We start from the raw sequence: 72,089 nt of genomic DNA, 5'->3' as shown, positions 1-72,089 counted from the left end.
CGCAAACCTCTGCGACAAGAGGCAAACACGCTACCCCTCGGCCACGTCACTGTCCCGTCAACTCGGAACGTTGGAGGACCTCGGCATGAATCACAGGCGGCCGATACCTGGATTGGAACACAGGATATCTCATCCTCCGTGCCACCTCTGACCTCTTGACCTCTCAGCCACCTGGCCAGTCATCACAAAAGAGTGTCAGCGTGAACTCAAATCCGCGCCGCTCGCACGAAAATGAAAAGAAATTCTCTCGGGGTGGGCGGGGGGGAAGCTGATGCGCTCACCCGCCATTGTCAGTTACGCGCCCGCCAGGGATAAATTATGAAGGCAGAAAAAAACATTACAAAAATACTCCTCATGTATTAATCATCACAAGAGGCCATGGGGATCGGTGGCTAGAAGGGGAGGTTGGTGGGGGGTTGTGGTGGGGGTGTAGGAGAAATAATTATTATAATAAGTGAAAAATCTGATAATTGGGTGAAGTGGCTATGGTGTGCATATCGGAGGGCTCTCTGATGATGTTGACTGCGAAAGCGAAACAAGGTGCGACATCCTTCAAATCCCAAGGTCGGCGAGGTTTTTGTTGCGTTTTCTTTGTGCTCGTCTTTTTTTGTGTTTATTAAAAGCAGTGTGAAAAAGCAAATGTAGAACCGTTAATATTTTCCAGCCTCTCTCGTTTGCTCATTTTTCTGCTGCTGCTGCTGCATCCGAGGCGTCGAGCTTCCTCTCCGGCCCAGCCATCCATGCTGCCCACACTATTCTCTCATCAAACTCCACTCCCCTCCACACTGCCCCCAGTCACATGTCTCTCAATGGGAAGTTGCTTATTCTCTTCTGCTGCCCCCATCATCTGGAACACCCTTCCCCCCTCTGCCCCTGCTCAGGCTGTGTTCCCTTCACCCCCCCTCCCCCGCTTTGCCTATGACTCTCTATAAAACAAATGCCTTCAGTGCTCACATGTCAGCACCCTGGACATGTGGCTGCATTCAGACACTGCGTAAATCCAAACCGTAATTGTAATTGTGTTTCACGGGGCTCCTGCGACTGCCAAGTTACCCCCAATCAGCCTCAACTACCCACCCACTCGCTCCACCACCACAACCCCTCCACCACCCCCATTCTAAGTGTGGGATGCGACCTTGTGTGGGAGGAGCCCGCTGCCTGCACGTCTCTAGGCACTCCGTACCGGTGATTATGTGCAATTAGAATGCGGAACTGAGTGAGCGGCTTAACACCGACTGCCATCGGGATTGTGTCACTAGCCAACGTGCTGGCATCTATCATCTTTTTTTCCACTGGCAAATGTGAGCCGAGCCAGCGCAGGGCCCTCTGGTGGTTGTTGATGACCCACTTGACCTGTCAAACCGTGACCAAACTGCAACTTGCTGGACTCCCAAGACACCTGAATCTAGCTAGGTGCCAAGCAGGGCCAGGGCACGGTTGCTCACAGTTCGTTGCATGCGACGTCAGCGAGGGACATCACGAGGACACGTCGTCACCGCGTAACCGACATGCGTCTAGACTCGTTCATTGTGAATTAAGTTAAAGGTACGGCTCGGCTTCTGCAGTGGGAAAAACAACCTTGACAGGCACAGTCTCCCGGCATCGCCCAGTTGTGCAGTGGAAAAAGGGGTACTTGGTGCTTATAGAGCCACCCCAACAGCACAAAGCAAACAACTTAGCCTTCAACTTCATGATACAAAAAAACAACACAAAGCAACTGCCATTGGCTAAACACCCAAAAGATGAAAATTTACCTGCAAATCACTTGATTGGGATTACACTTAGCAACACCGCCAACGACTGTAAAAACTGGGCAGGACCCTTGTGAAAATAAGTCTTAAGACTCGGGGGGGGGGGGGTTCCCTAAGTAAAACAGCGTATTAAATAAAAAACACAAGCACTGGAGTGGAACGGTGGTGCAGTGGTCTCTACACTGTACCACAAAACCCAGTGACCCAGGTTCCATTCCCGGTAACAGCTAACACCTCAGAGGCGAGCGATACCTAAACTGATCCTGGGCCCCACAGCCATTTTCACCAACCCGCACTGACCAGCATGGTGAAGTATGGTCGAACAACTGCCCATGACCAACATGGCGTGGAAGAAGCATAGGTGGAGACAGCCCGATTCCCATTTGAGGGCAAAGACAGCTTCCCCGTTTGCAGTTGCCAGCCACCCTTTTGTGTTTTGAAAAAACAATTCCGACAAGAGCGTTTTCACCAATTTGTAAGGCAAATATCCCGTGTAACTGCAGCAGCTCGCAATCGTAAGGTTGCGAGTTCAAATCCTCAGCCCACTGGTGTCCTGCCAGGTGTTGATAAAACACATATCACATGGCGGTTACATCAACAGTGGTTGTCTGACGCAAATAACACTTGCTGCCCATCACAACAATATGCAATTTCCAGGGCTGTACACAGGTGATGAACACCACCTTTTCATTTCGGCAGGGAAATCACTTTTGGTTTTGAATTAAAAGAATAATCAACTTTAGGCGATAACATGCGGGGTCATACTTCATTCCAGAATCTCATTAAAATGTTACTTTTAAGGAATAAAATGAATAAATAATGATGTAACCCTGTATTGTTGATGCGTATTATTTCAAAGACTATTAATTACCGCTAAAGGGCATTTCATGAAATTCGGGTCACCTGTGCGATGGATCACAGCGTGCGTGCGAATACGGCAACAGGGAATGACGACGACATTGAGGTTGGGCAATATTTAAAATCCGCGGAAAAAACGAAACTTCAGTTCAACTACGAGCTGCCCGAAAAATACATCGGCTGTAGGTTTCCCACGGATGCGCTGTATATAGCTCTACCCACCCGACACGTTTTTCTTGCTCGTACCGCGGCACAAAAGTTATTTCCTTGAATGCGGTTGGCGTAAATTCCAACGAGACGTGGCGGTGGCTGTGCTGCACATGGCCGACTGTAATCCAGCACTGTGGAGGGTTGGTGGATTACCGCAGATGGCAAATGATTCAGACTCGCTTCCCGTGCGCATCGAGGTGCAACAGCCTGGCTTGCCAGCGGAATGCAGTACAGGAAAGTGTGAACTGACATGCATGGGATAGAGTGTTGCCCCCTTGCATGCGTGGGCTTTCTCTGGGTGCTCTGGTTTCCACCCGCATGAAAAAACACTCACTAATTGGTTGAAACCATCTTAATATTTAGAGAACAGTTGGCACCGGCTCAACACCTGGCAGCTCATGTCTTCAATTCCTCAGCGATTAAAAAATGTAATATGTACGAACTATGCTATAACATTTTTTATATATATTACTGGTAGGAACCTCCTGGTTCCACCAGCCCATAGGGGATTATTGTGTCCGTCTGTCCTGCATCCAAAAATGGGAGGGGTGGGGCTGGGTGGGGAGGGGAGGAAGGGGCTGGGTGGGGAGGGGCTGGTCACCCCGTGGTGCCCTTATAAAACTCAACGTTTAACCTACTCACGCCGGCTTGTGCCCGCCCTCACAGTCGGGCATATTTGCGGAATATACCACGCCGCTGTTGACCCTGGCCATTGACCGAGCAACCCAACGTTACTATCAGCTCCCTCCGCAGGAATGTGTTTTTTATCTAGTTGTAATAATTTGCTCTTAAACTTGCCGGTGAGCTGATACGGTAATAAATGGGGTGTTAAAAATGTCTGTACACCACCTGACAATTTAACTTGTGTCTGGCTGGTGGAGGGTTCAACGACATGTTGGGTCGGATCACTACGTGGCTTAGCCAACAAATCAATTGTGAATCGACAAATTGGCTACGCAAACCTGCATGTTACGTTGCACCGCGGCGTGTTGTTCGGCATGATGTCAGACGTTTCGCTCCACGTCCTGGAAGCTTCTTCGAGAAATGAAACCAGTTCATATCCTGAAGAAGCACCCAGCACGCAGATCTTAACCGTTGAGGCACAATCTGAAAAACCCATCGGAGAGCTGTACAGCGCACCTGTGAAAACCTACGCAGCAGTTGTTACTCAATTCCTGGAAAACCCACATGCTCATTTACGATTCAAACAAAACATCTGTGCATTTGCACCAAAGTGCTTTGAAAACCATCTCAGTAAACTATCAGCTTTAACTGTAGCCTTCACTTTCATTGCCTTAACAGATGCTTCATCATTACACTGGCTCGTGACTTATACATAATTTATATACATGTATACAACAAATCGGGAGCTGTTCACTACTATTGATGTCCTATTTGTATCTTGGACTCATACCTTGCCCAGTTAAGAACGGCAAACCCAGTGGACGCGTGATGGATCGGGCACGTCACTATTGCGCATGCCAAGACAAAACGTATTTAGGCTACAATGCACCATGGGAAATATCCACGATGCATGTATAGGGCGCTTGCTTTAATCCCTCAGCAATTTACAATGCCTTAGATTGCATCTCATCCCAACCATTCCAAAAGCCTGTTGCAGTCGAGCCCAGAGGAACCTTCCCCGAGTGGCAGCTGTCCCTATGCGGCCCAAGATGTATGCAGCACCGGGGCCTGCACTGGGCTTCCGTCAAACGTAATTTGAACAATTTAGCGAATTTAAACCGTAAAATGGCACACGCACGGCCTATTTTCGAATCACGTTACGGGATCATTAATGTCCACTGCGAAGCAGACGGCGCTTATCTTTCGGATTAAAACACTCGCAGTAATAACTAAGGTGCCTACGGGGACGCAAACCGCGAACCTCTACAACGGGGGACCCTCTCTACATTACAGCGGTCCCCTTTCCCCAAGGATGATCATGACATGCACTTAACAGTTCTCTTCACCCTCCTTCCCTCAACAAATTCTACTCTCTGTGGAAGATAATTTTTTCATGGACAGGGGGGGGGGGGTCATCATTGGATCTTTCCCCCTTTTCAAAGAAGCTCTCCAGCGACGTTTGTTTTTTACTCATTGTGGCTACTAGGGGTTAGCAGCTTGTGGGCTCACCAAAACTGTGACTGAGACAAGTGCGCAGTGCGGGAAAGAGGCGCGGACGGACGTGGTAAATAATAAAACAATGGGGGCGGGCCACTCGCGGACTCACCGCTCACCTCCTGCTGTGCGGCCCGGTTCCTAACAGGCCACGGACTGGTGCCGGTTTGCGGCCCCCCTGCTCTACAACGACACGGAGCAGAAACACGCTACCCGGGTTTTTCAAACGGACCGCAAGAGCGGGTTTCTTATTGGTCGCGGGTAACGTTTACAATTCACACATTCCATACGATGCGGCGGTGTACGCCACTTACTTATGTAAATATTTGATTCCAGCGCGATGTTCATAAGCATGCTGCCTCGGCCTTCTTGTACCCGTTCTTGACTGTATAAATGTACGTGACATTGCATAAACGTACACTGTGTAAGCTGTATATGTAAAACTGTATGTGTACATGTCCGTCACGAGCATGCTATGTACTTGTCACCCTACCACCCTGGACACCCTTACAAACAAGAGATTCCATCTCGATAGAACATCCGATAAAATATTTTAATTAAAAAACGTTTATCATTTTCTGGAAGGAGGCAGTGGGGACAAAGCGTAGAGGAACGAGTCAAACCTGGGCTCCGACACAAGTGAAAGCATTTCAAGGACGATGCCAACTCCGTTGATTTTAAGATTCCGTAGCCAGACACATGCCCTGGTCTATACATCAATGCAGTAAGCAGAAACGTGCAGACAGGGCCGTCAGTTGTGCCATGCTAAATAAACGAATATTTTTTACTCCGTAGGTTTTTGCGGTTGTGCCGCGCAACTCCCCGTTGTATTTTTCGGGTCGTACCCCGTGTTGTTCGGCCCGATGGCCGACGTTTCGCTCTACGTGCTCGGAGCTTCAGGGAACTGAGCTAAAGAAGTTCCCGGCACGTGGAGTCATTTTTTCCTACACACCAAACAGATATTCGACAGCCAAAAAATATTTTTTGTAAATCAGCCTATAAGACTCACGAAGCCATATTTTACAGCAACATCCATTTAGGCAGGGAAATTATTGACTGGTTTCAACCTCCTGGGTCTTATTGGGCCTTGTGAATAACTGCTGCAGGTTTGATAGACATCATACGTAAGAACACTGTACAAAACACTATGAGGCCAGCTGAGCTTAAAAGTAGCAAAATTGTATACAACTCAGCGTACGATGTAGTAGAGGTTCATGCGTAAAGAATGATGTATAAGCATAGTAACGTACGGCCCTTTGTAAATCCACTGCTATATGATGGCCCCTCCATTCTGTGTTGGTCATCGGGGTTGTTTTGCCATACTTGAACACCCTCTTTAGTGGAGGTTGGTGCAGATGTTAATCAGGACCGGTTCTTATATCACTCGCCACTGATGAGAGCCGTGGCCGGGAATTGAATTAAGGTCGCCAGGTTAATAGCGCGGTGGGCTAACCACTCTGCCAGTGCTCCACCCCAAACAATAAATAATTAACAAGAGGATCCCTGTCTCCATGTAAAATGTATTTTTCTATCAACCCACGGACCTTTGGGACTACTCTCTCCAGCAAAACTATAAATGGGATCCTTAACATCAAGGTGGCCCAGTGGCTCATAGATTCTGAGCCGGCACTGCTGAGAGCCCGAGTTCATACCTGGGTTTCAACCAGAGGTCGCAACCGGGTACCCGATACCCGTACCCTACCCGATACCCAGCTACCCGGCCAGGTACGGGTACGGGTACCCGTTTGCGACCCTGATGCGGCCGGGTACGGGTACGGGTAGGCCGTGAGTCACTGGTGAGTAACCGTTTGTCACTCATTTCGGGTAGGGTACGGGTAGGGAACGGGTACCCGTACCCGGCCGGGTACGGGTACGGGTACCCATTTGCGACCCTGGTGCGGCCGGGTACGGGTAAGGAATCAAAACCCGTTTGCGACCTCTGGTTTCAACCGCTCGTGGTTAAACCAGGTTCTCAAGTGTAGCGAGTTAATAATTAAAGCACCATCATACATGGTACGTGAATAACCAAGTAGGGTGTTGTACAAGAAGAAGCCAAATTAACAAATAGAGAAGATAGCTGAGAGAAGCCTAACAAACGGCAAGTAAATGTCTCCGAATAACGAACAACGCTGCTCTCAGCCTCGTTACCTACGGCTGCCCAAAATAACCGTTACAATAAATTAAGTTTTCACTTATTTTGGCCAATTCGAGCTCCGATATAACAAAAAATAGCCGATTAATCAACACTCGACGGACACACTGTCCGCGGCATACATAGTGTGAATTAAAAAAAAAGTCTACGAAAGTGACCTGAGGACTAGTGCTGCGGCATCCTCTTCAGCAGGGGAGCGTTCTCCGCTGCTCGAGCTCCGAACGGAAAATTCCTCACCCATTTGACGTGTTGTCGAGCGCGGGATAAGTAATTAAAAGAGAAAAAAAAGCATAAAAATAAATCATCCTGCCACTTGCAGAGACCTTGAAAGAGCCCCAGGACTTCCAAGACAGACGTGCGTAATTCCTGTATCCGCCACACACCTATTAGTCGCGCAAAGGGGGTGTTAATTAAATACGGATATCAGCTAAGGCCTCAGAAGACCACTGTGAATTATAAATAATTTAAACACCTCCCCACCGCCACAAACTAAATAAGTGATTAGGATTCCTGTCCGGCCCCAATGAGTCTTTCACAGCTAGCAGTGCACCTCTTCGCGTGATGGAATGAACCGCACAGCGTGGGAAGCCTTCATCAAGCATGCAAATGGACTGACGAAAGTGCTGCCAATTTAAGTTAAAAGCGTGTCTTTGAAAAATACTCGAAAGCAAACCGGGTGCCAATTTGACGGTGGTAAAGGCGCAGCCCTGCAATTTCTAGGGTCACGTCACTGCTGCCCAAAGGGCCTAGACAAAGTTTTACACAGCTCCCCTCTGGATAATCTTTGGCCTACTCTTCCACGTTGGCCAAATGTCTGGGAGTAGGTGGGAGTGCCCACACTTTAGCCCACCACGCGCGACCCACCAATCGACTGTGGTGCAACAGGCGCGCCGGGAGATGGAACCAGTGAAACTTCCGATTTGCCGATCGACTAAGTAGCTGCCAATTTAATGAAATGAACAAAAAAATAGAAGCAGTCCTTTGTCACCCGTTTGGCCACAGTCACAAACCATACCTGCGTGCGAAGTGGGGGGTTGGTGGGGATAAAAGGGGGATTTGCCTTGCCCCCCACACACCCCCCACTACGGGAACACATCGCCCGCCCCCCCCACCGAAATTGCAGCCTCCACGGCAAATTGTCTCCAACGCTTCTTGCCAAGTGTAGTGTCGGGGGGAATTCTCATTATGTTGACGAGTCACCTGCCAGCGCTAGCATTTGCGGCTATTGACCGGCAAAAGTCTCCTCCACGGGCGCCGTCTCTCTCCGCTGTGGAACAGATGGCCGCTGCTCCCCCCGCTGCCGCCGCCAGTATGGTGGGCCGTCTAACGAGCCGCAAGCAACCGACGCTACCCCGGGGAGAGCCGTCCCCCCCTGCTCTCATTCACAGGCGGGACATCAACGACTTAATCTAGCCAAGTCTTTCTTTTCTTTCGTATTTACATATGTACGAACTTCTTTTGCACCGTGTGTAGCCAACCGTGCTGATCAGAGGTGCGGGATGTAGATGCAGAGCGACAACTACAATTTCACATTGAGGTGGTCAACTCGGATAACCGAGTCAGGAGCAGTGGAGTATCGCTGTGATGTTTTTCTTCATATTTGTGGATCGGGCCATTGCACACTGGACAGTTTTTAGTTTCCCAGTTGTGCATTTGCCATGGTTTGTGTGGAAGCGGTTTAGGGTGGACCATCGACCTAAATAACGGCTGCTCAAAAGCCAGAGTGGAATTCCTGCCTCAAATGAGCATCGACACAGTGCTCAGATTCCACATTCTTATAGCAGGGGGGGGGGGGGCGAGTTTATCCATAAGACAATCGGTGTTGACTTGCTCACAAAGTGGTAGTTGTTTTATCGACTCCCCCCCCCCCCACCCAAGGATGATGGGCTGAATTAATTGCCCCAAACTGAATGTGGACTCGCAACCTTCCAATTGCGAGCCGCTCGCTCAACCGCTGAGCCAGTGCTCGTTACGAGTACGCGCCACGTCGGCGAGATAGTGATAATCGAAAATCTTGACGACCCACAGAATATCTCCGCTGGTCCACAGAGAGTAGAATTTGTTGAGGGAAGGCGGATGAAGAGAAATGTTAAGTGCATGTCATGGTCATCCGTGAGGAAAGGATGAAAGTGGATAGTCACGAGAGTCAATGAAGGCAAGGTCAAACAAAACATGCGGATCTAGTTTTTCAAAAACACCCCATCAACGATCCTTCTCATCGCGGGATAACGGGTGCTCTCGTCGAAGATCCTTTAGATTCATGGAGCGGTTCATTGATGAAAGATGCGATGCAAGTGCGATTTCTCACTATTATTCACACCTCAGTTCGTGGTTCTGCGCTCGTGGGCTAAATTATACGTTACTATGGACAGGAACCATGGACGACGCACAGATAACTTCCTACATCATCCGTCCCAACTCGTGACGAAGAATTGGAATGCTGCAACCAACCATTCCAGGGGAGAGGGAGGCCACGCCGCCCCCCCTGACCGCCTCACTCATCCCCCACCCACCCCTAGCCCCAGATCCCTTCCCCAGCGCCATCCGTTTGATAATGCATACGTCGCATATTCGACTCGTTACTGGGCACAGAGGTACAGGCGGGGGATGTGAAAAGATCGGTACGTGTGAACATCTATATAGAAACCAAAAAAATCCAGTGACAACGCACACAAACAGGTTACTGGACAAACTTGAAGCTTTAAACAGCACGCGGAAAACGCTCGTCCGCACTCGGGAAGTGAGCAAATAAAACGAGAGCGAGATTAACAAGGCATCGCTGCGCGTGAAAAAGTCAGATTTGTGATCATCTTGTAGTGGTGGGGTCACCGCGCGCAAACACCGCACTGGAGTACGGGCGGTTCATCGGTCAGGATGGATACGCGACGTTCTACCGTGCTACGTAACACGTAACAACAACAAAAACCCTCCCAGCCCCCTGCACGTGTTTTTTTTTATATTACTTACACATTGGGGAAAACTCATTTAACACGGAGAGAAATCAGTTGAGAAAAGGTCACAAATGCACAAAACAACTGAAGGGGGAATTGCGTGGAGAGGGGGAAAAAAAAATGGAAAAACAATCAAGTGGATAAATAATAGCTGTTTACGAAAATGTCACGGCAGTCGTGCCCGTGCCATAACTCAACGTTCGCTGCTGCGGTTTCTAAACGAGCATCATTTCCTACCGGAAGGCTCCGGGAATGGGGGGGAACGTGGGTCGGGGCCATTATTGACACGGATCCACGGAGGGAGGGAGTGAGGGCGGCAGGAAGTGCGTTATGTCGATGCATCATTACACAAGCCGATGTCAACAACAACGCACTCTCTCGATAATGCCGGTCTGCTCTCTGCAGAGCTGGAAGGATGTGTCGATTCAGATGTAATGTCAGTGTAGGCGCAGCCCTGCAACTGCTTCGTCACGCCACTGCTGGTTCCTGACCCCGCGAGGGCAGAGCGTGGAGGTCGCCGAGTGTCTACGGCGCGCGTAGCAGTTGCAGGAGATACCGGTGGGGAAACAACGGCGGTGCCCCAATGACACAAAAAGACTAGGTGTGTCAGAAGAATAAGATGACCATCTTTTTGTCATCTCACTTGGATTTTATAAATGGAAATGAGAGGTCATCAAAAATAATTTGTGCCCAAGGCCCCCGAGTGGGCAAGTGCCACCGCAAGCGACGACAACAATACGAGTCTGATATCACGTTAGCGGTCTCCGGTGGCTATTTGACGCGTACGAACTTGGCACGACCAAGCGAGTTGGCGAGGATTTTTATTTCCCCCCAATTCATTCCCTACTCTCGTTTTATTTTTTTGTATTTTATCGTCGCCGCGGATGTAGTCCACACACAACCCGTCTGGATCTCACTAGCCTTCCTTTTATTTACACATCATAAAATAATAATTAAAAAATTATCTTTTACCCGTTGATTTAAAAAATATCTTGTTCGCACTTCAAGCCTACTTCAGCGACAGCTTTGAGAGTGGCGACAGCCGCGTGAATTTCACTCTTCTATTTTTTCCCAATCTTCCTTTTCACCAACCCTGACTTCCTGCTTGTATTGTTTCCCAGATCACAGCTGGAGGGTACTCACGGTTAAACCCGGTCGTTTGGATGCCGTGTGCCCTGGACCCTCCGCTTTTCTGAATTTGTTGTCGTCGAATTTACCTTCTTTTTTTTAACGATGCCACACAGCACCTCATCCGAGCGAGGATGGCGAGGGGTCACGACCTCTCGGGGGGGGGGGGGGGGGGGCGAGTGAGTGAGTGCAACCTCTGTACCTGGACAAGACATTCAGCGTCAAACCCCATCTCGCGCGCTACGGCCATCATCGCGGTCCGCTCCGCGGCCGTGAACAGGGACACGGGGAAGGTCATCTCCCTGCATCCCTCATTGTCCCTCAGCTCCCTGGCAGGATTTGAGATTGTGAGGATAGAGGGGGTGGGGGAAGATGGGGGGAGGGGGGGTGAAGGAGAAATTTGCTTGAATGGATGATCATCATGCACAGCAGGTTGTTATAGGCTGCAAGAATACGTGACAGCCAGCAAGAGGGCTTACCACACCCCATAGCCCCACTTCTACATTCATCAGCATCACCAACCGACGCTGACCAGAATGATTAAGAGGATGCCACTCAATACGCAAAATGTAAAAGTGACGTTTCAGTCTTCTTGGATTGCACCCTCCTCTCAATTTGTTACCTTTCTTGTAAAACGAAACGTCGTGAGAATTATTTTATTATGTTTTATGTTTATTATTTTATTATTTCCCTTCTACGTGACTTTACCGAAAGAACCAAGAAGATGAATTCCTGCAGTCACGAAAGCTTTAAATCGAAAAATTTATTGTAAAAGTCAACTGTTGATAATGTAATTCTACTCTGTTCATACTTACAGGCTGGCTAAGGACCTCCTTCTCTTCTCTGCATCGACACCTATACTGTAACCAAGTTCATCGACTGCAATGTATTACAACTCCGCAGAGAAAGCATCGGGCGCGAATTGCGAGAATTGTGAAGAAGTCTTCCTGTTCGGTCTTAAATAGAGTAATGGTGATGTCATCACTGTGAGCCTATCAGGTGCGAAAACCAAAGGGGGTGTTAATGTAGTCATATAAATCACAATGGATTATGTTAACCTGATAATATGTATTAGCTATTATCGCTTGGGTTAGCCACAGTTAATCAACATACAGTGGAATGTTTTTTGTGTTGTTTAGTTTGTTGTCCTTCCCCGCATCTCCGATGAACAAGGTTGGCTACGTACGGTGCAAAAGAAGTTCAACATACATACATTATGATAGACTCAGTGATGACGTCACCTTTACTCTATTTAAGACCGAAACAGGAAGACTTCTTCACAAGCCTGATGACGCTGGTTGTAATTAATCACCAGCGAAACGTCATAACTCAAATTGTAAATGTTGTGGGTTTACTCTCAAACACACTGGTGCGGGTGTGCTGAAGTAGTCACTAATTGTCACTTGTCGTTCACGTGACAAACCTCACTAATCGGCCGTGTCAGATGGTGGCGGGTTTAACGACACAATTATATTTACGCGATCTAACCAAAAAAAAAACAACATGGAAAATATTGCTCACCAAAGCCTACTGCATGTTAAACCGAATGCAATGTAACTCTATGGGCAATGTAAGTGTATGGAAAATGTAACACTATGGACAATGTAACTCTATGGAAAATGTAAGTGTATGGAAAATGTAACACTATGGACAATGTAAGTCTATGGACAATGTAAGTGTATGGAAAATGTAACACTATGGACAATGTAAGTCTATGGACAATGTAAGTGTATGGAAAATGTAACACTATGGACAATGTAAGTCTATGGACAATGTAAGTGTATGGACAATGTAAGTGTATGGGCAATCCATATGCTTGTTGGCACGGTGGAGAACGTGTCAGGCGGCGGAGTCGTCACAGGGCCCCTCGACGCCAAATCTTTTTGCGCTGCACCCTATTTACAACTTACCAGCAAGCTCGCATACGTCATTGGCACACACAATCCTCCAATGCCCTCCGTGCCCAGTGTAGCGTTAATGCACCGTGGCTAGAATTAAAGATGGAACTTCACAGGATCGGTACGGGGGGGGGGTGGCAATGGAGGTGGGGGGGGCTCGTACAAGACTTACTTGAGCGTGGAAACGAACGTTTCCTTGCCCTGTTCGCCCAAGACGTCGCTGGCACGCGCCGCTTCATTGTCAAAAATTGACGTCGCGGCGGGAAGAGAAAAGGGAAGCGATATTGACGAAATCGTCCTCAATAGAAATTCGATAGACATTCACAATAGCACGCGATTAACCTTCGCGACGCACGAGGTGCGCGTGGCGTCAACGAATATAATTTCATATAATGGCAAAAATTGCTTTCGAGGGCGTGGGCAAGTGTTGTGGCATACAATTACTGCTGCATCCTGCATCCTCGCTGTTGCCGTCGCCGGTGCGTTTAAACATCCTCCGGCACATCTGCCGTTCCCACCTGTTGAACTCTTGCCATTTCCTACGGAGACAGATCAAACAATGCACCTCTCCCCCTCTCTCTCCTTGCACAACACCGGCCTACTCGTGCAGAATTAGAAACGGGCCACAAACACGGACGCATGACTCGGCCGACGTTTCGTAACGTAGGAAGAAGCCAGGTGCACAGTCTTGCGTCCGGCCCCTTCGTGGCGTTGCCCGGTCGGCTGCCCCGGTCGAGGTACGGCCATCCCCCTTTTAAGCGCCGGTGTCAATCGCCGACCCTTTGGTCAACCAAATAATAAACGCGGTGGTCGTATCCCAACGACTGCCGTGGTGGCACTGTGGTTCTGTCCAAACTTCAACACCACCACCATCGCCCACAACCGATCGCATCGCCCCCACCTCCCCTGGTGGTTGGGATTATATTAAACAACATTCCTGCGGAGGGAGCTGGTAGGAACGTTGGGTTGCTCGGTCAATGGCCAGGGTCAACGGCGGCGTCGTGTATTCCACAAATATGCCCGACTGTGTGAGGGCGGGCACAAGCCGGCGTGAGTAGGTTAAACATTGAGTTTTATAAGGGCACCACGGGGTGACCAGCCCCTCCCCACCCAACCCCACCCCTCCCACCCAGCTCCACCCTCCCCATCCAGCCCCTCCCCTCCCCACCCAGCCCCTCCCCACCCCACCCAGCCCCTCCCCACCCTCCCCTCTCCACCCAGCCCCACCCTCTCCCATTTTTGGATGCACGACGGACGGTCAGACACAATAATCCCCTGTGGGCTGGTGGAACCAGGTGGTTCCTACCAGTATTACTTCTCAACACATGCTCACGAATACCAGACTTCCAGACAGTGCCAAGGGAAAGCGAGCTGGCGCACTGCACCTATAATCGACACGCTGCTTGGACCCCGTCACAAAGTCCGACGACGTATTCTAGGTCACGGCTCAGCTCAGGCTTTGGCTCCTGCCCAAGCGAGCTAGCTCTAAGTCCCAGCCATGCTCAGGATTACCCACGAGCCGCGCCCAAGGCAAGCTACGTCTGAGACTCTCACTCGAGCGTCGTTGCAAAGCAGCCGAGCGGGCTCAAGCCTGAGCTGAGCCGTGTTAAAGAGGCTAAGGCAGAGCCGAGGCGCGACAAAGAAAACGGCACTTAACGAGTTCCTCAGCGGTCAACACGGATCCGCCCGCGCTTTTGCTTCCCCCCCCAGACGAGACTCAGTAACGCGATCGCGGTCCGATAGTGCTCAATAGCATGCCGACGTATTTAAAGTCACGACTCACTCGACCTCGGATTACGCCGCCGTTATATTAGGGGCGCTATCAGATAACGGGCACGGCGAGCGCAGTCGTATTTTCTCGCGTGTCCTTATTGACAAATGCTTTGCCTTCCAGCGGACTTAGAAGATTACGGCAATGTTCCGCTGCAGTATTGATGTGATAACAATATCAGCCACCTTTCACTCTGATGTAGGGCCCTACGACAATTGCTTCCGCACGCCACTGCAGATGCAACAAGGACCTCCACTGGAGGAAATTCTGGACAGCTTCCTCATAAGAGGGGTTACTCGACTGTGGTGTACTTGTTCGTACTGCGCTGGGTAGATAGTGGGGGGGGGGTACTTAATAAGCTTGCCCATTGTTTTAACCGCCACGCCGGGAGATCAAACCGAACCAGCAACCTCTGCACCGCGAGTCCAACGCCCTCTTGCAGTGGAGGCCCTTCTGACAGAAAGTGCCGAGGAAGCAAATGAAGCGCTGCACCTTCACCTTTAATATCCAAGTCTCCCTTATCCGTTACAAAAAGCGAGACACGCTGTTGTCTCAACTGGCTCTGAAGCCTTGGTAAATAAGAGCACAATCATTCAGCCCCCAACCTTCTCCCTCGGGCAGTCGCATTGCCTCCGCGTGCCAAATATTGACAAATTACTGCACTGCTCAGTTGGCTTGATAATGTCAAGGGCTTCTCTTACAGATCCAACAATACGATAGGGACATAGACAGGTTCCTTAGGAGTCGACCGGCGAGTATATTTGACCTGCGATCGCATTGACTAAGAGGCAGTGGAGCGAGGCGGCCAGGGCCCACGATGCCGACTCATCGGGGGCTTTGATCTCACAAACAGGCACGGCGAGGCCTCGCGCGAATAACGAATCGTTCCGCCACCCACTGCGCCGAGGGGAGAATACTAAAATTCGCAATCTTCCTGCGCGAGAGCGACCGCGGTCACGTCGTTAAGGCCATTTGTAAAATCGGCGGGCGGGCGTCATTTTATGTACGGATGCGAAACAAATGGCACCTTGGTGGGTTCTCTCCTCGTCAACCGCTTCCTCACGCCACTTCTGGCGGAGGTAACGCCGCACGAGAGGGAGCGCAAGAGAGACCCCTCCCCCAACCTGCAGGGTTATCTTGGCCTACTCTTCCACATTGGCCAAACGACTTGGACCTTGTGAAGAGGTGGGCGTAACCACCCTTTACCCCACCGCCACACGCGACCTGCCGACTGACTAACCGTGGTGTGCACGTGTAAACTCCACCGGTGTGGTGGGATTTAAGAAACTTGATAATTGTTTCAACTGCCGCAAAATCTGTTCCAAGTCTAAGCACATACAAATATTTTTAGTCCATCACGACTATCATTATCCAGCATTGTTTGATACGAGAAAAAAAATTAGCTCATGAAGTGAAAAAAATATTTTTCTTAAATGTAGAGAAACTGAGGTCTATTTATTTAATTACCCAAAATTCTCCACAACAGATCTGTATCATACTCTTTGGTTCTTTTGGTAAAGTCATGTAGGTAAAAAAAAATATAATAAATATTTTTTATATATTTTATAATATCTGATAGGGTATATTGATCTGTATCATTATACCCAATCAGATATTTGCGAAGTACGAATCGATGATATTCAATCTTCGCTGACCAAATCAGCCAGAATGCACCAGACCACAAAAGCTAAGCCTAAACGGTCGCTTGAATTGGGGGGTGGGTGACCACGTGTTACGAGTGTTACAGGCTGCTACAGGGGCTGTGCGGCAAAATCTACGGGGTTTGTTTTTCAATCTGCTAGACCAATGGCTGGAACCGATATCTAATCTGTGAGACGAGGGGGAAACCGTGCAAACCACAGTTTACCAAAGATAAATTAAACTCGCATATCATGTCAGTCCACGAGCACACAGCGCACTACCGTGGCTTCATCACGAGTGCCACAGCAACAAAAGCTAATGAACCTCAAATCTTTTGGCTTCTCATAACATTTCATTTCACAGGTGTTCATTGAAATTCACGTAATCATTCATCCCCTCCCCCCTATCTATAGCCCTCGAATACGTTTGATGAATTGTAAAGATTCAGAGCTGCGATTTTCTTTGAGAATACAATAATTTTTGTCTTCGTTTACTCACCAGCTCGTCATTTGCGCTTTATATTTTCACAATTCTGGAAACTGCCTGACGACCGCTGGTTGTAACTAGCATTGAAACGTCCGCACCAAATCGTTTGTTTTGTAGATCGCTGAAGCCGTCATAAACTGGCACGTTTGTTCACGTGACAACTTTATTAACTGTCCGTGCCGGCTGGAGGAGGGTGAACGACACACATTTTTACTTTCGCGATCATACTCCACAAAAAAACTATTATTAATCATCACTCTGTCCTGTTTGCACAGTTTAAATAACGCTAATTTTAAATGCGCACAATATTTCACAAATATAAATGACCGTGACTCTTGAGGCGCGGAATGAACCGTGAACCGTTTTTCATTACTCCAATTAGCATACAATTTGCATTAATCATTCATATCAATAATTGTATGAATCACGAGAGGACACATGCAGGTTAATGACATCATCCAAACTATCAAGACAATTGGGCTTGAGCAGGGCACGTCGCTCAGATGATGGATGACGGCCAAGAATAATAAACGGCAGGTAGCCACGTCCGCCAAGTGTACGTCTCGCGAGGAGATGGAGCCATGAAATCAGTTTGTGTGAAGGCGCCGGGTTGCACTGCAAGACCTTTAAGAGGTGGCGGTGGCTTGGAGGCCTTCAACAAGCAGTGGACTGACCGTGGCTGAAGATGAATTATAATTGATTGATTCCTAAACGCACAATTTGATTGTTTGCATCGATCGTGAGCCCAACAATCGATATTAATCAATGAATCAGAGCGCTGTTACACGCTTACCCACTTGCAACACTGTGCCGAAGCAGCCTTGCTCATTACCGCCATAGCGCCACAAATGAGGATGCCTCACTGTCAAGATTTCACAAGCATCCTAAATATCATACATGGGAGTGTCATTTTTAAAGGCGATTATCTCTAGATTCAGAAACTGCCGCTGATTTAGAGATTAAGTCAATGGTTTGACACAAATACACAACTGAACACAACAACATCACCACCATCCCAGCGAGGATGAAAACGTAATTTTGTCCGAGTACATCCTACAACACGGTAATTTGAGAATTTCTCCCTTATTCAAGAAAGGTGGACATTATTAATATCCGAATCTCAACCCTAATTGGTTGCCATACTATACACAAGTAAAAATGCCATCACGATTATACTGATTACCCACATTTTTCTTTAAATGCACGTCCAAAATTGTGTAAATGCACTTTGCAGAATGGCACAGGGCTGTGTGCACGTGGTGATCAGCTGAACGGCATGGACGAGTTTCCACAGCGCATTAAAACTGTGACTGCCCTGGCACATTCGACAACCTGGGTTCAAGCTTGTGTTTGAGCCATCTGTTTTTAAACCAGGACTATTAATTAAGTTTCAGGACTATTAAAGCACGTAAAAAAATTGTTTTCATTCGTCTGAACCATGTCAAACTATCCCCATGACTGACACGGCATGGGGAGGGTGCATTCATCCAGCAGTGGACCGATAAAAGGCTGCACGTTACGTAGCATTTGTAATTCAACCCCTGCTCTCAGTATTCCATTTCTGTTTAGTGAAATACAATGAACACACCCCCTTGGCGGGGCAGATAAGAAAGTGTGCGTTCCAAGCGTTGAAGGAATGAGCCAGGGTCGGGTGCTTCACGATGAACGAGTCGAGCGAGCCAGCCGAGTATCTCAAGGCGTTAATATTTGTGTCTGCGCTGGTTCCTTTCAGATCCTGGGCTATCCCCCCCGCATCTTAAAAATTGTCTGAAACAATACGTCCAAAAATCGCGGAAACTGCCCCGCAGCGACTAAAAAGTAAACTTGCACTAAAACGTGTGGCTTCCAATTATGTATGTTTGCATTATCCGTCTGCCACAGATGGCCTTCCTTCATCAAGTCTCACAAAAAAATCCACCCAAACTGTTTCTAACAAGGCCCCGAAGCAACTAAACCAATTTAAAACATTTGCGACGCCAACGCTAAAGAACTGGATGCCGGTAACTGAAAGTACGAGCGAACAGGCGACTGAGCGAGTGGTTGCAAAGTTGCGTGCGTGTGCGTGTGTGTGCGTGCGCGTGTGAAACTCACGCCTCCAGGGCCTTGAGCTCGTGCGTGATGATGGGCTGGAACGGTGCCATGCTCTGGGCGCGTAGCAGATAGTACCGTGCTCGCACATAATCTCCCAGCATCAGGTGGGCCTGCAGTCACACACGGGGTTAAGTCGTTGGGCTTATTTGGGGGAAAATTTCCCCCCACACAGTGACATCGCCCCTGTATCGATCGACCATACCCATTATCAGGTCACCAGTGTTGGAGGACCGCTATTCAGGTCCAGTCCACTTCACGCTGGATGGTAGACGTGGACGATCCCGTGGTATTTGAAAAGTAGTAGGCCATGTGTACCGTGGACATGGTCCATACGAGCTACATTTGATACACGACCCGCAAACAACATGATTCATGTATGTAAAACTGATTTTGCACTGTATGTTGCCAACCATGCTAATCGGAGGTGCAGGGGAAGGACAAACAAAGTAAAACACAGAAGTAATTCATAAAAGCCGCATTACAACATTGCAACCGACTGCCAGACTAACTGTTTGCCGATCGCCAGCGCCTGCCGTACCCCTCGTGCTGCGTAGGGACGGCTGCCACTGGGATGGTCCCCCCACCCCCCCCTGGCTCGACTGCTGCAGAACATTGGAATGGCTAAGATCAAACGTGGTTCACGATTGTTTTTGAGATACTGAAGCATTTAAGCGCCGTATAAATGTAAATCCTTATCTCTATAGACAAGGACGAATATGCCCGTGTGCGCATTATAGAACGATCCGTACGTGCGGTTGGTTTTCTCTGAGCTCAAACGCTCCTATATAAAACAGGCCCCAAGTTGCAGGATCCTCCTGCAAAAGTCCTAAGCCCAAGTGAGGCTTTGTGACATTGAATACAGTCTGGTGCTAATTGCTGGACCAGGACAGTGACTCACCAAAAACAACCTTAACCTCAGAAAAAAATCTCGTAGATGTTGGTCTTTTTAAATCCTTTATATTAAGTTCGCTTGCTTGCGTGCTTGATTGCTTGCGTGCTTGCTTACGACCGTGCAAATCTTTCGCTCGTTTTTTAACCCACTTCCCGTGATCCAATCGAGCTGACATTTTCCACAGACTCGTTGTGACAGACAATTAATGTTCGTGAAAATAAATTCCCAAAATTTTACACTTTTTAGGCAAAAAAAAAAATATTTTACATATATTCAAATAGAACTCATTCTTGGCTTTGGCTGAACGTCACAGTATAAGAGCCCAGAGCGTAACCCCTCCACAGGCCGTGGCGGAGTAGCGTAGTTGGTAGCGCCCTCGCTTCCCATGCCAAAGGTCGCGGGATCGTTCCCCGCGTCCTCCACAGGCGAATATATTTTTAAATCCTTTATATTAAGTTCGCTGCCACGCATATAAAGGATTTATAGTGAAAAACTTTGTTTTTACGGGTTATACTTATTACACTCTAACCCTCACTTCCAATCTCTTTTTCCATGAAATGCATGAAGTGGGTTCCATTTGTGCTGCTATAAATTTCCACGTGATAAGCCACTTTTGTTGAGCTATCATTTGTGGCCAGGTCACTTGTGAAAAGGAGCTATATAGCTCAGCGACCCTTATCTGGTAAAATAAAAATAGTTTAGTTTTAGTTGAAAATGTTGCGAGGATGCTGTCTTAAACGACTGCTTGTAAAACAAATATCAAACGATTCATTTTATATCGCGTCTTTCATGCAAGTTGCATCTCAATCACTGAATCGGAAGCACAGACAAGCTGGAAGGCTGCCAGGTGGTGAGCCGGCACCAACAATTGTTCTGCAGTTATCTATATATTAAGTTGTTTTTAACCAATTCGTGTTCATAAACGTGAGAGGAAACTGCGGCAACACGATCCCATAGAGAAAAGGGACAATAATTACACTGGTCAACAACAAAAAAACATGTTTTTCTGGCCTGGACTTTTGCAGCTGTTTTAGACTAGTTTCAGGGTGCTGATTCCAAATCTGATCTCAGATTTGCTCTATCACATTTAATTTTTAAGCTATCGGCATACCCCATTTTCATTGATTTTACCCGAAATTAACTCTGTCACTTATGATTGCAAGTTGTTGCGAGTCAGTGACTGCTTTAGTGTTAAAATATGGTGCTGTATTTTAGGATAGTGTGTTTATAATATACTTTTATGTAGATATCCACATTTATTTAATATTTTTCTTTTGCAGTTTTTATTGAAAATGCAATATTTGATATCTCAAAAACCTGATGTGATAAAAGACAAAAACTGATGCCAGATTTGGAATCGGCACCCCAAAATTACCTTAACACCGTTGCAATACCTTATGCCAGAAAAAGTGTGTTGACCAGTGATATCAGCCCACACTTTGCTGGACTGCATTCTGCTGGCAAGCCAGGGCACTTGCACCTCGATTCCCACAGGAAGGGAGTCTCCCAAAATTGTCAACTGTGCGTTGATCCACCAACCTTGACTGCTGCCTCCACAGTGGTGGATTAAAGGCAGCCACGGGCATAGCCTCCACCGCTCAGCAAATAATGAATTACTGCCCGGTCAAAATGACGGCAAGAATTGAAAGAACCCTTGCAGTCGAGTGACTTAATTCAACTCGGTGGAACCCTCTTGCGAGGATTGCGGAAACGCAGTGCAAAGACGAAGTCAATTTGATTTCTACTCAAACACGTGGTGGGGCCTTTCTGGCACAAACCTGCCACCCAACCCTGACACTGTTGACGAGATTAAGAAAGTCAAAACCTATTGCCTAGAGTTGGGCCTTCAAATGCTGCCGGATAACATTGATTGGTAACATCCATAGACTAAAGAGGTAAAAGGTTGCAAGCCTGCAACCACTTGATCTCTGGATTGCGAGTCCAATGTGCTAAACGTTACACCGCAGAAGCATCCGATGAGATAACGCCAGACTATCTACATGGTAGTAAGACAAAAGGAGGCCAGTTTGTTTCATTACCCAGGTTGCTCCATGACAGCACATGATAAGCTGTTATTCAGATATTAAATATAACAAATCCGATGTTTTTGTGCAAGATTCGATAATATTTTATCTGTGCCTATGACAAAAATCATCCAGAATGTTGCCTATCTTGTAAAATCTTGAAAGCCAAGTTGGAATTTGGCCTGGAAACAGCTTGGATGGGAGACGACCATGGATAACAAGCCGCAGAGCTACTTTGCGAGCAGCGGAGGGTAGTGTGGGCAAATTGCATTGCTGTACTGTACTCTTATGCCCCCGTGTCTATACTCCCCGCCTTCACCAACTCGCATTGACCAGCGTGGCACAATGTGGTCAAAGAACGCTCCCACAGCCCGCCCAGCATGAAGAGGCCTCCAGTCCAGCAATGGATTGATGCTATCTGCTAGAACAAGGGGTACAACCAACAACCAATGACTCCTCCGCAGCCAGTGAGACTCACCTGGACTCGGTATGGATTCACCCACACATTCCGCTTGTTTACAATGGAAGCTTACACAGTTCCTACCTCCAGGGGGGTCAGTTGCCCGACACCTGTCCTGCTGTCTTCCCAATAAACATTCCAGCTAAATATATCAATCATTTTAACGCCAGGATGGTGGTGGAGGGAAGGGGGGTGGGCGCGAAAAACTGGACGGTGAATAAAAACACAAATCAATGCTCTGCCTCCACCTACTGGGACAATCCCTGAAGCGAACGTTTGGGAGAAGCTCTCCCACGTGTCATCAGGTTGTACCACGTACTTGTTTGGTATGACGTCTAACAGTTTCAGTCCATGTGCTGGGAGCTTTTTCGGAAACGTGCATGTCAGGTCATCCCGACGCGCGAACATCTCACCGATACGTGACCGTGCCATTACGTAACACGGCGTGGCAGAGTTCATCCGCCGGTAGTGGGCCACCGCTCTCCCCCACCCCTGCCCTCCCCGAGACATAACTACCTCCATTTAGAGCTTGTTGGCCAAAGGTTCACCAGTCCTTCGTTCTGTCTGGGTGAGCACCGTGTGTGTGTGTGCGCGCGCGAGTACTGGGTGCTGCATGTAAACATCGCCGCTGGGGGAGACAAAGGCAGTCGGCCGTGGTGCTGGCCACCCCCTCGTGTGCCGTGCCGGCCTTCATAGGTGCTACTCGCTAACAGCACTCGCCCCAAGTCTGTTACAGGTTCTAGATTTGAAGCTTTCGTGACTGCAAGGATTCATATTCTTAGGTTTTTTCGGTAAAGTCACGTAGGTAAAAAATTCAAATTAATAAAAATAATGCCTCCGAAACGTCGTGATTTTTATTTTATTTTTATTAATTTTAATTTTTTACCTACGTGACTTTACCGAAAAAACCTAAGAATATAGTCTGTTACAGGCTATACGTAGGATCTTTGTCTTTTGCTCGTCACCTGGCCGAGTCGGAAGCAGGCCTTGACGTTGCTGGGCTGCACACGGAGGGCTCGTAGGGCATAATGCACGGTGCTGCTAGGACGGTTCTTGCGCAGGTAACACAGAGCCAGGTTGAGCAGCACCTTGAGGAGCGACGCTTCCATCTGACTCTCCTCCTCGTTGCTCGTCAGGTGAGCATTTTCGAGAATGCGCAGGGTCTATGGCGAGGCAGATAAACAAACACAAATAATTGCCTCACGTATGCAACTCTTTAAACAAAACTTTTATATTCCCAGGTAAGGTCCACTGAGCTATATAGGTCTTTTTCCGTGGAAATTTATAGCAGCCAAATATTCTAAATGCATGATTCTAAATGTGGAGGGAAAAACCAGAGCATCTGGAGAGAAATCCACGTGACCAGGCGGAGAACACGCACACTCCCATATATACAGGCGTCAGGGTCGGGATCGAACCCACGACCCTCCTGCATCTCACCACTGCGGTGCCCTAAGGATTTCAATGGATAGGGCATTGACTTAAATACATTGCACATCTCATCTCAAACATTCCAATGCCCTGCTATGATACGATCCAGCCAAGGGGACCGGGGACTGACCCTGGGACCCCGGCCCCATAGGTGGCTGTCCCAGTGCCGTGTACAAGTTGTACACAGCACCGGCCTGCAATCGGGCATCAAGTCGGCCAATAAGGAGAAGGAAAAAACCTTAACACATTTGTCAATAACACTGTGGCTGTATATAATAGGCAGAGTTTCGGGCAGTGGACCATCTTCATAGCCCGTAAATATGAGAGGACAGAGAGAGTGCATTTAGAGCTGGCGTGGGTGGGAGTGGGGTCGTGTTACTTTACAATGTGACAGCTTGCCTTCAAGTACTTGTGCAAGGCTCGGTCGTAGCGGCCAGCTTGAAAGTGGGCGTTTCCAGCCGCTCGCTCATTCAGAGCCACGTGTAGCACCTTCTCCAGCTTCAGCCGTTTTCTCTCCTCCTGCAAGAATCATTTCTTAGCCTCCAATGGAATCGCGAGCTGATCATTCGGCCGGCAACAGTGGCCATTCAACCGCAGAGGCCCCGGTGACACCGATGCGGCAAGCTCATTACTCTCAATCACCGGTCAATCAATTAATGAGGATAAATGAGGAATGTCCTGGATAAACTTGATAACCCACGTATATATGTGTGTAGGGATTATATATATATATATGTATTACATGAAAAATAACTGAATTGTCCAAATCATGCGGAATGCACCCAAATCTCATCAGATGTCGGAAGAGCTAAGCAAGCAGGCTTTGTGCATGGATTGTGCTTGGTTCAGTGAATCCCATGTACATGCAGCAGAGACAACCATACATCCAGCAGTGGACTGACAAAGCGCTTTAAATTATTAATTGTATTGCTACAGTACAAAATGGATATACAAAAGGTGCTTGTATCAAAAATGCTCCTTTGCCTTACCTCCACCTGCGTGATTGTGAGCATGTGTTGCTTATATCAGAACTGCTCTTAAATAAGGTGTGCCTATATTCAGCTTACATTCGTGGGTTCCTCCACCCGTGTTGAAGACTTGGTCTACAAGAATGAATGTTTGGTCTCATCTGCACCGTGTTAAACCACCAAACTACACAGCCACTCACTCGCCCATTCACCCTCTCACTCACACTCATTCAACACACTTCAGATCACATTAAAAAAGAAAGGCCCCCTATTTAGCCTTTAACAGACTCTTGGGGAAAGTGCTGTTATAGCGAGCACTTATGAAGGCCGGCGTGGCATACGAGGGGTTGGGTGGCCAGCACCACACCCGGCCGATGATGTTTACACACACCACACCAGGTACTCCTTTAAAGTTGAGTCGACCTACGGGAAGCCCAGGACTGGTGCAGATAATTGTCACCGACATTCTCAGTGCGCTAAGCAATGCACTACCGGTCCTCACCAGATCAAATTGAAAACTAATTTCTTCTAGATTGAAAACTAATTTCTTTCTGAAATGCCTTTTGCGTTTAGTTTGTTGTCCTTCCCTGCACCTCCGATGAGCACGGTTGGCTACATACAGTGCGAAAGAAGTTTAACATGCATACATACAACCAGAGGTCGCAATCGGGTACCCGATTTTCGTACCCTACCCGATACCCGGCTACCCGTACCCGGTCGGGTACGAGTACCCGTTTGCAACCCTGGTGCGGCCGGGTACAGGTAAGCCCTGAGTCACTGGTGAGTAACCGTTTGTCACTTATTTCCCAACGTCTTGTCTCTTCTCACAATTCAAGTTCCTAGAATCAACCCACCCGCGCCTGCAACATGGCTTCATCCCAGAGGTCGCAATCGGGTACCCGTACCCTACCCGATACCCGGCCGGGTATGGGTAGCCGGGTATCGGGTAGGGTACCCGTTTGCGAGCCTGGTGCGGCCGGAAAAGAAAATAAAACCCGTTTGCGACCTCTGCATACAACACACTCACTCACCACACTGCAAGTCATTCTCTTTCTGCTTCTTTTCTCGCACTGCTCCACATTGGAATTGCCAAACATCGTCTCTTCTGCTATAATAACCACGCTCAATTAAATTTTCCTCCATTCAAGAAATGTGTTAACTCTTATCTATTACAACTTTTATAGTGCTATTGCGGGCCCGCTTTACGTTTTAGGCCTTTGAACCTGCGCTCAGCAACTATAAAACAAAATCAAAAAGCACGACCCCACGCTGACCCCCACACCAGGATATCTAGGTGAACAAGGTGGGTGTGTGTACCGGCGTCATGGTGTAGAAGTCGTCCACATTGATGCAGTCGATGAATCCCAGGAGCTCCACCTCCAGGAGGACGGTGGAGTTGGGCGGGATGCGTGGGGGGCAGCCCAGGGCTCCGTACGCATAGTCCGAGCGCACCAGGAACCGCGCCATCTCGCCCTTGCACATCGTCAGCAGCCCCACCTCCAGGCCCGGCATCACCGCCCCTGTCCAACAGATGGAAGGAGGGACGGATGAATGGATAGATTGACAAAGGGCCCGACGGATCACCCGACGGATGGATGGACGGACAAACGTAAGGATGGACAAATGGACGTACAAAAGGATGGAAAAATGGACAGACGAAAGGATGGAGAAATGGCCAGGATATGAAATGCACACAGGCAAGAGGAACCGATGGATAAATGGGAGGGTGGACAGATGGGCGAGCAAACAGACAGATCGACAGATGGACAGAGCTCATGCATATTTTCAATCATAGTTGGGGAAAGTATTATTAAACGGTAGAAATGTCACACTGAACAATTATAACGAGACAGAGCCGCACAGAAGTCACCTTTGCCGAGCCACAGGCGACTCTCCTCCTTCCGCAGGTGGCTCGAGTCGTACGGCTCGTCAGAGTACTCCAGGTAAGCGTTGTAATTCACTGGAAAAAAATCAAACCCGTGGGCATTTACCATTGCGCGCCGAGCAATTTTAAATCCTACTCGTCACGTGACCCAATCTCCCAACAGGTAAAACAATGAGCCGTTAGCCGTGTAGGTAACGAGAGATTTTTCAACTTGGTTAAGGCCATGATACACCGGGGAAATTTTCGGCAAATCGTTGCCACAAATTATAACCGGCAAAGCATATACTACGAGCGACAAAGGTAACTTGGTTCAGCAACAGTGGAGCAGGGCTCATAAACTGGCTGCCCAATGGCTAAATGTGGCTCATGAAGGCACTTGAGGCGGCCTGGCTGAGCTATGGCCCACCGATTTAAATGTCTCTCCCAAGACATAAAGAAATATGGATTGATGGGGGTAAAGTTTGGGTACTCCCACCAGTGCGGAATAGGTCAAAATAGCCTCTTAGAGAACTTCACTTGGGCTCTCTCACGGTGGAAACTTTTCTGCCAGGGCTGCACCTTAACCTTTATTTTACTTTACTCTTCACCCTTACCCGTTCCGAGACATCTGTAAGTTTCAGGGTGGGTCCCGTTCACCGCTGAATCTCGGAACCCGCAAGCGGTTAGCGTTTTTTTTTTTAACAGAGGCACAGTACCGGCATTTTTAAAGACATTTGTTCTCATCGCAAAACTGCATCGACGACTGAACTCGATGATAGCTGGCGCTAAACTGTGCCATATGCACTCCCACATGGCCTTGTTGGAGCTTCGGTACCAAAACAGTTATTATATTTACATCATCGGAACGGGAAAAAGGTTAAAAATACTCCACCAAAATTTCTGACAAAAACCTCTGACTGCTGAAAGTTCAGGGACGATGTCCCCCGATCCTTTCTGAAGAACAATCTTGAGCACCCCTCCGTTGCCCGTCAGGTCAACCATATTTCTTGCGATCCTTTGAAAAGGACTCTGCACACAGAAATTACGAGAATCTCAACCGAAGCAAGTTTTAAATGCAATCCTATCTCAATGTCCAAATTTTTTTTATAAAAACATTCGGTTCAAAGGTGGTCTTTGGTAGAGGAGATATGTCAGGGAAGCCTGGAAGAGCAACACCAATACAAGGGCACATGCTGGATGTAGCCGGGTCCCAGCAGAGCCACAGGGAATTCTCGGTGGGGGGTTGGGTAGCTTCTTCACAAATTGCACATGTCAATTAATCAACAGGAAAGAGATTCGTGCAATATTATCTTGCAGTGCCGTTATCCGACACGTGGTGTTAACACGTTTGGAATATAATTGTGAAACAAAAGCACGGTATACGGTGGTTTACAGTTGCAACTTAGTAAAATCTTTTGGAAAGCACAATGACAAGCATCTTGTTTCTCCAGAGGGCAGTGGAGCACAGGACAACGACCCCTTTTCCAATGGCACATCAGAGCCATGCCAGTGCAGGCCCATTGCAGTCCAGTGGTATTCCACTCGCTAGTTGAGGAGCCGAGCCAGGAAACTGTGAAATTATTCTCTCACAAGACATGTGAATCTGGCTTGGGCTCAAGCAGGGTCAGAAAGGGGGTTAATAATCTTTTTCATATGTTGCGCGCGACGTGAGTGGCACGACTCGGGAGTCTGTAAGAGATAAATCTTGCATCTCCCGAGCCTTTACCGGGCTGGCTTGGTATGGCCCTGCAATGGCTCGGCTGTGCAGTGGACGACAGCATGAGAGATAAAGCCCTCACCAGATCGTCTTCCTTATTAGTGGTGTCATTGTCATCAATTCCCAGGCACATGGAGCGCAGCTGATCAACATAACCTTCACATCTGCCATAATCATTGCCATCTGTCACATTGGGAGAGAGGAAACATGCACAACATAGATGTGACACCACTCACGATTTCCATAAATTTTTATGACCGATGAGATGTTAACTACCTCGTCTGGTTTACAGGTCTCGGGTTCAATCCCGACTTTAATTGCTGTATATTTGGAGTGTGCGTGTTCTCCCCTTAGTCGCGTGGATTTTTCTCCGGATCCTCTGGTTTTTCCCTCCACATTTAGAATCATGCATTTAGAGTATTTGGCTGCTGAAAATTCCACGTAATAACCACTTCGTTGAACTATCATTTCTGGGCAGATAAATTCTGAAAAAGAGCAACATCGCTCAGTGGGCCTTAGTAAAAAAAAACGATAGCAACTGCTGCTGCCAATCAAACTAGTGGCTACTGATGATAGATGATCAATCTGATTTGCTACCTCTTACAAAGGTGACTGAAGATGAATACGCCGACTTCATTTGTAACAAGGATGACGGTTCGGTTTAGCCAGTGTCCCAGCGATTTCACAAGAGACAAAACATGGTGCATGAGCAAAGCAACAAAACAAAAACGTCAATATTGCAGAGAACGAGTGTAGAATTAATACGATGACTGCTGCTGCTGCCGCCAATGATCAATGTTGTGGCAGCTGCTATTACTATTGTGACGGTTCGATATGTGACGTGCTGTACTTTAATAGCATGCCAATGATGAAAGAGCTACTTGCACTACGTGAACAACGGCAGCATCCGTCATTGGCTAATAAGTGATGGCACCACAGCGATTGTGCCAAGCTAGGTGCTTTAAAAATATATATATATGTTAAAGCCACGCTTTTACAGAGCCATCTGCACACACCAACACACGTGCTTTTATCCCATTCCTCGGACCCCTTGTTGGGGTCTATGTCCAGTACGGACCCCGTGCTGTCGGGCGAGCACAGCTCGTGCAGAGAGTCCCTCAGGGTCTCCTCCAACTCATCATCCTGGTGGCAGAGGCACACAACAATAATCATGATCAGGGGTTGGCTACATGTGACTCCATTGCCGCATTGGGCTCTTTAAAGGACTGCTTTGTGGCTCCCGACATTGGAACTGCAAAAAACCCCTTCCCAATTATTTTTGATAAACGGTGAACGTCTAAAAGCCCAACAGTGATTTATAATGCGGCATTACAATTCAGAATATTTATACTGGAGGAATCCGACGCGCTATAAAGCTCTTTGTGAATGTGTAGCGAGTTCAACTGAGTCGCAGACTTGGAGGCAACACATTTATTGAACGCCAACACACGGGTAACTTTCCCCTTACCAGAATAACAACCTATGGTGGTGACCACCAGGCTAACTACACTAATTACAACGTAACCGCTACTACGGACGGGGACCAACAGCTCGGGTCCAGGTCCACGTGTTGGAGACTCGTTGAACGTAGACGAAGGTTTCTTCCAGGATGAAAAACAACCCTGGTCCATCTCAGAACCCGGCTTATATTCTCTGCGGCGTGGCTGGTTCCGCCCTTGGCCACGACCACCTTCTAGAATCCTCGGGAAGGATCTGGATCCCAACCACGTGACCACCCCTAGCCCCCACTTGGGGCCCCTTTGTAGACTTAACTGGTCACGTGTCCTCTCGGGTCAACAAGAGTGCCACGGCCTTTAGTATCCTCATTCCTTCGGCCGGCACTCCCTTACCCTGTCCTGTAGGGGCTGGCACTGCACGCCAAGCGTGGTGCCATCTACCGCTATCGATCAGCGCTAACCGGGCCCCTCTAGGGCCGGTACTACACCCACACACCATTGTGGTATCCACGATGTTACATCGCACGCTGTGCCTCTCTATGGCCAGCACTACACGTTGACATCCTGCCATGTTACGACAAATGTGATGTTGTTTTAAACAGATCTCTTTGAAGTGGCCTTCCCTCTTCAGTTTTGTCGGTTGCCCCTGGTTCTGTTCCCCCCCCCCCTGCATGTCATGCATTTTAATTGTTAAAGCCAATACAAAAATCATGGTTTTTGACGTTATTCGTGAAGTACCGTCTTGTGCAATGCAGCTCTCGAAATAGTTTTTTGTTACCGAATTCGAAGAAAATGTTTACTTTTGATCACGATCAATCTGCTGCGAAGCCGGTAGCTTTCTTGCAGCTCGACCTGTTGAGGTTTCTCCCTTTGAACACGACGAAAATTGATAATTGGTTTTTTACCCTTCTATCTGGCAACAAAACTAACACCTTTTTTACAAGGAGTCAAGTTTGCATAGACCACAATACCTGCAGCCATAATGCAAACAAAAACATAACTCTGATAAAAAAAAGGTGTCAGTTTTGTTGCCAGATAGAAGGGTAAAAACCCAATTATATTTTTTACTGGCAAATGAGGTTCCAATGGTGTAAACGACAAGGAACGTCAACCTCGGCACAATGGACGTCGCCACATGTATGACCAGCCGAGCTGAGATGCCATGCAACTTTGGTCCACACATTGCAAGCACGGGGTGGGGTCCAGATGTTTCGTGACCCCCATTCAATTCAACAGAACTTAAAAAAAATTTCAATATTAATTTCAAACAGTAATGAATATGCAAAGGAACATATGTATTGGGGTAGTTTTACAAATAATTTGGGGGGGGGGGGGTGTCAAAAAGACGCCGAGGCCATTTGTTATACACGATTCAAGTCTGCGCTCCTTTAATGGAAAAAGAGCAAAAAACGACAGCAACTCTCTCCTGCAGCCCTGTTCGTCGTCGTCGTGGCGAGCAGGCATCGGACACAGACACTTCGCACTCCTCAACGCAGCCACCATCACGCGCAAGCCTAGACGATACACTCGGGACGAGGGCCTCTCTGAAGCCGACACCATCACCCCCACGCCCCCGCTAGACAACAACCCGGGCACTTGATTAAACACGCCATTTCATCGCTCCATCTCCACGTTTGGTGACGTCCCTTCCTTTTGGCTGATTACCCCATGCCCCAACTCAGCAGCGAGATAATTCGAGGCCAGGATCCCTCCATTCCATGCCACGTGGTCTCTGGGCCCCACGGTCCACCACCACCACGTGGCTATTCGAGACAATTTGAATTCCAATTTTTTTTTAAATCTCCTGCGTGTGTCCTCGTGTCAAAACGTGTTCCTCGTTTGTATTTTGTTTTAATCTCCCGTGTAATTATCGATGTCTCGTTGCGCGCACCTTTGAGCGTTGTTTTGTTTGGTTTGTTATAAACTTTTCTCTGTTCGCTCGCCATTACAGTGCCGTGCTATATATATAGCAACAAGTTCTGCGTCCTATTACCAATGCCGACGAGTTCGATTCTCGGCCACGGCTATCATCAGTGGCGAGCGATACATGAACCAGTTCTGCCCAATAGGACCATTGTTATGAAGTATGGTCACAACCTCAACGAACGATACACCGTCAATATATATTTTTAAAAATACTAATTAAAAGAAAATCTTAAACCGAGAATGTAAACCATCAACTCTTGCTATGAATCTTAACACAATCTCTGATCCCAAGACTGGGAATCTTAACTCCCAAGTCTGAGCGTGGAACCACCAACACCCCCATGACCATTACAGCCACACAAACTTGAAGATCCGAGTGTAAATCCTCACCCGGTCGTCTAAGAAGCTATTGACGGTGCCGCCTTCATCAATGCCGCAGGCTCCCTCCGGCTCCGACAAGTTCATGTTCTTCCCGGCGCCTTCCATCACGTCGAGTGGTGACGGTGAGGACGATGATGGTGAGGGACGGTGATGGTGAAGTGCACCTGGCCTGGCACATGAGCGCGTGGTTAACGCCACCGTCAACTTAGTGGCGAATGGCTGGTATTGATTGGTATGATGATGGCGAGGATGATGGTGGTTATGGTATGGTGCTGGTGGCGATGGTATGGTGAGGACGACGACGATGATGGTGGTGATGGTATGATAAAAACGATGGCGAGGACGATGTTGGTGGTGGTATGATGGCGGTGATGGTATAATAATGGCGAGCACAATGATGGTGGCGATGGGATAATGACGACGACGACGATGGTATAATTATGATTTAACGATCACGACGATGGCCATTACAGCTCGCCCCGTGTCAACATCGGACAGAGCCACAAGGAGTCATACTCTTAGTTCTTTCGGTAAAGTCACGTAGGAGGTTGGTGATCGACGCGAGTCCCGACTTGCGCCACGCGGCGCGATCAGCGCAGACGAAGGCGCAGCCCCTGCAACTGCGTTGGCTCCACACGTCAACTGCTGCTGCTGCTGGTGGTGGTGGCGGCAAGGGCAATCACCCCCGTCAGTGCCGAGCGGCGGGTGCTTTGCGTCGTGCAGGGAGGGGCTGGGTAGGGGAGTGGAGGGTGGGGAGGGGCTGGTTGGGGAGGGTGGGGCTGGGTGGGAGGGGTGGGGCTGGGTGGGTAGGGGAGGGAGGGGCTGGGTGGGGGGTGGGAGGGGTGGGGCTGGGTGGGGAGGGGCTGGGTGGGATGGGGCTGGGTGGGGAGGGGCTGGGTGGGGAGGGTGGGGAGGGGCTGGGTGGGGAGGGGCTGGGTGGGGAGGGAGGGGCTGGTCACCCCGTGGTGCCCTTATAAAACTCAAGGTTTAACCTACTCACGCCGGGTTGTGCCCGCCCTCACAGTCGGCCATATTTGCGGAATACATGCAGGGCCGGATTAAGGCACGGGGCTTTAGGGGACGTCCATAAATGACGTCACGCGATTTTGGACGATTTTGACCCCCCCACCCGTCGTCACACGGCGTCACAAAAAGTGAGACCCCCCCCCTCAAATATGACGTCACAAAGCTCTGCCCCCCCCCCCAAAAAAACATGCTTCAAATCGCTTTAAACTATTGTCATTGTAGTGCGTATTTAATGTGGCGCTGCACTCTGATGTTGTAGGAGAAAACATTTATTAAAAAGTCTATTTAATTAAGTAGAACGTGTTGTCTATATTTATTTAAAGTTGCGCATTTTGATGTGACGTCACATTTCTCAACCCCCCTCCCTCGTCACACATCGTCACAAATGTCTGACCCCCCCCCCCCAGGTGCGTGACGTCATTTATGGACGGCCCCTAAGGTTAGATCACAATTCGCCTTTTCATATACAATACTCTATATCCATCAGTGTGCTCCATCTAAACCCAAATCAGTGGCATATCGTGGTTTGGCTTGGGCCCAGGTGTAGAGAATCAAATTGAGTCACCTGAGAGCTCGGGTCCAGGGACCTGAGGACCCATAGGCCCCGTGCAGTTGCACCGCCTGCACATTCGCTTGCCCAATACTCGTCGTTATGCATTGAACACAAGCAATGGTTTTGTCAATTCTAAAATATAAATATGGGCAGTGGTATGAGTATACGTCAGTAGTGTGGAGTGAATGTGGCGACCCGCAGCGTTGGACAGTCCATGGCTGGTAATTTAGTGAGGCCGTAACCTGGCTCTGAAAATAAGCTGTCAACATTTGGGGGAGACGTGAATGATGACCTTCATAAAGGGGAAGCCCTCCACCGGGCACTGCCGCAGACGCTGGTGTTCAAACCGAAATACCTGTGAGTGATTTTCTTTCTGTCCAAGAGCTGTGTCACTTAACAGTGACAAGGGTCAGACATTCATGCAACATTAGAGTGAGGATACTTTTCAAAGGGCAGGCAACGCAAAGGGTAACCACCGCCATTGTACACATGCAGTACATGCAAAAGTCATGTTGTCACTCCACCGCTGGATGATGGCCTCCCCATGCCGTGTGAGTCGTGGCGATTCATTTGGCAATGGTTCGCCACGCGCCGGGCAGTGGGTGAGTGAAGGATGCGTCATTAGACGCTTGGGAGCACATAAGTAGGTAGAGTACAATGGAGTTTTCTGTACTACCTACCCACCATATAGCTGCCTATTACGACCTGCTTGTGCACGGTGGTCGCTCATCCAAGAAATATCCAGGCTCAACGATGCTCAGCTTCCAAAATCTGTTGAGATTCACTGTATTCTCGGCGATGTGGTCATGAGCAAAAACAATGTAATTATCAGGACGGTATTTCCGGTTCCTTTACGCATTTAGCGACCTGCCGACAGCATTTTTCATCCTAATGCCTTTAAGATGTCAGCAACGCATGGGTGAGTCCAGGTGGATTCAAGCATTTCTGAGTTAATCAAACCCACCATTCCAGCCTTGCCGCCTACATGTTCTTATTACATTTCTCTTGGAGAGAAAAAAAAAGCATTTACTGTACTGGGAAGAGCAGTTTGGCCACTTTAGCTTTTCCCACAGCTGTAAAGCCATCAGTTACAAGAGATTTGGAGATAGGATCCCACCTTTCCCTGGCCACCTACATTTGCTGAGAGCCACAGTGCAGCAGGCTCAGCTCAGCTCCTGGTCCTCATCAGAGCCCTTTATAAATTCACACACACACACGCGCAGGGCTCATTGGTTTAAACACCAGTGTCTGTGGAAGAAGTCGTGTCGTGCCGTTGACATCACATACGAGTGTACCAATTGATGCAACTAATGACGAAATTGACGAAGCCTTCCCCTGGCCCTGTCTGGTTCTGGGCCATATTCAGATGTCAATGAGGCTTTTGATCAACTGGCCACATGCCCGAAAATTCCTAATTGGAATGGAAGTAAATGTAATTGTGCTAACTTGATCTTTGCTTGACAGGAAAAGCAAGTGGTTAAATACTCACGGCAGATTAAAAAAATGCATAGGCCACTTCACAGAAGACAATTTTATTTACACGTGTTTACAGAAATTTCCAAAAGGGTAAGGATAGCATTCAGTCCTTCAATCATAATTGGGCCTGGATGAGTATTTAGTATTTGCGATGTTACTTCAAATAAAATGTGAAATCTTTTTTTTCTGTCTTCATATTTAATTCAAGCAGCCCATCTCAGTTGCCACTATTTATGGATGTCAGGTTTAAAATCGTGCTTCACGCTTCTGGCCAGCTCCTCTGCGTACATTTCATAACGGCCCGTCATCTGTCAACACACACACACACACACGCGCATTTACACACACAGTCTTGCACATATATTTTCTGTTACAAAAACATTGTATTAAAATCCTCTAGAATCTTGGTGCTGAAAATAAGATTGTATGCGTGTCGAGTACGTGTTCAGGTGTATGCAATTTTGTGCGCATGCATATGTGTGTGTATGAGTGTTCATGCCCATTTGTAGTTGTGGTTGTGTACGTATGTGTAGCTATATGTGTACGTTTGAGAAAGTGTGAACATTTCTTCCGAATAGCGCCGACGTGTCTTTGGGTTGTCCTATGTGTTGTTTTGGACGTGATGCTAGACGTGATGCCGAATAACATGGGCACAAAGACACGACGCCAAATGGCTTCAAGCACATCAGATAACACACAAAAAAAAAATTTCTGGCCTGGACTTTTGCAGCTGTTTTAGACTAATTTCAGGGTGCTGATTCCAAATCTGATGTCAGATTTGCTCTATCACATCTCATTTTTATGCTATCGGCATACCCCATTTTCATTGATTTTACCCGAAATCAACTCTGTCACTTACGATTGCAAGTTGTTGCGAGTCAGTGACTGCTTTAGTGTTAAAATATGGTGCTGTATCTTTAGGATAGTGTGTTTATAATATAATTTTATGTAGATATCCACATTTATTTAATATTTTTCTTCTGCAGTTTTTATTAAAAATGCAATTTTTGATATCTCAAAAACCTGATGTGATAAAAGACAAAAAACTGATGCCAGATTTGGAATCAGCACCCCAAAATTACCTTAAACCCGTTGGAATACCTTATGCCAGAAAAAGTTTGTTGACCAGTGTAATTATACAGCACAGCCGCTAAAACCTAAGCAGTAGCATTTGCTTTGAATATTTCCTCACTCAGCAATTAAAGAGAAAGATGTAAAACTCTGTATCATAAATCAATTAATTCTAATCGTGACACTTGTACAATTGTACAACATATAAAAAAGAAAACCACTTGGGTGATCACTTTTGGGGTCGACGAAGGACACGATATTACCCGATCGCTCTTACTCGGCTTCACCACGGTGGGCAGGCGGCTTTGTCGCATGTGCTGGCAACTCTTCAGCAATGTAGCTTCCCATCAAACGTCAGGTATTGATTCCTCTACCCATGTGGAGGTCTCGGTCTACACGTTTCGCCTCTTCCAATCTATGTTCAATGACCAGAGTGCAGGTCGAATTTTTTTTTTCTTTTCTGCTTCGTCCCTCAAAATTATCAATCTTGGAATTCCCTCCCATCATCTCCTTCTCCGAAGCTCCAATAGCTTTGCTCAATTCAAGAATCATATGAACTCTGGTCAAGTGCTACTTCAACAGCGCTGTTTGAATTGCTGTTTGTTGAGTCGGCAGTTGCCGTAGCAAGGTCGGGGAAGGTGGATCAGCCACTCCGAGGGGGCCACCGCGAAAATGTGAATCCGGATTGTTGGAAACGAATTAACTCCCAGTAGGTGGTGACTTACATATTTGGGCGACGCGAGCATGCCACTTTGCCCCGGGCACAAAAATACAGAACTACTGCCTTTTCTGGCCACATGGCATTTTTTTTTGCCCTTGTTTGTGCTCAGCAACCGTGATTTTAAAAAAATGGCACTGACCCTGAAGCCCCAGTGGTCGGAGACCTGCCGGTTCAGGTTAAGGTCAAGCTCGGCGATGAGCAGCCCATCGTTCATGCGTCCCAGGCTCGGCGTGCGGCTCCCGTCCGGCGCTGCCACATAGCTCGAGCCGTAGAAGTGGCCGAACTCGCAGTGAGCTGCGGTGTGCGCATGTGTGTGCACAACACAATGAAGCGTTAATAATGTTCTTAGGTTTTTTCGGTAAAGTCACGTAGGTAAAAACATTAAAATTAATAAAAGTAAAATAAAATAATAATGTCTCTACGCATTTTAAGAGGGCACTGCATCGGGGATATTTCGACCGTTGATATTCTATGGAGTGTTTTTAATGCAGAGGGAAACTGGAGTGCTCAGATATAAAGCCCACACATATGAGGTTGACAACACTTAAAGTCCGTTGCAGTGTTGACCTCTCCAGGCCACCAGTTGCACAAATTGTACACGATTCACTGACCTTGAAAGACGGGAAAGCACAACCACGCCAATTTAAGAGATTTGCAGCCATTTTGCACTTGACGTAACAGTCTGAGTCAAACATCTACTCTTACCGACTTTCACGCATGCTGTCGAGGGGAAGCAAAGAGACTGGGTATAGCAGAAGGATGTAACATGAACACGGTTTGTCGGCAGATCGTAGGGAAGGAGAGAGGAGGGGCCGGATGGTATGGAAATGAAAACGATAGGTCCGTGCCCAGTATTTTTTTTATTTGCGAATTGATGTGGCGTCTAATGGCACACCCAGGGAATGGTAAACTGCAGCAACACCGGGGGGCATTGCTGCATTTGAGAAGGAGCCTACAATTTCAGTGGACAGATTATATTGTCAAGCGTGTATTTAAAGATAGCCATGGGCACCGTCGTTCCCATCGTTATTTCTACAACGAAAGTAAGCTCCCTTTGGCTGCACCGTCTCATTTGCAGGGAAGGCCCGTGCCATCTCATGAACACAACGATAACAACATCTACTTCAGCAGGAGGGACAGCTAATAGAGGGCGATCCATTTAGATACCCCACTGATTTGTAATATTGAAGCCCTCTTTACTCCGTAGCAACAGGTAATTTAATGTTGCGATGCAATGCATTAGACAACATGCATCGAGAGTGTGCTGACACGTTTCATAACGGAGACATAGAGACACGAACACACAGACATGGAGACACAAAGACATGGACACACACACATAGACATGGATATGGAGACAAAGACAAGGGGACACTCACACAGACACGAAGACACCCGTGCAGTGGGGCGAAGCTCCAGCAAGCTCGAAAGTGTGTGCTGTCGAGTGGTCAAGGTTGAGAAGCACTCCTGGAAGAGCATTTTGGCCTACTCTTCCATGCTAGCCAAAAGTAATCGAAGCGGTGGGACTACCCACGTTTTACCCCACCACACGTGACCTGCCGACCGACTGTGGTGTACCCATTTATACTGCTGGGTGGAGATAGGTGGTGGGAATTAAGAAACGTGAATTAACATATTATTGGTTCTTTCGGTAAAGTCACGTAGAAGGGAAACCAATAAAATAATAAAACAATAAATTATTAATAAAATAATAATAATAAAATAAAACAAAAAATGATATTGTTTTATTATTTTCTTGTTTTCCCTTCTACGTGACTTTACCGAAAGAACCAAGAATATGAATCACTGCAGTCACGAAAGCTTTAAATCGTGAATTAACATAGATTTGAAGTTTTCGTGACTGCAAAGATTCATACTCTTTGTTTTTTTCGGTAAAGTCACGTAGGTAAAATATTTAAATAAATTAAATCACGACAACTTAACGAAAGCACACCGCTCAAGCGAAAGCCGCTTAAGCGGTGTGCTTTCGCTAAGTTGTCCCCACCTGAAGAAGGACGCTTGTGTTGCGCCCGAAACGTCGTGATTTAATTTATTTTAATTTTTTACCTGCGTGACTTAACCGAAAAATCCAAAGAGCGTGAATTAACATGTCTATTCAAAGTGTCACTAGAGTACTGCAGTCACAATACTGTATTTATATACTGCAATGTGTTGCATTGCAATAAATGTAGTCGCTCATCAAGCTATGGATTGACAAACAGGACTAGTTCATGGCCATCCCATTAGAATGTGGAATTTCTGTCTGTGCGGGTGAGCCTTGCCCTCTCTCTGTTTCAAGGCAGCAGGCACTTTGAATTGAATATTAAAATCGCATGCACGCATACACATCAATTCTTTTAACACATCAACCGTGCATATATTCATCACAATGTATTTATATTCATTACACATTCAATATTCATTAAATACATTCATCCACGAAATGCATTACTCTCTATGGTACTGAATATATTATTATACAATACTGTGCGCAATTTTTATCCGTACATAGGAGAGGAGCAGTGACACGTACTGCACTATACTCCTGATAGCCTGAGTGTGACTCCCGGGCCGTGGCTAACACAAGCAGCAGCGAGTGATATCTCAACTTTTCCTAAGCCACCCTCCTCAGCTATATAATCCCCTGTCAGAGCCATCTCTTTGTCATACCTCAGCAACTGTTTTCGATGTGGTTGTCCCCACCTGATGACGGACGCTTGTGTTGCGCACGAAACGTCGTGATTTAATTTAGTTATTTTTAATATATTTTTTTTCACCTACGTGACTTTACCGAAAGAACCAAAGAGTATGGATCCTTGCAGTCACGAAAACTTCAAATCTAGAATTTTCCTAAGCCCCCCCACAAACTCTTCACCAAGCATCACTGACCAGCGTGCTGAACCATGGTCATACACCCCTTGACCAACATGGTGTAAGGAGGCCTTCATCCAGCAGTGGAATGACTAAGAGTTGTGAATCACTATTACATAATGTATTTATTATTATGATTCATACACTGTTGCTTGCCTCTACGGGTTTTATTGATAGGGTTAACTTGGGTTAAGGTTCGAGTTTAGGTATCCCAGATTTAATTTACACACCACGCCGATCACAATTTGCTTTTTTTACATACTCTATATTCATCAGTGTACTCCGTCTTAAAACGAACCAGTGGGCCCAGGTGCAGGGAGTTAAATTATGTCATCCGCTCGCTATGTCCCACCCCCAAATGAGTTACAAACTTGCGACTTATCCCTCAACCCTTCATCCAAGATGCATTCAACACTTTTTTATACAATAACACATCTAGTGTACGTAATTTTCTATTTTTGATTCACTGTTATCATGCTGATAAACACTGCAACAACTAAGTAAATGGGATGGTTTATTAAGTAAAAACATAACGGAGGTTGGATTTGAACCCGTGACCTTATGACTGCTGCCGTCCCCTTGTGGCGAGGGTTGTAATACATTTATATATTTAAAATAATTATAATTTAATTAACATTTAAATAGAGGGGGGTCGATAGGCCTTGATGGTACTGAATTAAGCTCCAAGCTCCAGTCAGTGACAGCTTCTCCACTAATTATTTCTAATTAGCTGCGCAAGTTAGAAATAACCGGCGTGTCCGGGCTATAGAACTGCTGTGACAGTTTCACCTGAAGACGGAAGCTTGTGTTGCCTCCGAAACGTCGTGATTTTATTGTTTTTATTTTTTATTTATTTAAATTTCATATTTTACCTACGTGACTTTACCGAAAGATCTAAGAGTATGAATCCTTGCAGTCACGAAAGCTTCAAATCTAGAATTATATAACTGCTACCTGTCCCGTGGCCCAAAACTTTCAATGCATTTTTTTAATTCTACAATTATACATCTAGTTTTTTTTTCATATTATCATACTGTTAAACACTCCAACGAATTACTAAATATATAGGATTGTTTAAGTAAAAAAATTATAAGTTATAACGGAGGTGGGATTTGAACCCACGACCTCTTGACTGCCGCCGCCTTGTGGTGAGGGCTGAGTATTGCACCCAGCGCTTCTTGTGAGCCCCGTAGTGTCTTCACCACAGTACAGGATTACTGTAATATTTAAATTAACTTACATTTCATATGTGGAGACTTATACATGACATAGCATGTGATACTGTAACGTATCTGTGTTTGTATATCATATTAACGCTTTGGCAGAGTAACTGTGACACTAACAAATTCTATGACAGCGGTGTGGGAGGTGTCATAATTTTTTTATGTTCTAGTTAATATTTGTATAACTTACTATAAACACAGCAACAAATGTCACCCGCCACGGATGTTATCCATGACCAGGAATCAAACTCGGGTCGCTGAGTTAATAGCGCAGCGAATTAACCATTGTGCCACCACTCTTCAACAGCCAATGACTCACGTTTATGATACTTGACATCGTTTTCACAACAATCATTTACAATTCCACGCTCTGTATTTTCTACAATCTTACTCAATCACGCAGATGTTTCAGCAATGTAATAACAACCCCAAGTTTCTGTGAGAATATAAAAATGCCTGAATGCTTTTAACGCTTGGCTTTAGCCAGGCAAGAGCCCTCGAGAAACATGCCCCGTCTCTCGCACGAGAATGTCCTCCGCTCATGCAAACCGCTCATCTGTTCTCTTTCCTGTCGTCAAATCCTCAAACTCTCTTCTCTTCTTCCGTGAACTCTCACTGTGGTCATGCTTTGGTGCTGTCTGTCAGACCAAGTCGTCCCTTGAAAAAAAGCTTCTTAGCTCTACGGGGCTCTACTCGGGAAATACATTTCTGATGAATAATAATTAATAACAATTTACATTCGTAAGGCGTATTTCATCCAAAGATCCCATGGGGGCGGACGCCAAAGATACGCTGAGAACAATTACGTGGATTGTGTAACATTGAAGCCACAAAGGGCGCATGTTGAATTGTAAATGAGTTCCCAACTATTTACAGGATGCAATGCAGTTGTTTATTGACGCTGCCGATGAGACCCTGTGTGTCGTAGCCGGTTCAGAGTTTGATTGCCTTCAACAATGCCGCTGAAATTATGCACTCCGAGAAAGCCTTGTGGTTGTCGAGACGTATACCATAATACTTTTATATCTACTGTGTTTATGGTTGTATGAGGATATTTATTGTCTGCTTGGTTAATGTTGATGCTTCAGTAATATATGAGACTGTACGATACATATAGAAGCTTTTAATTAAAATGTAATTTCTTCATTGTCCACCGATTATTTTAGTCGAGTATCGAAAATGGATCGCCCTATTTTAGTGGCGTCCTTGTGACAACTTTTCCTGCAGTTTCTGAGTCGTGTCACTAGAGGGGGTTATGGGGCCTCTGGAGGGAGTCTGCTAAGAACGTCAGGGCACTCCCAAGCAAAGACACAAGCAAACAAATTATACTAAGGGCATAAACTATCATAGCATGAATTAAAAGCATGTTTAAAAAAAGTTTCAAACCCAGCCGACCACAGGTTTTTTTTCCAACTCGACAGCCATTTAGTCTGCAAGCATGTGAGCCCAGGGTTAATATTTGACAAGATTAGTGAACAAAGGAATTCATCAACGAAATGTTTATGTTTTATTTTAAGCAATGCTGAATGATATTATTGGTTCTTTCGGTAAAGGCACGTAGAAGGGAAATTAAAAAAAAATTCTCACGACGTTTCGATTGCAACACAAGCAATCATCATCAGGTATGTTGCAATCGAAACGTCGTGAGAATGTAATTGTTTTATTTTTATTATTTTATTGTTTCCCTTCTACGTGACTTTACCGAAAGAACCAAGAATATGAATCCCTGCAGTCACGACAGCTTTAAATCGAAATTTAATGCTGAATGAGTGGATGACACTCATGAAGCGTAGCAGATGACTTTCCACTGAAGACCAAAGCAATGAATAAGACAACATTAATGAATCTGACTGACTTAATTAGCAACGTGAATGCGATCAAGCCTCCCGCACTCCGTGCCACAGCGGTAACTTTACACTTTCATCATCGCAAATCGCAGTGAACACGTGGCCCCATGATAACTGCTCTGCTTTGATTTTATTACACCGCCGCAATGCACCGCACATGCAAGCATTGTAACACACATTTTAATCTATGACATTTAAACATAGAATTATTGATTATCGTGATTGTAAAGTGCATACCTTCCTTTCCATCTCCAGATGTGAAGGCATTTGGAAAGCACTCCTGAAAAAGACAATAATAATTAGCCAATCTCACAGGTGGGGGGTGAAATAAGGTGACCGTGTATTTATGTTCTGCGTAGTGTCATTATGAGTAAAAACGTTTACAGTTAATCGACAATTTGGTTTCCAACATGCGAAGTTGAAGTCACTTATAAAACAATGAAATCCAATAATGTCAGTATATTACAGATTTCTTTTTCAATTTTGTTTTAAACATTTTACGACTGGAAATGATGTGTGTGGTGGTTAATATAATTACATGCTTATTTAATTATTAAATGCCTCTGTTCATAATAATTCCCTTTTTTCTAAACACGTGGGCTTTCTCGGGTGAACGTCACAATGTTGGCAATGTACTCACGCGATCTGACCAAAATGTAAATTACGAATCGTAGCATCGGTCGCAAAAGCCTACGTAGTAGATGTACATTCAGGGTGAGTTGGTCGCGGCCAAATAAAAATACATGGCAACTACCAAAGTGTGCATTGTGCTCATTTATATAACACAATAAAGCCGGTTGTCGTCGCTTGTATTTTGTTAAGAGCTCAGTAGTATGTAAAGAAAAATGTTGTTCACTCAACACGAACATTTATTTTGACATTTAAAAAAATATGCTGATGCGTACCGTGGTAGAAACATTAATTACGTAGAATTTGTATGTATGTTTTGTTCATTCTAATTTTCAAACACTTTTTGGGTCTAATAAAATAATACGTGACTTTTGGTTCGATAAGCAGTTAGATAAGCCGAATTAAATGCACATAGGGGGAAAAGTACAACTCCTTATGTGCACATACCATCAACTTCAACCTCTACGACGCAATTTCTAAGCAAGGCATTTTGATTGACAGAAAAAAACGCAATTGCATCTTTTTTTTTTCCAGAAGGCAGATCCATCGTTAAAAAAAAACCTTTGTCAATCAATAAACTTGAACCTCCCAATGAAGCCACAGCAGAAATTCCGGGCCCATTCAATGATCCACTAAAACAATGTTACATTCAATTAATCTGATTTACGTTATAAAACGAGGAAGCTTTAAAATCAGTTTGCGAATCAGATTGGATAAATTTAATAATGAATGTGCATCAACAATAATCATAATCCGATCGGGAAACTACAATTACAGGAAATGCTACGAGACAGCATAAGCTCAACCAGATTTTTTCTCTCTTTATCTGCAATACGCTACAGAGTAAAATTAAACTAAGCATTTTTTTTCTTCTATTAAGCACTGTGGAAGCAGGCTCTGTCGCAAAGTGACTGCACAATACTTAAAAGGGTAAGGATTTGCATTTGTCAGGCATTTAAATGCAGGGGCGGTTTCTTCATTAGGGCGATTGGGCGACGCACCACCAATGTCATTCAACCAGAGTCACGCTAGCCGTCACTGTGCCTCTGGATATAGTCCAATCAGCGTCATGTCACGTTCTGTGGAGTACCGCCTCTTTTTGGGCGATTTCACTCTGGCTGAGAATCGCCCCGAGTGGCCCCATAGACTTACATTAAAAGATGTTTTTTTTCGAACGGGGGCGCTGCAATGCATTCTCTATGGCTTCCGGGAGGGCTCGCCCTAACGTGCTTACGTCATCATACGTAAGCACGTTTCATCCAACAATATAATTTGTCGCCACCTAGTGGAATCTTTAATAAAAGAAACTTGAGTGGATTGTATATTAATAGTGAGTATAGAAACAAACAAGATGTATTGTAAGAGTCACTTTATTTTTCATTAATATTAAAGAAGTGAAGTTGCCTTTACATGCTTAAGCTGTTAATTTATCCATTGCATGGGTGGACCTTATCCTTATCAATCATCCAGACATTTGCCCCCCCTGAGAGATTTTGTAGGAGCCGCCACTGTTTAAATGTCCGAGCAACTCCAAGCACCTTACATCACATTTCATGTCAACCATTATGAATCCTCGATGCAGTCTAGCCAAGGGGACCCCCATCGGCAGCTGTCACAGTGTGGCACAACGTGTACACGGCACCCAGCTGAACATGTGCATTAATCTGCCAGTAGGGGTGATGCTGCCACGTGATTCTTTTTAGACAATTTAGTAATTTGCAATTATAAAAAAAAAATCTAATTTGGACCATGATGTCAACTCTTTTTCGAATAACATCAAGGAATTTCAAATTAAAGCTTTCGTGACTGCAGGGATTCATCTTCTTGGTTCTTTCGGTAAAGTCACGTAGAAGAGAAATAATAAAATAATAAAAATAAAACATAATAAAATAATTCTCACGAAGTTTCGGCCACAACGCAAGCAGCCGTCCTCAGGTGAAGACCAGGTCTGTCGGGGAGACAGCGTCTGAATGGTTTTCACCTGAGGACGGCTGCTTGCGTTGTGGCCGAAACTTCGTGAGAATTATTTTATTATGTTTTATTTTTATTATTTAATTATTTCTCTTCTACGTGACTTTACCGAAATAACCAAGAAGATGACATCAAGGAATATTTACCATCCACTGTGAAGCAGACAGCACGTATTAATGGCTAATACACCCACAGTATTAATCAGGGCGGCCACCGGGCTCGAACTGCAAACCTCTGCAAACAAGTAGCAAACGGGCTACCGCCATATCAGCATCGAAACACCAATGCCGATCAGCAGTGGCTACAATGCAACGCAATTAACATCACACTAAATTAAACACACAAACCAAACAAAATATGGACATGAGTTGAAAGACAACCTTACCCTTTGACCGAGGCATTTTTTCCCCCAATTATGTATTGTGTTGTTGTCAAGTCTTGAAATGAATGTATTTCTAATTGGCTCTCTGCAGCGGCTAGCATTGTATCATCACCCTGTCAAGAGATCAGACCGGGAATATGACGTTACTTATTTTCTGGAGTCACTTCAAGAGCTTTCTATATCCACACGTTTCAAGGCTTTCCACAGTGTTCGCCACATGTCGCAGCGCTAATATGATGGGGATTTTTTTGCGTGCAAGATATTTGGTGGCTGGACTGAGACAATTAGCTCGCTACAAGCTGAGAACCAGGATCAATCTTGGGCGGCTGGAACACAGACTCGACCTCAAGAGCTTAGCTGTGCCCACGCCATCCTCTGAGCCACACGGTCACCTTGACCGAAGCATCGTTGTAACTCCAGTACGATGTTGCTTTAGTAGGTAGAGGTTGGATTGATAATGGTTTGACAGTGAGGTGGGTCTGGGGGGGGGAGATGGGGCTGCATGAGAAAATAATGACATAGTCGATCATGTGATGGCAGCCGAGCGCATCTCTGCGTCTTCCAAAATTGACAAACGTGTCGAAATTACTTGGCTAGCAATCAATGAACGTTTAACCACTTTCAAAAAAATATCATCTTATGAAAAGCGCAGCCAAGGCAGCCACACACGCACACACACAGTGCTGCGTCTATCTCTCGCCATTGTGAATTCCCGCACGGACATGGGAACGGCAAAGCCAACGCTGGTGGACGTCAGCTCAACTTTGACCTCTGAATCCTTTCAATCCAGAGCAGGCCTGTAAAGCTCAGGACCCCGGGCGTTTTTGGAGTCTGGCAGGCTCACCGTTCCGACGCGGTTGATGGCGCAGGTGAAGTAGTGGTTAGAGATGGCAGCGTTCCTTGCCTCGATGGCCCACAGCGGCTCACTGTGGAGATTCAAATGCAGTGATTCAATGCGTGTTTTGCTTTGGCGTTGAAACCCTTATAAATCCGTCAGAGATACCACGTAGGCTGATGACTATAGTGGTACAAATGTAGTGCAGCAGTGCACAGATTCAGAGAGCACACTGAGATTACGCTTTTAAAAAATACAGTAATACAAAATTACATTATATAGGCAGCGTTTTGGGAAATTTTAAGTCAAGATCTGCTTTGCCCAAAATGTTGTCATCCACTTTTCCTTTTATGGTAGTGTTATAGACTAATAGATTGAGTTTGTGTAATATGTGATTTGTGCTCCAATGCCAAAGTAAAATCAACACTTTTTTGGGTACATTTTATATTCATATTCTTGGTTCTTTCGGTAAAGTCACATTTCGATTGCAACACAAGCAATCATCATCAGGTGTGAAAACCACAGCAAGAAAATGTATTATTTCCCTTCTACGTGACTTTACCGAAAGAACCAAGAATATGAATCCCTGCAGTCACGAAAGCTTTAAATCGAAATTTAACATTATATATTGTGGAGTGATACTATATTATATACTCTAAACAACTAAAACATGATGTACAGCCCCTTTTGTCATTCCACTGCTGGATCATAATCAGAATATGTATTTATACTGGAGGAATCCGACGAGCAATAAAGCTCTTTTTCACTGATGTCCAGTTGGGTGGGTAAGATCATTACAACAACAAACAATACAAACACGTGATAGGAGTGCCTCCCCATGCCATGTCATCATGGGGGATGTTTGACCATACTTCACCACGCTGGGCAGTGCGGGTTGGTGAAGGGGCGGAAGCCCTGGTATCACTCGCCACCGATATTAGCCGTGGCCCGAATGAAACTCAGGTTGCCAGGTTCATAGCGCAGTACGCTAACTGGAGCGACAAGCGCTCTAATACAAAATTAAGATGCCGGAATTATTGAAGCTCTGTTGATTCATCTTTCCTTGAACACTAAAGGTCGGGCTGATATTTCCCTAACCTGCAACGGATTTTAAGGGCAACTGCAGAGTCGAAAGATGAATGGCTCAACCTTACAGACCACCATTCATCTCCACTCTTACAACAAACAAGGGTTTATGGAAAGGGGTCTTGTGGATTAAACCATTAAAATGAAACATCAGAGCCCTGTGATAAAAAAAAAAAATTGTATCCATGCACTTTTCATGTTTGTTTGGAATGAAAAATAATTTCTCATTTCACAGCGGCATTCCAGTCGGATCACTACTTCATTCTCTGGCGACACGCGGAGATTTGAACAAGAACGCTTTGCAGCGCTGGCAGCGCACGATGTCAGCCGCCGCTCGATTAACACGCTCGGCCACGCGCAGTTCGTCCCCTGAACGAGGCACGTGAGCTCGGCCTCCCCGAATCCATCATCTCGAATGTCGCCCAATGAGCGACACAAACGCAACAGCAGGTGATCGTCATCGAACACGTTCATTTCATGGATTGAAATGCCTTTGTCTCGACATGCTATTAGGGTGCCTTTCTTGGTCGTGTTTGTGCAGCAGTCGTAAATGACTTGACATTCTTCGTACAATACTGTTGAGTAAAGTACAACGTAAGAATGTGTTTATAATAAATGGGAACTGGAACTGTAGCTTTGAATTGTGAGACGAGTAAGCTGTGCATACGTCACAGTGGAAATGGATACACGGTTTTTCTCACTCGATTAAATTGTAATGTCCTTAAGCAGTATTAAATTAGTTTCATGATCTTTCTTGAATGGAAATCTGGGTAACCATTACTGTAAGTGGACAACATGAAAATATACAGTAATTGTATTCTTGGTTCTTTCGGTAAAGTCACGTAGAAGGGAAATAATAAAATAATAAAAATACAACAATAAAATTCTCACTACGTGACTTTACCGAAAGAACCAGGAAAATGAATCCCTGCAGTCACGAAAGCTTTAAATCGAAATACAGTAATTCATTTAAAACAATGCAAGTCAAAGGGTGCAGTGGTGGTGCAGCGGTTAGCACAGTGGTTAGCACACTGCACTACGAACTCAGCGAACAGAGTTCAATTCCCGACCACGGCTAACATCACTAGAGTCGCGCATTATATCCTGCCCCTTCACCTACCCCATCGCTTGACCAACCCATGCTGACCAGCGCAGTGAAGCACGGCCACCTCAATCCCCACAACCGAATCGGTTTGGGGAGGGCTTTATTCAGCAATGGCTTGACAAAAAGGGTTGTAAATTGGTAATGAAATAGGCAAGTAAAAATGGAGGCAAGTTTCAGGCTAATGATGTCAAACGCACATCGAACCAGCCTCATTTGTGTCCACACCTACAAGTCTTCATGCCTCCATCACTTGTATGCAAGCGCAATGGGCCAATGGATTTACTGGCTTGCACTGAGGGGCTTAAAATGACACATTGACTTTTTGCCACTCCTGATTGATCATTATGTCAGAGGAGTTAAAAACCCGCTGATCTATCTTGGTTTAAAAAAAAAAATCCAAGGCCCTTTTTAGTGTTGAGCGGTAAGGTATGAGCTAGGAAGTTCGGATGCAGTGCATCTGATGAAACTCCATCATCCCGCGGCTCATCTGTCTGACATCACCTCCGGCACGTGCCTCATTCTTCACTTACCAACGGGGTTATATTGTTTGTTTCATTATCTCACTGTAAATCCTTTGTAACAGTGAGTGCATCAGAAACATTATATGCTGCGTAAATGCAGGCTGTAACCTACACGTTATTAAATCGCCATGCGTGCTCATTTTTTTACAGCGATAAAATGTGTAGCACGCAATAATCATCAAGTGGTTTCGTTGAAAATTACAGACCTATTGTAGGAAATGTATACTCAGTGGCATTAATACAAATGCTGTAATTATAAACACAGTGAAGCGTAGGTGTTCGTGTGACTCTCAACGTGACAACAACAGGTGCTTCTTCTTGGTTCTTTCGGTAAAGTCACGTAGAATGGAAATAATAAAATAATAAAAATTCAAATAATTCTCACGACGTTTCGGCCACAACGCAAGCAGCCGTCCTCAGGTGGAGAGCAGGTCTGTCGAGTAGATGTTCCACTGAGTCTGAATGACTCTGTCTACTCGACAGACCTGCTCTCCACCTGAGGACGGCTGCTTGCGTTGTGGCCGAAACGTCGTGAGAATTATTTTATTATTTTTATTTTTATTATTTTATTATTTCCATTCTACGTGACTTTACCGAAAGAACCAAGAAGATGATTCCCTGCAGTCACGAAAGCTTTAAATCGAAAAACAACAGGTGCTGTTTGTGTGGGGCTGTCAGAGCGCGAGGTGGCCAGTAGATGCCAGTAAAACGCCGGTTGCGGTCCACAGATAGATTTGCTCTTCTCACTGAATTCCTGTCTGTCTGTGGATTATGAATCTAGATCGAAAACTAATTTTCTTAGAACTGCTTTTTGTGTTGGGTTCGTAGTCCTTCCCCCGCACCACCGATTAGAACGGTTAGCTGCGTACGGTGCAAAAGAAGTTCAATGTACATAAGTGGCATTTTGAATGTGTGGGTTTTTTCCACGTACCCCTATTTTTTCCCACATAATACCAAACACTCATCAATGTAATGGCCAAATATTCCAATATCGGACCGTCCTGAGATTCATCCAGCAGTGGCTCCATCGTGGCCAATGATGAATTAGAATTGCGGTATTGTGTAAGGAAAGCATTCCAAATTAAAATAAAGGCTTAAACAGAAGCAGTGGAACATCTAACATGTTTTAGCTCGCACCCCGTCGATGTGCTGCAAACGGCATTTACGTCAAGCAGTTTGCTCTGTGTTTTAGACATAAAATCTGCATTTAAGTTAAATAGTCCATACATCTATTTAATATGGGCTGATTGTGGAGGCAATGTGGCATCAAAGTTATCATGCTAAGCTGCTTCATGCACACTACCAGCAGGTGCTTGGTGACATAAGGCCTGAGATTTGTTTTAAAAAAAACAATGAAAAATGCATATGTTTTCAAGGCCTATCAGGTATTTTTTTTTTAGCTTGCTTGCATTTAATTTAAAGCAGAAAATAAAAGTGCAAGCATTTTTTTATCATTCCAACAAAACGACGGTGAGCATGCATTTTGTGAAGCTTTACTATGAGTGGATACGTACAGTATATAATTATCGATGACGGATCATGACGACGGGCACAAACTTACTCCTCCTCTAGATTTGAAGCTTTCGTGACTGCAAGGAATCATCTTCTTAGGTTTTTTCGGTAAAGTCACGTAGAAAGTAAAATAAAATAAAAACAAAAATCACGACGTTTCGGAGGCAACACAAGTCTCCGTCATCAGGTGGGACCGTCACAGCCAGATTAGCTGTACAGCTAGCGTTGACCGTAAAGACTCAGCTGTACAGCTAATCTGGCTGTGACGGTCCCACCTGATGACGGAGACTTGTGTTGCCTCCGAAACGTCGTGATTTTTGTTTTTATTTTATTTTACTTTCTACGTGACTTTACCGAAAAAACCTAAGAAGATGATTCCTCCTCCACGCCCGGTTGGTAACGAATACGCTGTGACCTTATTTGACATCAACGGTGCTTATTTCTCACATGCCCTGAACATACTACCGCAGCAGCTTTCAACACGCATAAATATAATTCTAAACAAAAGTTTTAGTCAAACAACGCTGACTTTTCCACAAGTAAGATAAACTTGGCAGACGACCGTACACATCATTTCGAACATTCTCTCAGTCCGCACTGGATGGGGTTCAGGACAACACCCACACATGCTTGGTCATCAGGAAAGTTAAGTTGTCACAAGGGCAGCCTAGTAAAATAGACACTGTGTGTGTATATATATGACACATACAGTAATTGTTCTAACCGTATTGATTTGTGTGAATAGTACCACGTCGAGGAATGGAGAGAGAACGTTGACCGTAAAGACTCAGCAATGAAATCAACTCGTGTGCAGGTGCCACGTGGGTTTCTTTTTTTTTGCAAAACCGTGAAACATGGTGACGGCTTGGGTAAGGCCTTCATCCAGCAGTGAATTGATCACGGTTGATGATGCATGTATTTACTGTGTGTATATATTTTAATGACCAAGTATTGGCTGGAAAGTTTAACTTTGAATGTGTTTTTTAAACATACATGCGTTTTCACATCAAGTTACAAGTATGCTATTTTTGACCGTAACTGAATTCAGGGCTGACATTTGATGATGGCGTTACAAACCCAACTGGACAGTATTATTTAAGTTAATCCATACTCTGTAACAGGGCTATATATAAAGAGCTGTATTTGTCTGACATTGACAGTAATGAAATTAGAAAGCCAAAAACTCTCAGGCCACTTTATATAATTCTGTAAGAAAGTCATTTTAAAAATTGGATACCGCACAGCATGTGAGTAGCTGGGGAGAAAACGCCCAAGATGAAGTGGTTTGGTTCACAAGGAAAGATGAAGTCCATAATTTCGATTTAAAGCTTTCGTGACTGCAGGGATTCATATTATTGGATCTTTCGGTAAAGTCACGTAGAAGGGAAATAATAAAATAATAAAAATACAACTATACAATTCTCACGACGGCTGCTTGTGTTGTGGCCGAAACGTCGTGAGAATTTTATAATGATTTATTTTATTATTTTATTTTCCTTCTACGTGACTTTACCGAACGATCCAAGAATATGAAGTGCATAATATTACCAGAAAAAAACAAGGGACAGGAATAGATGGAGATCCAAGACTGTTGATGCCCAGATATCAGGGATAACAAATGTTGATTACTGCTAGGTGGTGGCCTTATGACTCACTGAGCCAGCACTGCCGATATCTTGGGTGCAACAATTAGTGAGATGTTGCAATAAGATAAAATGTATTAACTATGTGCATTCGACGTTCGAGTTACCATTCTCAGTGTAATACATATCAAAAAAAGGAAATCGACTAACGCGATGGGTTTATATTTGAAAAAGAATGCTCCAGCAGCATTTGCCGGACCACTGGAACTGCTTCACGATTTGTATGTTCATCTATATATCTAAATCATCTTAAGCCTCGCGTAAATTTGCGTGACCTCTGTGGCCACCCCCACTCTGAATCCCTCCCCACTTCCCGCCCACTTTGAGAACAGACGCTGCTTAGAGCAGCAACGCCGAGGCCCTTTGGTTCCGTTTGGTCCCGTTTCTCTGTTCCCTTTCCGTAAGACGTCCTCTTATTTTCTATTTATTTCTCTTATCTCGTTCCTTTCCTGTTCATTTTCTATAAATGGCATCATTGACCCTACTTCCCCCCTCATCCCCCCCTTTCCAGTGGTGTGTGCCACCGGCACAAAATTTGCTTGTCCGTTTACACTTCCCAACATGACTAACTTTCTTCCAAACTGTGGTCAAAGGAATGCAGGCTCCGTGTTAAATGGCAAATACTCTGTTGTTTTTTCCACCATAACTTGCCAGGATAGACTATGAGACCTCCTTTACCAGTGGCAAAATATAGTAGGAGGTTTTTACCCTTTAAACTGGTCAGTTTTGGTCAGTTCTGTACCAGTTTAAAGGGTAAAAACCTACTACTATATTTTTCCAATGGTAAAGGAGGTCTCATAGTGTAAATGCTTATCCCCGAGCTCTCAATACTCTGATAGTGCGCTGTTTTTGAGTTGTACGCCTTTTGGCGTCTTCTGGTCTAACACCAATGGAGACTAGGCTCTAAGAAAAGCTGTCTCATGTGTGGACCAATCAACTTCAAGGACAGTGCATATCATTATCAGAGTTGTTTATTTTTGTTTGCATTTTGACTGCTTGTGTTGTGGTTATTGCAAACATGATACCTTGTATAAAGGTGTCAGTTTTGTACCCGTTTAAAGGGTAAAAACCCTACTACTTGCCAGGATACAGTTTACTCGTATAGTTGCTGCACTACAACAAAGGTCATGAAAATGATTTCCATAAGAGAAGTAATTTAAAGCAACAACACTATCTTAAAGTAAGTTACATTTACCAAAAACAAAGATGCTGCGAATATGTCTTTTATTATAATTATTTCATTTAACCCAACTTTATCCTTTATTGTGCTATCGGCGTCATGTCACGAGACACGGCAGTGCAACTCTTCATGCTGAAGAACTGCCCACGGAGGTGGTTATCAGTTCCCTCCGAGATCCCTTAAAGTGGCCTGCTTCACACAGTAGACTTTCCCACCCGCTCTGCCACACGAGAGTAACTTTTGTCGTGAAACAGTCACATCGATATTCTGACTCTCAGAGCTGGGATTTAACCGAGTTAATTACAGGATGACATTTAATACGTTGGCTATTTTGGCCAGGCATTGGTGATCAGGCTGAGTATTAAGCTGCTATGAATTTGCACGTGTTAAGCCACTTCGTTGAGTTATCATTTGTGGCCTGGTAAAATAAAAAATAGCTTTAGTATAGTTTTTAGTTTGCTGACTACACTTAAGAATTCATATTCTTATATATTCTTAGGTTTTTCTGTTTAATCACAGACAGCTGCCTGTATTCAAGCTCAGGATCCCAATAGTGCCAGCTAATTGCTCTAACCTCTGAACCACGAGATTACATAAATAAAGAAAAAAGTTTAAAAACGAATTTGCTCCATCATTCAGAAAATGCTGGAGTCAATAACGCATGCATGTGCCAGAGGTCGCAAACGGGTTTTGATTCCTTACCCGTACCCGTACCCGGCCGCACTAGTTGTTGCAAATGGGTACCCGTACCCGTACCCAGCCGGGTACGGGTACCCGTACCCTACCCGAAATGAGTGACAAACGGTTACTCACCAGTGACTCACAGCCTACCCGTACCCGGCCGCACCAGGGTCGCAAACAGCTACCCGTACCCGTACCCGGCCGGGTACGGGTAGCCGGGTATCGGGTAGGGTACGGGTATCGGGTACCCGGTTGCGACCTCTGGCATGTGCTTCTTCTTGGCTCAATGTGGCCAGGTTGGTGGTGTTAAAGGTCAGCTCTTGAGCTCACCTCAGCCCACCGATGGTGGCGGAGGGGTTGAAGACGATCTCGGCACCGTTCTCTGCGTACATGAGCCAGTTGAGCGGGTGATGGCGGCCGTAGCAGATGTTGACGGCGATGCGTCCGAATTGTGTTTGGAACACGCGGTGGCCCGTGTTCCCCTCCATGTAGTATGTCGACTTTGGCCGGCACGACCACCACCACGCAAAGGGAAAGAGGTTAGAAAAGGAGATGCTCAGATCTTTTTTGTAAACCAGGAGAGAACCCACTGGGACTAAAATTCTCGTTTATATGTTTGAAGGTTTTTTTTTACCAGTTTATATATATTTTTGGAAATTGGTATCACGTCATGGGGATGAATAATCTATTCGAAAATCCCACACAGTAGAATGCCCTCTGTGTTAGAAATGACCCACCATGCCATATTTTCACAAAACTTCTGCAAAATGCTTCGTGACCTTTTAACAAAATAAACACACAGTAGAGGGCGTGTGAAACCGATGTTTTTAATTCTCAGAGACGGAATTTTGCCAGTCAAGTGCAAAAAACAACTTTAATATGGAGGGTGTTTTTTTTGTGTGTGCAGTCACTTCTGATTGGGTTGGGACCATAAATTTGAGAACGGTTTAAACACAGGCAGCGGCCTGGATTCGAACCAAAGATCTCCACTAAATTTCTATATTCCAAGCAAAACCTGGATCATGAAATCAGTAAAGTACACATTGTGATATAGAGTCGGATGAACAGCACACGGTCAAAATATGAAACTTAAAATTATCTTAAAACGAATGATTACATAACGTAAAAACATGAAGCAGTATAAAGTTTGAATTTTAGTTAAATTTCAGTGAGCTTATTTTTAATAGCAATTACCAACTAATGAATACAATTTCCCATAAAAAGCTACTGCAAGGGAATCTTTTTTTTTATGAAACAGACATATGCAATGCTGTTCTATAAAGATAAGTATCTTGGTAGAAATAACAATTTTCAATTTCAGCCATTAAACGTGGGCGCGTCTTAAATTGCAGCAGTGTAAATCGTCCAAAACGATGATATCCGTGAGCATTTGTAACAGGCCGATGATAACGCCGATTGTGGATCCTCATCAGCTCACTGCAACATATATCCCACAGAGTCAGTCTCTATGCTCAAGCAATGAGGACTGCTCGTGATCACCGGTGGCACGAAGCCACCGGTGCGATGTAACAATCCGCTTAGCAGCTGTACACGAGCGGATTTCATCGCGCCAGCTCCGATTTGTAGACAGATTCTACACACGGCTAGATCACGAGGGATTTAGTTTTTGAGACTATGACAAGGCATATATGTTCTCTAAGCCATGCACTTGTCTTTCCGTCTCTCAAGTGTAATTCCCGTCGATAGTCTGGGGTCCATGTAAGCACGATTCTGCGAGTGCTTGTTCGAGGAAAGGTCGCCATTCTGTACTTGGGATGATGCTGAGATGCCACCTGAGTGTATCCGCTATATACTTGGAATCCAAGTTATAGACATCATAACTATTATTGACAAAAGCAAGCGTGCTTGAACAGGAAAGGTCACTAGCAGGGATGCTGACCAGTGGCCAAGATTAACAATGGAATGGCAGCTAAAGGAGGGAACACACCCGAGAGGCATGACATCTACTTGTGCGTAGTTTTTCAAGATAGACGTTTGCATTGCAAAACCAAGACGGATGACGAGGGCTTTGGGAAGCCTTCATTCAGCAGTGGATAGACCGCCGCGCTGACAATGATGAATCAGAAGGCATCGTATTCTGCAGATGTTACCTCGTTGAAGTCGCCGACGCGAGGGATGTGGTTCTTGCGCGTCTTGCCAAGCACGGCGCCAGTGTTTGAGATGACCACGGCCGTATTCCAGATCGTGTCGCCGTGCACTTCATCTCTCTCCAGGATGGGAGACACCACCACCACATTGTATCGACGTGCCAGCTGTGACGTGATGCACGAGCGTGCCGCAAGGATTTGGAAGGAAAAGCCAGGATTTTTTTTAAGGCATTGCAAAATTACAAAACGATGCATCTATCTCAAAGACAGCACGCTGCAATGAATGGCCAGTTGGTTTTCTGGACACGAAAGGATTTTCCGATGTGAAATGACAAATGGATAGGCTTTGTTGTGTACGAATTGTTCGACATTCTTCCACATTCAGTGTAATCGGCATTAAGTCAAAGTAGTCTGAATATACTCGGAGGCAAGCACATGATCACGTTGTACCCTAAACCTCACTTTGGTTCCCAGAATACCTTGTGTTAGAAATGATAAATTATTTAAAGTCACTCAGGAAAAAAAAAAGTAAACTCATAAACAGTACAACGGCTATACTCTCCAACAGATGCACTTAAACGTCAATTCCATGACAAATAATTTCTCCAACTCAAAAAACTGCAAGGAAGAATAAGTTATTAAATTACAGCCCTTAGTCGATTCACGAATGAATCAAGGCATTCCCACGCCGCGTCGATAATGCATGTTGTTTGACCATATTTCACCACGCTGGTCAGGGCGGCTTTCTGAAAGATGGGGCCCATCACTTACCACTGATGCTAGCGGTGGCTGAAAATCAAACTCAGGGTTTATAGTGTAGTGCGCTAACCACTGCACCATCGCTCCATCCAGTAGCAAAAAAAATAATGATACTGAAATAGTATAATTTCATCGTGTGACCTTTGTTTATACTCGGGAGCAAACACGTTCCTTCGGAGTGGGCAGGTAGGAACTTGGTTGGACAGCGCATTCGTGCACGACACAAAGCTCGCGGCACGTGACGCACTTCAACCAATCCGGGAGCGTACATGTTTGGGAGGGGCTATGCACGACAGACAAATAATCCCTGGTGGGCAGTGTGGAACTATTGTTCCTACCTGTATTAATTTTCCGTTATAACATGCTCTAGAGAAATGTTTGTCAATTGGTGAACGTTTCATCCACCAATAAAAAGTATCGATACTTAAACGTTAGAATTTCTTCGTGCAAGCAGTGCGCTGAAGACACGCACACGCAGTTCATTAGGTGTACCTCCTGGCAGAAGAGGGTGGTTGGTCCATCCTCGGCAGACTCGGCAAATTCAGTCCAAGGTAACCGCTCCCGGGTGCAAAACGCAAATGGCATGGCTGAAAAAAAAACATCAAAAACAAAGATCCCCTGTGCACCCTCTCACAGACCGTTGGGGCAGGTGCTGTTTATGAGAGCCTATGAAGGCCGGAATGGCACACGAGGGGGAGATGTGGCCAACACCACACGCGATCGCTTTTCTTTCCCCAGTGTTAATTTAAGGCTGAGTTGACCTAACGGAAGCCCATAACCAGTTCAAATATTCAACTCTGATGTTACATGTGGCCAGGACTGAACTCGGGCCACCTATTTCATAGCACCTCCCATTAGCACGGTTGGCTACGTACGGTGCGAAAGAAGTTCAACATAGATATATACATTACACAGTGCACTAAGCGGGGAAATGTACTTTCCCATATTTCCAACCACGGATACATTTTCAACACATGACAGTGAAATCAAATTGTTTAATTATCAATGCTGGAATTTCACCAACTTAAGTGAAAAATGTAATTTAATTGTTTTTTTTTGGTGTACGTGCTGTCATTGATGACCAGACAGAGACCATCAACCCTTTTACTATTGAGAACCCAGTTTAATCACTGATGGCAACCTGGATTTGAACCCATAATCTCATCAGTTGCCGCTAAGTGCTCTGACCCCTGAGCCTCCCAGCCATCTCAATAACGAATTACATTTCCTGGCAGCATGGCATATAGTGCTCATAATTCAGAGGAAAATTGTACACCACATTATGAAAAGTTGTATCATGATTTAGAAATGCAATGATATGCTGCTTGCAATCTGAAAGCATTAGTTTATGTCTACAAGTAGCATGTGGACAACTGATTTAGCATTCTCTATAAAGGTGGCACGATACTCAGAAAAACCTCAGATATTCCAGCCTAGCTGGTTATTACTCATCAATGGTCTGAAACGTTCGGATGAAATAAGCCATAGAAACCAACATAAAACTGGGAGGTCATACCACCAAGCCCTCCTGGCCACTCACTCTGAAAATGTAATGGCCAAGCTGCCTGATGTACTGCAGAAAAAGCTGATTTACTGCAGCAGAAGCCACTGGGAGCCATGCTGAATATGCATGGCTCCCAAGTTATTGGATGGAAAGCCCCCAATTTATATGAATCCAATGATTGACATAGCTAACTTGAAGCAGGTCACCACTTTCCGCTGCCAATCGGTGCGTAAAATTGCTTTCCGTCCGCCAGTACAGATAGCGCAGCTCATTCGCTCGTTGGAGTGCAATCTCTGGCCATAACCCTGCCAAAAAAGACTCACCTTTACCCTCAACCTCTGCCCTTGAGGCAGAATTGGTACCCTGACTTGGAGAACTGAGGAAAATCCATCAAAAGGTTTGCCAAATGAAAATGAATGTAGATCTCGCACATTCTTACGTCTCAATGAAAGGAAACATGCATTCTTCAAGTGCTGTGATTGGTCACACCCAATGTGAACATTCTCTTAGCCGAAATAATATGCGCTAAAGTATTGGTTTCGCAAATAATCAGGATTCAACATACCTCAATCATGAACTAGTGCCCAAAACTTAACCCCAATCTTAGACTTGATTCTGAAATTATTATCCATATGCCTATGCTTATATTTTAAATATTTAATGTACCTCACATTTCCAGTATCAACAGAAGATCATACACATACTAGTCACCAGAATCCATAACATTTACTCTACACCAGGGCTGGGAGAACCTATGTCCAATAGCCACATCAGGCCTACCTCTTCAAAACGGCAATAGTTATCCATTGCTACAATTGCCTTAGCCGCACAAATCTGACACTCGAGGGGCATATTTTCAACCTGGCCACACTGTTTCTCATTTTAGCACCTGAATGCAAGAATAATTATAAACTAATATTATTATTCGTGTAAGCATCAGATAACGCCAAAGTGTCTGTTAATGCGAGGCCTGCCAAAGATATCAAAAACTCCTCTTCGACCTTCAGTACCAAAATATAATAATAGGGGTTTTCCCATTTTTTACAAGGATTAATGTCTGCAATGCATATATTATCATAGTGTGTTTTTTGTTTGCATATTGACTGCAAGTATTGTGGTTAATGCAGACATGAATCCTTGTGGGGAGGTTTCAGTTTTGTTGCCAGAAAGGAGGGGAAAAACCCTATTATTATTATTATTATGTCTTATGGTTGTTATTGTTTGACTTGCATCATATTGGGATTTTTGCACACAGCGTTGTAATCCAGTGGTTTTTTTTCTGGAAGATTTGCTGGTTTTTCCAGGATGTTTCTGTTAGCGTGTCGTCGCTTTAAGGTGTTCTCTGTTCACATTTTGTTTGTTGCGGTTGCACCCGACTCAAGAGCCGCATGGCTCACAGGGCTACACCTAATAAATGAAAACTTGAAACTTGAAACAGGAAAGGAAATGTCGGTAACGTCATGTGACGTTGCGCGGCGAGTGATTCTGCCTGCGTGTCTCACTCCAGGCCTCCTGGAAGCAAACGATGTTCACCCCGCAGAGGGCGGCCGCCTCCACCATGCTCGCAAGACGCTTGTGCAATGCGGATACCTGCCAAGCACACGCACGCAGCACCCGCGCCAGGTACAGCAAGCGCGCGAAAGGTCAACTCAATCCCACATTCAGACCCTCATACAATTTGCAATGCGATTTGTAGTTATACAGCATCTACATTCAATCACATATCTAGCGCTGTGCAATACAGGGGGAACTGTGCATCACGGCGGCCTCCTGTCGTCTTTTGTTCAAGCGAACGTTGGATGGTGGTCATCTCTTATTTGTAATTCTAAGCCAGTGGTGGAAATTTAAAAAACCAACAGGATGTTGTCAACAGATGAATCTATTCATCAATAAAAAAAATATTCTTACATTCGCCATGCATCCACATGAGAATCACTCATGTTAGACTCATAGTTGGTGTATGTAATGGGTTTCGCCTTACCCCTGTAGTCATTAGAGGCCACTACATTTACCACAATGTAAAAAATAATTTATTCTCAAATTAAATCATGGCCCCAAATCGGAACATTTCATTGAATCGCAAGGGGTCACATCTGCCAGACACCGAATCGGTTAAATAATAAAACGTATCACATGGGTCTGTCGCAAGAACTGAGGGAGCTTTCACCTCACGGCATGATTTTAAAGTGCAACTGGCCTCACAACATTATGGAGACATCACGGAAATGCATATCCCTTTTCCACTGACACATCTGAGCCGAGCCAGTGCAAATTTGCCATGCCAAGTCAGAACCAATCAGTTATACACTGGCCTGACACGACATCTGAATCTCGCTAGGGGCCAAGCAGGGCCAGGCGTGAGGGGAATGACCCATTCATTGCGTGTAACGTCAAGTCAGTACACTGAGGACACAGTATCTACTTGAGTCTTGACATAGTCATTGCACGTGACGTCGACGGCATGGCTCGGCTTCTGCAGTGGAAAAACCTGGCGCTTCCTGACTCACGCCTGGCTGGCTTAGCAAGGCCCCCAGCGTGGCTCGGTTGTACAATGGAAAAAAAAGGTATCTCAGTTAACATTGGCTGCTTCTGCTGATGCTGTTGTGGTCATCGTGTGGCTTGGGATCGTTATACCTGCTGAACCACGGGTGCCGTTGTGGGCTCCACGATGCGGTTCTGCATCAGCCCGACGCGCACAAGACGGGGGGGCCGCAGCTGCTCGGGGGCGGCGCCGATGGTGAAGGCTCGCAGCTCGAAGCCTCCCACCTCCGCCAGGCGCAGGGCTGCAACCGGGACATCTAGAGGCCTGGGTTGGATGCAGCGCAGAGGTGGAGAGCGAGATCCGTTTAAGAACATTGCAGCTGATAATTGGTTTTTTACCCTTGTATCTGGCAACAAAACTGACACCTTTTTTTTTACAAGGAGTCATGTTTGCATAGACCACTAATAACTGCAGCCATAATGCAAACAAAAAACATAACTCTGATAATATATGCACTGTCCTTGAAGTTGATTGGTCCACACCCAAGACAGCTTTCCTTAGAGTCTAGTCTCACATGGGTTGTCAGTTTTGTTGCCAGATAGAAGGGTAAAACACAATTATCATATTTTTTACTGGCAAATGAGGTTCCAATGGTGTAAACATTGCAGCTCTCGAAAGCTTCCGTTACACGTTGTTCAATTTGAACCCGTAAGAAAGAGGTCGATCAGAGAGCATGCCCGAGTTAAAGACATTTATGCAAACCGTAAGAAAAGTAAGTTGGCTTGCACACGCCGTTAGGAAGGGACAAAGTCTGGTAATCACAACTAACGATGGAGTGGAAGCCAAAGAAGGAATGCACCCCTGAGGATGGCCATCAAGGACAGGAAGCAATGAGATTGGCTCGTTTGCAGATGCTTTGGATTTTTGCATTGCATGACTGTAATGGATGGTGATGGCTTGGGGGAGGCATTCATTCCGCTGCAGATAGAGCATGGCTGATAATAGTTGCAAGGCGGATAAGGGGTAAGAGTACTTGGCCGGAACTGCTGATTGCTGTGTTCAATCCAGGTTTCCGTGACCAGTAATGTTGACCACTTAACGACTTGTAAAAAAAAAACCTAAAATTAACTTTGATTTTCACGTAATTTTGCGACGTTTCCGCTCTGATAATTAAATAAACACTGGGTTGACTGACGTATAAGAGAAATATGTATCTGTATCAAGGCACTTGGGAAAGTGTTTAGATGACAAAGTCACGAAAATCTGCTTCCGTGGGCCATTTCCAAACCTGTGCGAGAGTTCTGAATTCTTAGTCTCGTGACGTGATGCTCATAACACAACTGCAAAAAACTTGATAAAAGGGAAAAACATATAAACATATATTTTACAAACCACGTAACTGGATGAGCAGGGGAAAAAAAACACTTGTCGGTATATTATGCGTTGTTTGCTTATAAATGTGTTTGTAATTTACTGCACTGCCTTTAAACGTGGTGCTGCAGTAGAGGGTCTGACTCACAGATTTGAGATGAGTGCGAGTTAAATGTACATCGGTGGACGATTCAGCCCATCATCCCTACAGAGTCATGAAAAATAATACCGTATCACTTCGTGGTAAAACAACAGAGCTCCTGTAACAACAATCCCTGCGATGGATATGTGGACTATACACCACGGGCTCCGAATCGCTAAGAATAATGAGCACTGCCCAATGTTCATTTGGACATCAACAAGCTTCGAGCATAAATGTGCCTCTGGTTCCTTAAAATAAATTAAAACATGTCCACTCCATTCAGCATAGTTAAAAATTGTCTACGGTTACATCAACATGATTAAGCGTAATAATAGGGTTTTTCCCTTTTTTTCTGGTAACAAAACTGAAACCTTTTTAAAAGGATTCATGTCTGCATTAACCACAATACTTGCAGTCGAAATGCAAACAAAAACACACTGCAAGTATTGTGGTTAATGCAGACATGAATCCTTGTAAAAGGGTTTCAGTTTTGTTGCCAGAAAAAAGGGGGAAAACCCTATTATTATATTTTGGTACTGGCAAAGGAGGTCTAATGATGATGATGATTTAGCGTGTCTCTAAAATAAGCTTAAGAGAAGAAAATAATTCTTATCAAACTGGCCTTTGATTTGCCAGTGAATGTTTGACGGCACAATGGCTATCTTCACTGCTGACCAGCAAAAACAACAGTTACCAAGGCTTAGAAAAATGTTCCGCTTAGAAATAATGAATAGATGTAATAAAATCAATCACGTGCAATGCAGTGCGACACTGGTTAGCGCACCGCACTATGAACCTGGCAACCAGCGTTTGAAACTCAGCCCTGGTTAACATCAGTGGCAAGTAATACTTGAGAGAGTCGTGGACCCCCACCCCATTGACCAACCTGGACTGACAAGCAATGGTAAAGTATGGTCATACAACCCCCATTACAGATAACTTGTGGAGAGGCCTTCATCCAGCAGTTTATTAACAAAGAGCTGTAACGTCATTATAACTACGTAATACACAAACACAGATATTCTGGGAGGGTTGTTCTATTTCGATTTAAAGCTTTCGTGACTGCAGGGATTCATCTTCTTGGTTCTTTCGGTAAAGTCACGTAGAAGGGAAATAATAAAATAATAAAAAATAAAACATAATAAAATAATTCTCACGACGTTTCAGCCGTCATCAGGTGAAGAACAGGTCTGTCGGGAAGACAGCGTCTGAATGAAACACCACCAGGCTTGGAGCGTATATTTAAGCTGGGTTGGAGGGGGAAGAGCGCCTTGACAAAATAATTTGCATATCAAGAGGAATTTAGCATATTTATGGGAAAGGCAGATATGGGATTAGTCACGACTTGTGAAATGCGTAGAAGGTGGGCGGGGGTTGTTCTAGACAGCGTGCACAACAAGAAGGAGCAACCTCTCCTTTCATACAGTCACTGATTGAGGGACTGTCCATGACTTAACTCGTTGGCAATACATTGCAAGGGAGATGTGTGTGAACATTGTTAAAATGGCACCGTTAAATTTGTAATGTTTTTCAAATGTAGAATATGTTTTTTGGGGGGCAATAAGCCCCTCATCTCTCCAGGGTACATTAATCCTGTCCGTGGTAAGTCGATCTTGGCCATCCTATAGATAAGCCTGTTTCCCCGCATAGGAATGTGGAAATTACATCAATAACGAAAGAATGCAGATGCCCTTTGATTTTGCCCAGAAAATCCGTGCTGCCAATTCCAACATTAAGTTTCATCGCGAGTTCGTCTGCGCGGCGTGTGCAATTCTCTTCAACGTGCAAAAAAATCTCGACGCGACTGCCATTGCAATAAAACAAATTCCACAAGTTTATGTCTGAGTGTGGGGATTTGTTGAACTTGAAACCAACTGCACTCAAAGCGTCAACATACATCAACTCTCAAAACAAGTCAAAAGTGATTCTAGATTTGAAGCTTTCGTGACTGCAAGGATTCATACTCTTAGTTTTTTTCGGTAAAGTCACGTAGGGAAAAATAAATAATAAAAATAAATAATAAACTACTATAAATAATTACTTTTTAAATGAAAAACTAATACATATTTTATTTTTATATTATTTTATTTCTATTATTATTTCTAGTATTTGTATTATTTCTTTTTATTATTTCTTTTTACCTACGTGACTTTACCGAAAAAACCTAAAAGTAAGTCAAAAGTGGTGCTCACGTGCGCATCGAGGCGGATACTCATCCCCTGTGTACAGCCCTGAGCCAACGATGGACATTCCACATTACTATGACCGTGCATGCATCTCTCTCTCTCTCAAGAGAGACGTGCACGAGAGAGAGAGAAGGGGGAAAAAAAACCACCGCAGCCATCAACAAACACTGAACCGCCCGTGCTTCGAAAAAAACGCGCGTGCGTTGTTGGCGATTGTGCGAATAGCGAACATTACTCCTCATCTCCAAACTCACTTGGGTTGTCTCCCGTACAGGATCCGAGTCACTTCTGACAGCTCCTGGGCAGGAATGTACTTTTCCAGCGTCTCGTCCAAACTCCTGATCGCCGCGTCCGCCATTTACAACAAAAAAGCCACGACCCCTTTTTTTCAAAGTCGAGATTTCACAGAGCGCATAAGCGCTGTCCTAAATATAACCCCGATAGCCAAACGTGCCTTAGGGGCCGTCCATAAATGACGTCACGCGATTTTGGACGATTTTTGACCCCCCCCCCCTCGTTATACGGCGTCACAACAAGTCGGACCCCCCCTTAAATATGACGTCACAAAGCTCTGCCCCCCCCCCCAAAATATAAAACATGCTTCAAATCGCTTTAAACTATTATCATTGTAGTGCGATTTTAATGTGGCGCTGCACTTTGATGTTGTAGGAGTAAACATTTATTAAAACGTCTATTTAATTAAGTAGAGCGTGTTGTCTATGTTTATTTAAAGTTGCGCATTTTGATGTGACGTCACATTTCTCCCCCCCCCCCTCTCGTCACACATCGTCACAAATATCTGACCCCCCCCCCACCCCCTAGTTTCGTGACGTCATTTATGGACGGCCCCTTATGTGGACGATGGAATATATCATTCCAAGCGCGTATATAGTGCGAAATCTGTACGCCGGGACGCCCAGAGCCGGGTCCAGGATGCTATTGTGAGATTGTTAAGTTGTTAAAGGGCTAAAACTTCGGTTAAATAAAAAGAAAAGTCGCGTTTCTCTGTCTCTTGCTCCTCAATACAAATTCTGTTAAACGTTTAACCATGCCTGGCACGCACGCACGACTTGGTTATACAGTAATGGTACATCACTACACCGTCGTGTATGTTATGTAAGAATGTGAAGTAAACCGTTTGGAGTTTGTGTTTCATGGCAAAGTCCAAATGTACTGGTTGACAAAGTGCAACACGCGGCATCTGGCATTGGGCTGGCTGGAGGGCACCACTTGAGCTGAGAAGTATTAAATAAGACGAAAAAAGCTACACATTCACCATTAGCCGTCACTTCACCATAGAAAACACGCTCGATCATTTGATTTTATCATCTCACTGATAGAGATTAATCTATATACGTATATCCAGTGCGGGATTAAGCAAGTGCGGGGCCTGTAGCACATGTTATAAAGGGGCCCTAAATAAATAAAAAATATTAAAACACGTAAATGTTTTACTTGCATAGTAAAGTAATTGTAGTTTTTCATTTGCTATACAGACAGATAATATGACAAATCGCTAACCTTAAACACCCAGTCGTACATAAAAGTTGAAGGCAGTATAGTACTATAGTAATAGAGCAAGTGCAGAATCACTGAACCGGAATTGATCGCTTGAAAGCATTTAGCGCGGGGCCCTTGAAAGTGTGGGGCCTGTAGCTACATGTGTTACTTTTGCTACGAGGATAATCCGGCACTGCGTAAATCCCTCAATACACGGAACAGCGACTTTTCTGAAAAGTCCGCAAATTGAAATTCCGTATCGCGAATTCAATGTCCCCATTGACTTTCGTGATATAATTGGAGATGTATCCCTTCAAGACGTAATAAAACCACACTTAAGAATGCAGCAGACCATTTAAAATCATTATTTAATAGAAAATATGCCTTTACGATAACATTGGTGTCCTTCCGCCGCACCTCCGATTAGCACGGTCGGCTACGTATGGTGCGAAAGAAGTTGAGCATACTCAAAATAAGTCGCGAAATAAAACGGCACCAAGAATTGTGATCACCGCGTGAAGCGGTTTGTGCAGTGGATTTGTAAAGATTTGCAAACTTGCCTCAAAACATGAGTGGGATGGATGGCGCTTCCTCACCCTCCTCTCCTCCTGCCGCATCGCTATTGTTTCCAGCCACATCACCAGTTAGTTCCTCCTATATCATAGGACCTTTTTCTTGCCAGTATCAACATGTGAAAAATAAGAATAGGTTTTACCCTTTCTGGAAATAAAACAGGTGTCAAAATGTTCAAGCACCAAACAGATACATACTCTTATTTTTTTTCGGTAAAGTCACGTAGGTAAAAAATGAAGAAAAAAATTAATAAAAATAAAATAGTAATAAATCACGACGTTTCGGAGGCAACACAAGTCTCCGTCATCAGGTGGGACCGAGACTTGTGTTGCCTCCGAAACGTCGTGATTTTTTATTATTTTATTTTTTATTAATTTTAATTTAATTTTTTACCTACGTGACTTTACCGAAAAAACTAAGAGTATGAATCATTGCAGTCACGAAAGCTTCAAATCTAGAACCAAACAGGAATCAAGTTGACATTGACCTGCCTTTTGGCGTTGCTTCTCTAGTCTGAGACTAGTGAGGCAAGGCCCTAAAGAAGGCTGTCTCTGGTGTAAGACAATCCATTTTAAAAACAATGCAATATATGATCAGAGCATGTTTTTGTTTGCATGTTCACCACAAGTACGTGTGGTTAATGCAGACATGATTCCTTGCAAAATGTTTCTATTTGACATTTGAAATCTTATCATCTCCTGTTTTATTGCCAGAAAGGCTAAAACCTATTCTTCTTTTTTCATAGTTTCCCCTCATTCGAACAGGTGTTCTCCATGAAACTGCAGCACCTCATCCAGATCAGCTTTTACGACGCCTGCAAAACCCACGTCATTTTCGAGGGTCATAATGGTTTGTTGAATTTGTGGATTGGTTTCTGTTTGTGGGAAGACCATGACAATGGTGAACACACTCGGGCCAAATCGCCTGACACAGCACCGCTCATAGTCGATGATTTCAGTTCGTTCTGCCACTCGGTGATATTGTCCATGGTGTTGGTAGTGTCGTCGTTTCGCCAGAACTCCCTACTTGCAGGCTTATCCTTCCCATCAGTAGGCGAAAAGTATTCCTCAGCCAATGCGCCTTTGAAGGTGTCGATTACGCCTCGGTGATCCATAAGGCCGAATCAAGGCCGTTGTGTTTTCAGGGAGGTACCTCGACCCTCACATTATCAGACTGTTCAGACAGGTCATCTAAATTGACTGGGTTGTCATGGGGCATTGTCTAGGATTGAGCGATGCCTTTGTTGGTGAGATTTAGTTTTATTCTTTTTTGTCACAGTACCTTTCAACAGTAGGAAAACAAAAAAACGGAGAGAACCAGTTTGTGAAAAAAAAATCGGAGTCAAATCATCGGGACATTGGTCTTGGAGTGGCCCTTCATCAGCCCTGGGACTTTTTAGAATGGTTGACAATTAAGGTCATTAAGTAGGCTTCAACTTAAAATCACCGTGCAGTAATTGCGTCCTCAGAAGAATAGTTCAAGCGATCTTTGGCTCCTTTAAGCCCTGGCGCAGCCTTGTCTTCCCTCAGAAATAAATGTATTGCCAGGCATTCGCTGGCAGTAAAGTCACACGTCTCGTCAACATTGACATGTTTCATTGCTTCTACATACTATTAACATTCCCTCCCTTTGTTAATGCTACCCCCTACCCCCTCCCTTTGATGCTGCTAATCCTGCATAATGCATGGGCATAATATGACTTTGAAACCCCCCCGCCCACCTCCTACGCATTTCCCATGAATATGCTAAATTCCTCTTGATAATCAAATGCTTTTGTCAAGGCGCTCTTCTTCTACCTCCAACCCAGCTTATATATAAGCTCCAAGCTTGACAGTCTCTCATTCTTCACATGAAGACGGCTGCTTGCGTTGTAGCCGAAACGTCGTGAGAATTATTTATTATGTTTTATTTTTATAATTTTATTACTTCCCTTCTACGTGACTTTACCGAAAGAACCAAGAAGATTAAACACTTGTTGAGGTGTGTAGCCCGCTTTCTTAGATTCAGGATGCTTAACAAACCCCTGTCTGTATCAGCACCGGCAGCTTCATCACTCATCATCTCAACGTTATGCCAACAATGACACCTTTTAAATCTCAGAAACGACCCGTTACTAGCACCGAAAGTTTGCACTTGTGAGTTTTTACCATGTTCACGCTTTAAATCAACATTTTGGCTTTCTCGCCTGGCAATATTGTTGTTTATCGGTACTTTACGCTGGCTCTGATCTTCGATCCAAATACTTAACAGAATTTACACGTTTTCCATCACTTCTACGGCGACACAACTTAGTCGAACTTAAGGGTGAAGCTGCTGAAAACCTTTTATTGTTTCTTTATTATCACGTATTGTTTACTCTCACGTATTGTTCCCACTGTAGAGACAGGAAGGCCTAATGCTTTCGCGATTTGTCTCGGTTCTTTCACCCACTTCAAACCGCCTTAACACTTACAATTTTATATTCAAGGTACTATAATTGTTTTACGGTTTCTTTTCTACTTATGCTATCACTTTGCACGTGATGCCCTCTTTGCAGACGTCTTAACTTATTGTGACGGAAGAAACGTTGAAAAGGGGGACATTCTGCAGGGTGGTGCAGATGGTGCAGATGTCTTGTGACACATTTCATTCTCTAAAACATAAATATTTTTTGATTTAAAGCTTTCGTGACTGCAGGGATTCATATTCTTGGTTCTTTCGGTAAAGTCACTTAGAAGATAAATAATAAAAGAATTAGAAAAAGATATAAAACAATAAAAACAATTATCACGACGTTTCGACTGCAACACAAGCAATCATCATCAGGTGTGAAATCCACAGCAAGAAATTTTCCACAGCAAGAACATTTCTTGCTGTGGATTTCACACCTGATGATGATTGCTTGTGTTGCAGTCCAAACGTCGTGAGAATTTGTTTTATTGGTTAATATTTTAATATTATTTTATTATTTCTCTTCTACGTGACTTTACCGAAAGAACCAAGAATATAAATATTTTTTTGAGGCGGAAAAAAAAAGTATCCTAACCAAGGAAATGTGCAATTTCAATATAACCTGGAGTAAGCATGTGGTGGTCCGCGAAATATTTGGACATTCGAAAATGTTGGGAACCGCTGCAATAACGAATTCCCGGATTATTGCTCAGGGAAGTTGAGTTTTCAGGTCCATACAGCGTACAGCCGTTTCAATACGGGGAAAACTATTTTTTTTGTCTATTTGTGTTTCTCCCTTGTGATGGGACTTTGTAGGATGAACGTTGAGATGTATAAGGGGCACGGGGTGACCAATAAGGTCTGAATTGGTCTGTGATAAGGGGTTGACATGTATTCCTATTTTTGATTTAAAGCTTTCGTGACTGCAGGGATTCATATTCTTGGTTCTTTCGGTAAAGTCACGTAGAAGGGAAACAATAAAATAATAAAAATATAAAAATATAAATATTGTTTTATATTTTTATTATTTCTCAATAAAGTTATTAAAATATAAAACTATTAATATTGTTTTATATTTGTATTCTTTTATTGTTTCCCAATAAAATAATAAAAAAATATAAATACAAATATTGTTTTATCGTTTTATTATTTTATTGTTTCCCTTCTACGTGACTTTACCGAAATAACCAAGAATGTGTATGCCTATATCATGCAAAAACTGTCAGTTTGTATGCTTGTACTAAGCAACAATTTTGTGCTGCGTACGTGAATTCCTGTGGCGTGTAAAAAAAGTCACGCGTACGTGTGAATTAATAGCTATGGAAAGCACTAAACTAAAAAAGCCATTGAGTATTAGGAAATCTCTTGGAATTCATACTCTTAGGTTGTTTCGGTAAAGTGACGTAGGTAAAATAATAATAATAAAATAATAATAAAATCGTCGTTATTAATTATTTTATTTCCATTATTATTTCTTTTATTTTTATTTTTTACCTACGTGACTTTACCGAAAAAAAACCTAAGAGTTATGAATCCTTGCAGTCACGAAAGCTTCAAATCTAGAATCTCTTAGAAGCTGCTTGTGGGGTGAGGGGGGGGGGGAGAAGGGGGGAGAAAGGGGGGGGAGAAGGGGGAGGAGAAGGGGGGGGGCGTACTCACACCGCCCCACCGTTGCCGCGTTGCTATTGGACAACGGCGACCAATGACAGCACGGAGCTTGGTGGGCGTTGTCTTGATGACGTCCCTACGCGAGACGCCATTGGTTAATAATTTGCCGCCAAATTTATTTTTGTCGCTGTTGTCGCCGCTACCGATGTCGAGAAAATCGAATGGATCGCTGCACGCTTTAACGTTTGGCGAATGTAACGCGCTCACTATTCATACGTCTCAGAGGTAATAAGTTACGTGTGAATCGGTGATATAATCCACTTAATTAACGTTAATGATGTATTCTGTTTTTTTTTTATTCAAGAAGGCCAGCCGGCCGAAACGTCGCCTAACCCCTTCATTGACGGTTAAAGATTCTAATTTAAAGCTTCCGTGACTGCAGGGATTCATATTCTTGGTTCTTTCGGTAAAGTCACGTAGATAGGAAAATAATAGATCACGACATCAGGTGGGACAACCACAGCAAGAAGTAAGCTGAAGTAGGCTTACTTCAGAAGTTTTTTCTTGCTACGTAACTGGTATATCTACTGGTATATCTACCTACGTAACTGGTATATCTACTGGTATATCTACCTACGTAACTGGTATATCTACTTGTATATCTACCTACGTAACTGGTATATCCATTTATACTGTTGGGTGGACAGAGGTGGGCATTTAAAAACATTACGCAACCTAAATTAGCGCGCCGAGATCGAATTTAACTGGCGAGTTCTGGACTGAAAGCCCCTTCGTTATTTCATTTATAAGTCACTGGACTTATAATCTTAACACATCTACGGCAACATCCTCATTATTGCAAGTCCTGTACTGAAATATGTGGGCACAGCGAACACAGCCACACCTATGACTTGCAT

General features: G+C 44.9%; 2 protein-coding genes and 1 long non-coding RNA gene across 3 annotated transcripts in view; all 3 read right to left on the bottom strand.

Moving 5' to 3' along the window:
* The window catches only part of LOC144945420 (uncharacterized), a 17,051-nt gene extending 3,494 nt beyond the window's left edge, over nucleotides 1–13,557 (bottom strand). Inside the window, exons 1-3 of the long non-coding RNA XR_013639657.1 lie at nucleotides 13,505–13,557; nucleotides 13,239–13,299; nucleotides 11,371–11,497 (exon numbers count right to left, since the gene is read on the bottom strand). This is a non-coding gene — a long non-coding RNA (uncharacterized LOC144945420). The remainder of the gene's footprint in view (nucleotides 1–11,370; nucleotides 11,498–13,238; nucleotides 13,300–13,504) is intronic.
* Nucleotides 13,558–24,206: 10,649 nt separating this feature from the next.
* On the bottom strand, nucleotides 24,207–28,566 carry FKBP6 (FKBP prolyl isomerase family member 6 (inactive)). Its single transcript, XM_078873937.1, has 5 exons — nucleotides 28,494–28,566; nucleotides 27,606–27,723; nucleotides 26,701–26,790; nucleotides 26,148–26,350; nucleotides 24,207–24,381 (listed from the first exon to the last, which is right to left on the bottom strand). The coding sequence occupies exons 1-5, from the start codon at nucleotides 28,542–28,544 to the stop codon at nucleotides 24,238–24,240; spliced, it is 606 nt and encodes a 201-aa protein (XP_078730063.1). The 5' UTR covers nucleotides 28,545–28,566; the 3' UTR covers nucleotides 24,207–24,237.
* Nucleotides 28,567–35,289: 6,723 nt separating this feature from the next.
* UPB1 (beta-ureidopropionase 1) lies at nucleotides 35,290–65,498 on the bottom strand. Its single transcript, XM_078873710.1, has 10 exons — nucleotides 65,316–65,498; nucleotides 61,515–61,686; nucleotides 60,383–60,470; nucleotides 57,869–57,963; nucleotides 56,621–56,782; nucleotides 54,840–55,009; nucleotides 46,791–46,872; nucleotides 43,201–43,243; nucleotides 37,162–37,316; nucleotides 35,290–35,538 (listed from the first exon to the last, which is right to left on the bottom strand). Exons 1-10 carry the CDS (start codon nucleotides 65,417–65,419, stop codon nucleotides 35,458–35,460), a joined length of 1,152 nt encoding a protein of 383 aa, XP_078729836.1. The 5' UTR covers nucleotides 65,420–65,498; the 3' UTR covers nucleotides 35,290–35,457.
* Nucleotides 65,499–72,089: the final 6,591 nt, after the last annotated feature.

Source organism: Lampetra fluviatilis, chromosome 37 (assembly GCF_964198595.1).
Source record: "Lampetra fluviatilis chromosome 37, kcLamFluv1.1, whole genome shotgun sequence".
NCBI classification, from domain to species: Eukaryota; Metazoa; Chordata; class Hyperoartia; order Petromyzontiformes; family Petromyzontidae; genus Lampetra; species Lampetra fluviatilis.
Note: the sequence above shows the minus strand (reverse complement) of the source record. Positions and strands in the feature narration are given on the sequence as shown.

What these genes read in the sequence shown, in the direction of transcription:
- UPB1 (XM_078873710.1), bottom strand. Translation starts at nt 65,419, where the DNA reads ATGGCGGACGCGGCGATCAGGAGTTTGGACGAGACGCTGGAAAAGTAC. An exon ending in GCCACCATCGGTGGGCTGAG is followed by an intron (nt 46,873 to 54,839) that starts GTGAGCTCAAGA and finishes GAATCTCCACAG; the next exon opens with TGAGCCGCTGTGGGCCATCG. An exon ending in CCATCAACCGCGTCGGAACG is followed by an intron (nt 43,244 to 46,790) that starts GTGAGCCTGCCA and finishes TGTCTTTTTCAG; the next exon opens with GAGTGCTTTCCAAATGCCTT.
- FKBP6 (XM_078873937.1), bottom strand. Translation starts at nt 28,544, where the DNA reads ATGTGCCTGGGAATTGATGACAATGACACCACTAATAAGGAAGACGAT. An exon ending in CTAATAAGGAAGACGATCTG is followed by an intron (nt 27,724 to 28,493) that starts GTGAGGGCTTTA and finishes TTCTGTGTGCAG; the next exon opens with AGTCCTTTTCAAAGGATCGC. An exon ending in ACTTCTACACCATGACGCCG is followed by an intron (nt 24,382 to 26,147) that starts GTACACACACCC and finishes TGATTCTTGCAG; the next exon opens with GAGGAGAGAAAACGGCTGAA.